This window comes from Urocitellus parryii, chromosome 12 (assembly GCF_045843805.1).
Source record: "Urocitellus parryii isolate mUroPar1 chromosome 12, mUroPar1.hap1, whole genome shotgun sequence".
NCBI lineage: Eukaryota > Metazoa > Chordata > Mammalia > Rodentia > Sciuridae > Urocitellus > Urocitellus parryii.
Genome location: NC_135542.1, coordinates 74,393,836 through 74,465,924, shown reverse-complemented (window position 1 = coordinate 74,465,924; position 72,089 = coordinate 74,393,836).

Below are 72,089 nucleotides of genomic sequence, written 5' to 3'. Positions count from 1 at the left end.
TATATTAGTAAGTTTTTGGTCACTATAACCAAAATACCTGACAAGGCCAACTTAGAGAAAAAAATTTTATTTTGGCTGATAGTTTCGGAGGTTTAGTCCATGATGGCCAATGCCATTGCTCTGGCCTCAAAGTGAGACAGAACATCATGGTAGAAGGGTGTGGTGGTGGAGTCCTGCTCCATTCATGGTGATCAGAAAGCAGAGTTGGGTTGGGGAGAGAGAGAGAGGAAGGGGTTAGGAAAAGATGAACCCTTCCAGGACACACCCCCAGGGACCAATCTCCTCTCGCCACACCCCACTTCCTACAGTTAAGAACCAGTTAGTCCATTCAAACTAAAGGAACTGAGTAGGTTACAATTCTCACAATCCAATCCTTTTGCCTCTGACCACTACTGCTTTAACACAGAAACTTTGGGGGACATCTCATATCCAAACCCCAATATTCTGCCCCTGGCATCCATAAGCTCATGTCCATTTCATAGTGAAAAATACATTGAGTCCATTTCCAAGAGTCCCCAGAGTCTTAACAGTTCCAGTGTTGCCTAGAAGTCCAAGTCCCAAGTCTCATCTGAGATCCAAGGCAAATTCTTGCCTGTGAACCCCTGCAAAATTCAAAACAAACATTCCCATTCCAAAAGAGAGATGTAGAGACACAGAACAAAGGAATGGGACCAAAACAAGACCCAAACCCACTTGGGCAAACTGGTTTGGTAACTATGCATATAGCCCTCAAGGACGCATGGTAGGGAGATAGGCTGTTCAGAGGGCTTGGCAGCCTTGCCCCTTTGGCTTTGCCAGTTGTGGTTAGTGCACATGGCTTCTCTTTTAGTCTGGCTCTCTCTATAGTCAGTAGCTTTTCTCAGCAGCCAGTCCATATTACTGGCTCTCTTAATTCCTGAGATCTCTGTTCCAGTTTTGGCTTTACTTTCATAGCTTCATGCATCACCCTCTCAGGGGCAGCTTGTAGGGCCTCCAATCGTGATACACCTTGCTTGGCTTCCTGGGCCTTTCTTTGAAGTCTTGGTAGAAGTCTTCATGACCCTCTAGCTCTGGCATTCCACATTCCTGCAGAACCAGCATTACAAGGACAAAGCCAAAATCTGCCACCAGCTCAAGTAGTAGTCAGGTTGTCTTGGACCAAGCCTACAATGGCCTTTGTGTGCTTGGGTGCTTCAGTATGGTAAAATAAATCCCAGGAAAACAACTTTCCTGAGATGCCTTCAAGGCTTCTTTCCTATTGTCTCTGTGCAAAGTACTTAGTATCTCCTTAGTGGATAATCTCTTTAGCTACCATACCTTACTTGACTCCAGTTTTACATGCACTTTTCTGCCCGAACTTTGAGTTTTTCCAATCCCTTAACTCTGCTTTCTGATCCGGATTCTCACAGTAAACTTGGTTAAAAGATGCTAGCAAAATCCATGCCACTGCCTGGATGTTGTTGTGTCTTGAAATCTCTTCTACTGGATGAGTCCATTACCTTTAAGTTCAGTCTCAGGACAAAATGTAGACGAGTTCTTTGCCACAATGTAACATGAATGACTTCTACTCTGATTTCCTGTAGAGTCCTTATTTCCCTCTGAAACTTCATGAACACAGTCTTTACTGTCTGCATTGCTATTGATGTTCTGATCTTCTGAGCTCCCACCAGAATCACACATTAAGCTCCAGTCACAGTGTTCTAAGTCTTCTTCATTCTGCATCTCCAAGCTTTTCCAGACTCCTGCAAACCATTTCCAAAAACTTTGAACCACATGGTCAGGTTAGTTGCAGCAATGAACTCACTTTTGGTACCAATTTCTGTGTTAGTTTTTTGTTGCTGTGACCACAGTACCTGACAAAGACAAGGTAGAGAAGGAAAACTTTATATTGGTTCATGTTTTCTGAGGTTCAGTTCATGGTGGGTTGGCTCCATTGCTTAGGTCTAAGGTGAGACAGAACATTAGGGTGGAAGGGCATGGTGGGGGAGTGCTGCTCTGTTCATGGTGACTAGGAAGGAGAGAGAGAGAGAGAGAGAGAGAGAGAGAGAGAGAGAGAGAGAGACAGAGAGAGAGAGAGAGAGAGAGAAAGAGAGAGAGAGAGAGTTAGGGGTCACAGGAGAAGATGAATCCTTCCAGGGCACATGCTCAGTAGTGAACCTCCCCCACCATGCCCCATGTCCTACAGTTACCACGCAGTTCACCCATTCAAACAAAGATGGACACAATTCAATAATAAACTTCACATCTGAATATTACTGTATTAACACGGAAGCTTTTGGAGGGAACACACCATATCCAAACCATGATAAATTCCTTTGGTTTCTCCCTATTCAGTATGACAATGGCTTTGGGTTTGTCATACATAACCTTTCTTATGTTGAGGTATATTCCTTTCATCCCCGGATTCCTCATTGTTTTTATATCAAAGGGGTGTTGAATTTGTCAAAGCCCCTCGCCCCACTTATTATCATGTGGCTTTTGTCCTTGATCCTATTACATTTATTGATTTGCAGATGTTGAATCATCCTTGAGATAAAAGCAGTTTGATAATGATGTATGATCTTTTTGATGTGTTGCTGAATTCTATTTGCATTTTTAAAAAGAATTTTTGCATCTATCTTCATAAAGAATATTGGTCTATAACTTTCTTTTTCTTTTTTATAAAAAAGAAATTAATTAATTTATTTTAATTAGGTATATATGACAGCAGGATGCATTTTGTTTCATTGTACACAATTGCAGCACAATTTTTCATTTCTCTGGATGTACAAGATGTAGCATCACACCCTATATACAGTCATACATATACCTAGGGTAACAATATCCATCTCATTCCACCATATTTCCTGCCCCCATGCCCCTTCCCTCCCTTCCTTTTGCCCAATTAAATTATCTCCATTTTTCCCATCCTGTCCACCCCCCATCTGCCCCTCCCCACCCCCATTATGAATCAGCATCCACTTATCAGACAGTACATTTGGCCTTTGTTTTTTTGGGGGATTGGCTTACTTCACTCCATCCATTTACCTGCAAATTCCATAATTTTTTTCTCATTTAATGCTGAGTAATGTTCCATTGTGTATATATACCACAGTTTCTTTATTCATTCATCTATTGAAGGGCATCTGTGTTAGTTACACAATTTAGCTATTGTGAATTGTGCTGTTATAAACATCAGTGTGGCTGTGTCCCTGTAGTGTGCTGTTTTTAAGTCCTTTGGGTACAAATTGAGGAGTGGGCCAGCTAGGTCAAATGGTGGTTCCATTCCAAGTTTTCTAAGGAATCTCCATACTGCTTTCCAGATTGGTTGCACTAATTTGCAGTCCCACCAGCAATGTATGAGTGTGCCTTTCCCTCCACATCCTTGTCAACAATTATAGTTGTCTGTATTCTTGATAACTGCCATTCTGACTGAAGTGAGATGAAATCTTAGAGTAGTTTTGATTTGCATTTCTCTAATCACTAGAGATGTTGAACATTTTTTCATATATTTTTGATCGAATGTATATTTTCTTCTGAGAATTGTCTGTTCAACTCCTTAGCCCATTTATTGATTGGGTTGTTTGTTTTTCCGGCGTTAAGTTTTTTGAATTCTTTATATATCCTGGAGATTAGTGCTCTATCTGATGTGCATGTGGCAAAAATTTGCTCCCAAAATGTAGGCTCTTTCTCACTTCATTGATTGTTTCTTTTGCTGAGAAGAAGCTTTTTAGTTTGAGTCCATCCCATTTTTTAATTCTTGATTTTATTTCTTGCATCTTAGGAGTCTTGTTAAGGAAGTTGGGGCTTGATCCTACACGATGAAGATTTGGGCCTTCTTTTTTTCTCTATTAGGTGCAGAGACCTAATTCCTAGGTCCTTGATCCACTTTGAGTTGAGTTTTGTGCATGGTGAGAGAGAGGGGTTTAATATCATTTATTGCACATGGATTTCCAGTTCTCCCAGCACCATTTGTTGAAGAGGCTATCTATTCTCGAATGTATGTTTTTTGACACTTTTGTCTAGTATGAGATAACTGTATTTATGTGGGTTTGTCTCTGTGTCTTCTCTGTGTCTTTTGTACCATTGGTCTATAACATATTCAAAACACTAGAAAAACTAGGGATAATGCGAACATACCTCAACATTGTAAAAGCTATCTATGCTAAACCCAAGGCCAACATCATTCTAAATGGAAAAATAAATGAAAGCATTTCCTCTAAAAGCTGGATGCCCTATTCCACCACATCTATTCCACATAGTCCTTGAAACTCTAGCCAGAGCAATTAGACAAAAGAAATTAAAGGGATACAAATAGGAAAAGAAGCACTCAAACTATATTTATTTGCTGATGACATGATTCTATACTTAGAGCATCCAAAAAAACCCACCAGGAAACTTCTAGAATTAATGAATTCAGCAAAGTAGCAGGATATAAAATCAATACTCATAAATCAAATGCATTTCTATACATCAGTGATGAATCCTCTGAAAGAGAAATTAGGAAAACTACCCCATTCACAATATCCTCAAAAACAAAAAAACAAAAAACACTTGGGAATCAACAAAAGAGGTGAAAGACCTCTACATTGAAAAATACAGAACAGCACACTAAAGAAATAAATTGAAGAAGACATTAGAAAATGGAAAGATCTCCCATGCTCTTGGATAGGCAAAAGTAATATTATCAAAATGGTCATAATACCCACTGCACTACAGAGATTCAATGTGATTTCAATTAAAATTTCAACATCATTCCTTAAAGAAATAGAAAAAGCAACCATGAAATTCATTTGGAAAAATAAGAGATAGACTAGCCAAAGAAATCCTTAATATTAAGAATGAATTGTTGTGGCTCAGCAGTAAAGTTCTGGCCTTGCACGTGCGAGGCCCTGGGCTCGATCCTCAGCACCACATAAAAATAAATGAATAAAATAAAGGTATACAAAAAATAATTCTTAAAAAAAGAGTGAAGCAGGAGGCATCACAATACCAGACCTTAAACTATACTACAAAGCTATAGTAACAATAATGGGATGGTCTTATTTTCTTTTCTTCATGTGTCCTTATCTGATTTTGGTAGTATGGTAATATTGACTTTATAGAATGGATTTGGAAGTGTCCCCTATCTTTGTATGTCATGGAATAATTTGAGGACCATTTGCATTTGTTCTTCTTTGAAGGTCTGGTAGAATTCTGCTGTCAATCCATCAGGTCCTGGGTTTTTCTTTGTAAAAAAAAGTAAGTAAAGTAAAGCTTACTTTATTGCTTATTATTGATCCCTTTAGATTTTTCTATATCTTCTTGGTTCAATTTTGATAGTTTGTGTGTGTCTAGAAATTTACCCATTTCTTCTAGATTTTTCAATTTGTTGGAATATAGATTTTCAAAATAGTCCTCTGGATTTCAGTGGTGTCTGTTGTAATCATACTTTTTTGTCTCTAATTTTATTAATCTGGGTCTTCTCTCTCTTTGAGTTAGTTTGGCTAAAGATTTATCGAAATTGTTTATCTTTTCAAAGAGCAAACTCTTTGTTTCACTGATCCTTTGTACTTTTAAATTCTCTATTTAATTCATTTAGGTTCTGATCTTTATTTTTTCTTCTATTGGTTTTGGGATTAGTTTGTTTCTGTTTTTCAATGATCTTGAGATGAATCATTAGGTTGTTTATTTGGAATAGTTCTGATTTTTTTTTTAACCTAGGCACTCATGGATACAAACTTTCTTCTTAGAACTGCCTTCATTGCATCCTGCATAGTCTGTTATTTTGTATCTCTGTTCTCATTTGATTCTAAAAATTTTTAAATTTCTCCTCTGATTGCTTCTGTGACCCACTCATCATTCAAAGGATATTATTTAATCTTCATGTGTTTGTATGATACTATAAAATTTTCTTGTGTTTTATTTCTAATTTCATTCCATTGTGATCTGATAACGTGAGAAATTAGTTCAATGTTTTTGTACTTGCTATGACTTTTTTTATGGTCTAAAATATGATTTGTTTTGGAGAAAGTTTCAGAGGCAGCTGAAAAGAAAGTGTAGTCAGCTATTGTAGGATGAAATATTTTACAGATGTCTGTAAATTTATTTGATATATAGTAAGTTTTAACTCTGTAGCTCTTGGTTGATTGTATATCTGTATGACCATTAGTGAGAGCTATTTATTGAAATCATCTATTATCACTATACTGGGTTCTACCTGAGTCTTTATATCAACTAATATTCCTTTTATATAATTAAGTTTACCAAGGTTCAGGGCATAAATATTTACAATTATTACCTCTTTTTGTTGGATCATTCCCTTTACCTATATGTAGTGATCTTTTCCATCTCTTTGATCAATTTTGGCTTGGGGTCTGCTTTTTTTGATGTGAGAATAACTACTCATGCTTGCATGGAATATCGATAGCCATATCCACGCTTTCAGTGTGTGGATATTTTCACCAATGAGATATGTTTCTTGCAAGTGATATAGAGTTGGATCTTGCTTTTAAAATTGAGTCTGCTTGAATCTTTTAATTGGAGAATTGTGGCTCACGTATTTTGAGATTCTGTTGTTACATATATAAACATGTTTAATTGTTATACTTTTTTGATGATATGACTTTTTATCAGCATAAGATGCTTTTTATTTCAAAAAACATTTTGTTTGAAGAGAAAGGACTACAAATATGAAAGGAGGAAGTCAAATTACCCATATTTGTAGATGATATGATTCTGTATTTAGAAAACCCTTAAAACACCACCCAGACTCAGAACTGATAAAAAAAAAAAAAACTCAGCAAAGTATTAGGACACAAAATAAAAATACAGAAATCAGTAGTGTATCTACTCATTAATAATAAACTTGCTTAAAAAGAAATCAGGAAAACAGTTCATTCATAATAGTGTTTTTATAAATAAAATTTCTAAGAGGAAACCTAACTAAGGAGGTAAAAGATCTTTACAATGAAAATTATAAAAAAAAAAACAAAGAAAGAAGGGAAAGAAGACACTAGAAGATGGAGGCACTTCCCATATTCACAGATTAGGACAATTAATATTGTTATAATTATATGACTACCATAGGTGACTCAGTGTAATCATCATCAAAATACCAATGTCATTCTTTTTTTTTTCCCCGCCCCCCCTTTTTTTAAAGAGAGAGTGAGAGAGGAGAGAGAGAGAGAGAATTTTTTAATATTTATTTTTTAGTTCTCGGCGGACACAACATCTTTGTTTGTATGTGGTGCTGAGGATTGAACCCAGGCCGCACGCATGCCAGGCGAGCACGCTACCGCTTGAGCCACATCCCCAGCCCCATCTTTATATAAAGTATGTTCATGCCAATTCATGTCTTTACACATGTACTTGTTTTTTTTGCATTATAATTCTTATTACACATATATACCACAACTTTTCATATCTCTGTTTGTATATAAAGTAGGTTGACACCCAATTCATGTCTTCATACATGTACTTTGGATAATGATGTCCATCACATTCCACCATCCTTGCTAATCCCCTGCCTCCTACTTTTCCCTCCCTCCCCTCTTCTCTATCTAGAATTCATCTATTCGTCCCATGCTCCTTCTCCCTACCCCACTATGAGTCAGCCTCCTTGTATCAGAGAAAACATTCGGCATTTGTTTTTTTGGGATTGGCTAACTTCGCTTATAAATGCTTCTCATTTATTGTATACCTTTGGCTACTTTAGAGTGCTAAAAATTTTGTTTTGGTTAATTTTGTTGAGACTTATAGTTGATTTTGGTGGAGATAATTAATGACATCCTCACTTAGCCATAAATGGAACTCTTATCTTCTGGCTTCAAGTATTTTACTTAAAGGACTGTGGACTTTAGTATATGTGTGGAGGGGAAAATGATTTTGTCTCTGGGGAAGGTTGACAGACTCAGAAAATAAAAATATAGTTGAATTTGAATTTCAGACAAACAATGAAAAAAAAAGCTTTTATATAAGTGTGTTCCAAATATTGCATGGAGAAAACATAAAAAAAATTGTTTTTGGAAATCTAAAATTTAAATTTTTCTGAATATCTGTTTTATCTGGCAGTTCTGCTTTGGGGAGTTTCAAGTTTTATCACAGAGAAAGTAATATTTTAGTTGAAACTTAACAATATGCAGGTGGTGATCAAAGATGAGTCACCATACTGTTTGGAAAAGCCAGGTCCAGTCCAACCCAATGGAAAGAACCATTTCATTTTATGGAATTTAGAAATTGGGGACTGGTATCTACAAAACTTCAGGTTTCTTTCTGAAGCCTGAAGCAATGTAGCAATTGTGGACCCAAAGGAACATCATTTTACAGAGAGGCTAAGAATTACATTTAGGTTGGGAAAAAAGAAAACCCCAAATTTCTTTGGAATACTCAGTTTTAAATCTCATCTGGGCTTAGTAAATTCTTTTCTGGGATCCCAGAACAGGAGAGTCCAATAACTACATTCTTATTTGAAGTGGTAGGATTAAATATCCCACTTTGTGAAGGCCTTGGAGAAGAATTCACATGTTAATTGAATGAATAAATCAATGTATGAAGCAATAAATGAATTTTTTAATAGGATAATAGCCTGATTTCTGGTATATTCTAATAAGAATTCTTAACCAGGGTCTATGAATTCCCTTGGAAATGTAAATGGGCTTCAGAGAGACTGGGACCTCCCAAATTATATTTAAAATGTTCTGTATATGGATATACATGAAATTTGTCTGATTAGAGTCATGCTATGCACTACTGTACCCATCAGCTATGCGTGCTATTGAGCACTTGAAATGTGGCTAATTAGAAATGAAATGGATATCAAAATTGAAAAACGGGGCTGGGGATATAGCTCAGTTGGTAAAGTGTTTGCCTCACAAGCACAGGGTCCTGCGTTCAATCCCCAGCACCACAACACACACACACAAATATATATATATGAAATAAAAATCTCTTGAATAATATTTAATATTGATTACATGTTAAAATAATAATTTAGGCATATGAAAAATGTTTTAAGATCAATTTCATAAGTGAAGCTATTAATAATTACTTGGAGTCAGATTGTCTTTAAATGTAAGCACATATTCAATTACACCACTCACCAAACAAAAACCATTAATGCAGAAAGTGTTGGGTGTGCTGGAGCACCCCAACTAGCATTCAGTGCACACACTATCAAATAACAATCCTAGGGCAACCATGAGTCCCAAAGTACCTTCGAGGCCATGCGACTTGTCTTAGCTTCTCTTCCATCTACAACTAAAAAAAAAAATATATTTTAAAAAAGATCAATTTTATTTTAAAAATATGGATTCTAGCAAATCCAGCCTACTATATATGGCTCACATTATATTATCTATGAGACAGCACTGCTGTCTTTGTTTGTACTGCTATAACAAAATATCAAAGACTAGGTAGTTTATAAGTAATATAAATTATTTCTCACAGTTCTTGAGGATGGAAGTCCAAGATCAAGGTACTGGCAAGTTTGGTGTCTGCTGAGGGCCCCGTCTTTATTTCCAAGATGGTGCCTCAAATGCTATGCTGTATCCTCTCATGGTAGAAGGCTGAAAAGGGAACTCATCTCTTTCACATCTCTTTATTAATAATCTCATTCATGAGGGCTCCATCCTCATAACTTAATCACTCCCTAAATGTCTTGCCTCTTAGAGTATCTCATTGGTGATTAACAGTCATCACACGGATTTTAGAGGAGGCACCATGGCAACCATGTGCTCGTGGGGTTATCTCCTCCTTGAATCTCAGAGGGATATGTGACTAGGTATGCTTAAGAGCTCTTCTAGGGAGTTTAAGACTGACATTGGATCAAGCCCCATCACCAGATGTTCATGGAACAGAACCAAATTATCTTGACCAGTGGAGTTATTTCACCTTGGGAAATTATTATACTTGTCATAATATTGTTGAAGACATTGCCCATTTATCTATTCATTTGGATACTGTGAAAGGCCTTGGGATACAGTGAACAGAACAGAGAAAAAAGTTTTGATCTCATGGAACTTGTATTCTAGATCGTGGGGGTGGGAGGGAGTGAACAAAATAAATATGGTACATGGTATTTGAACAGATGGTAAGTGCTATGCAGAAATATAAGCCAGAAATAAAAGGGGGTGGTGGCAAGTGCAGGGGTGAGATTGGAGGTTTGCAGCTTGAAGTGGGATTGCAGGGAAGGCTTCAACTGTGACAATGAGCTAAACCTAGTCAGTGAGGAATGGAGTCTAGGAATGGCCGGGGAAGAGAGTTTCTGACTGCAGAGGGGGAGCTACAAGGGCCCAGGGCAGGTGCAAGCCTGACATGCTGTGTCAACAGCAGTTTAGGGTACTCCTCCATAAAAACACACACGAGAATTTTTTTTCTTTAACACTGATACTGGCTTAGAACTTCTGAAGAATTGGGATGTTTCATCCTCTCTGGTAGCACACATGCATTGCTGAGCTTTTGACTCTTCAACTCTCAAGGTGTTTGGAAGCAACTTGACAGGCCCTTGTGAACTATAGACAATGGATTTGCAGTTTCATCATCACCTGGCTTTGTGTTTCAGCTTTAGTTTTTATTTCCCTAGAATTCCATGCTTTGCCCTCTCATTCCTATTTTGCCATGATTTATGTGTGTGTGTATGTGTGTGTGTGTGTGTGTGTGTGTGTGTGTGTGTGTTTTGTAGGAACCTACCTCACCTGCTTGATAGAAAGAGACAAGGAGCAATTATGGAGCAGGAGATATCCAGTGAATGGTGATATATCCACAATTTATCAGTGTTAAGTCACCCATTCTTAGCAAATATCAATCACAGTGGGCTACTCACTGTGAAATGAAAAGGAGTGACTCCATATGAAAACATATCTCCTTTTAGATCTTTGTAACTTAAAGAGTATGTTTAATTGCAGTCTGGCTTACTCATTACCTTTGTGCCTTTGTGTTTTAATATTATTGTGAGTTTGTTAAAGGTCTTAATCTGATTGTAAATCACAATGTGGAAGCATTCTGCAATGTCACCCTCCACTCCTTATTCCTCCTAATGATGCCTTTCGTGGTGGCAGCATGTAAAATTTGCCAGAGTAGCATTCAACTCCAGGATTTCGGGCTGGCTGTCTCTTTGGATGACAATCAAATTAATATAATCCAAATTTCTTTTTCCAAAGATGTTTGTGTGTCTTTCTTGGAGACACCAGGGACTCCTTATCACATGCTAACACATGAAAAAAATTTGAATTTGGCGACTTTTTTCTTGGATGAGTAGAGCAGATGGCTTGCTAAGGAGGAAGGCACATTTGTGACTGTCATTGAACGTTTTCTGTGTGGACAGTCTGCATCTCTTTGAGATTAGTTTGTTTCTTTTACTATTGTCATCCATGAATTTTCTTCTCTTCCTTAGTGACTTGGGTATATTTTTGTGGTTGAAAGGAGAAAAAAAAAATAATGACAGTTTGGGTTTGCAGAATCTCTGAGGTCATTTGTACCCAAAGAGATAAGAAAGTTTATTAAGTGTGCACCTGCTGAGGTACTAAAGGGAAGTAGAAAGTGTTTGTCCTTCATCTTTATTCATGAAGCCCTTGAGGGTGACGGGAAAGGAGACTGGCGATTAGGAGACCGGGCACTTTCAGACAGTCAGATTGTGCAGACACATTTGGGTTGGCGAGTCCCGGCTGCCTTGTTGATGTGCATTCAGGGCCGTGCCAAGCCGTCTACCTTGGTGTGTGCTGCATTATTAATGCTTTCATAAGGGCACTCATTTGTATGCTGTGGGGGAGGCCAGGTTGGCACAGTCTCATCTCCACCGAACCCTGCCTATTCACTGCTGTGACACCAGGGCTCTCAGAGTGATGCAGAACTGAGCAAGCACAGCTGGAAGACAGCAGATTGTCTGGAACTAGGAAAAACACGCCTTTAGTCAATTTTAAATTAAGAGGCTTTGTTTACGTTTTCTCAGCTCCTCTTACAGAGTTAGTCAAATTTTAGATTCCCTCCAAAATTAAACAAGTGTCAGGAGCAGATGGTGGGTTTATTTTGCTTCATTCAACCTGTTCGAGGAGTATGAACTTGGGGAGAGATCAGAGTGACGCAACTTTTCATGCTAGATTGTCAAAAGAAAGCTGGATGTATGGCTTCCTCAAAGAGAATAATTTAGATGCATGTGGGATGACGACTGGGGTTAGACTGGTCCTCTGTGTGGAGTTGGCTTCGTCATCTTGTCCTGAGAAGCTGGGCTAGTGCTGACAGCAGCTAAATATGCAGATAAAAAGACAGATTTGGGCTTGTTTGTCTAGCTTATATTCTGCTGGGTTTCATGTAGGGGAAAAGATTTAGTAAACCTGGATTTCATGCTAATACAAAATGATTTGGTGGTTTCAATGATCTATGCATTAATGACTCCAACTTTACTTCCATGTTCAAGCCAATTTTGGGTTGTCTTATTGGCTTAACTTTTGTTGTGTGTTCTATAACTGTCACAATTTCACTGGGTGGGGGGTTGGGGGAGGAAAGAAGGGAGAGCTACTTTACTGGAATTTCAAACACATTGAAGACCTTGTTTTATTGCTTCTCATTTGAACTTGCATTTAGGCAAGGCTGACATTGTGGGAAAACCTAAATAATTTAGGCAGTTTTACTTCTGATTCTATAGACAGTTCTTTTCTTTTTATAGAAGTAATTGTTTTTCAAATGCTTTGAAAAACAATTAGACATAATCACATTGAAATATTTTCTTTCCTTTGGAGATTCTTATCATCTAAATGAGGCATTTCATTCAGAAACTAATAGTGGTTAAAACAGAGGTAATGATTTTTTAATGGATAATTTGAGTCTCTATTCCCTTCTTTTCACCCTTTCCCCTTGATAGCATATCATGAGTTTTTAAATTATCCAGATAATTACTTCAATGCTCCACTTAATATTGCATTTGCAGAAACAGCATGTAATACCAAATTTTTAGGTGAGTGTTAGAATATTCCAAATCTCATTTTAATCTGTTATTCATGTCAATTGACTGAAGAAGTCAATTTCTAATTAATAATAGAAAAAAAATCCAGATCAATAGATGCCTAGGTGGTTGGTGTTCAGCTCAGACTTTCCTCAAACTTTCCCATTTCTTGCTGAATTGGAAATGGCTGATGTTCTGTAGCTTCTCAGTAAGGCTTTGGTCATAAGTTAACTTAATAAGATACCAGATGATTATAAGGCAAGTGTTTGGCCAGATTGCTCAAAGCTTCTCTTAATCTTGTTGTTAGTGTTTCCAGACCTGTGACAAGCATCAAAAATGTAATAGCAAATTTTAAAGAAAGATGTTCATTAATAATAATTAATGAATAAAAAAGAGAATCTGGCCTACATCCAGGGAAAAGTTCTCATTACTTATTGTCATGGATTTGCTGGGAGATGTATGCATTTTTAGAACTTTATAGCATGATAAACTAAAAAGATGCAGGACAAATGGTTGGTGAGGGATTGTGAAATGATCTATGGAAGGACTTGCCTGAATGTATTAATGGAGTAATTTGTCACAGAATGATTATGTGTGTTCCTAGTTACAACTAGCTGGGTATTGTCTGCCCTCAGCCTGAAATTATCAAGAGTTGAAAAGAAAGTGAACTCCTCTTTTTTGTTTTTGTTTTTTTTTAAAGAAAAACTAAAAATGTTCAGAAATAATAATCTAGTTTGTACTTAACTATTGGGAGAGCCTGTGTTAGCTTTTCATTGCTGTGACAAATATCCGATATAAATCAAGCAAGGTTTATTTTAGCTCATTATTTTAGAGATTTCAGCTCACGGTTGCTTGGCCCTGTTGCTTTGGGTCTATGGCAGCATAGTATATCATGGTGGAGGGTGTGGCGGAGGAGGCTGCTCACTTTATGGCAGTGAAAGAGAAGAGAGGGCATGCTATTCCATATCCTCCTTAAGGGAATGCCCCCAATGACCTAATTTTCTTTCCATTAGGCCCCACCTCCTATACATTTTTCCATCACCTAGTAGCACCACAGATTGGCAGCCAAGCCTTTAGCACATGGACCTTTGATAGACGCTCCAGATCCGTACTATATAAGCAGAGCTGAAGATATAAAATACAAAGAAAGCGGGTGTTTTCTAAGTTTGCCTAATGATGAATCTGGAGTCCATCATATTAAACATAGTTTGGTATTCAATTCATGAATATAAATATACTATCCTATGTATGACTATAATTGACATTTCATGTATTTTAAGTACTTGTCCTAAATAATGGAGTTAACAATAATAGCTACTATTTTCTAAGTTGGTCCCTCTGTGACCCTGTCTCAAGCATCTCTTGAATTCTGTTAAGATCAGCAGCTGTAGAGGTGTTGATTTTATAGATGAGGAAACCAAGTTTCAAAGTAGTAAGGCGCTAGTTCCAGGTCACGATTCTGGTCAGCACATTTGAACTTGGATCTGTCTGATTCCATTTTGCTGCCTTCTCAGAAACACAACCTATAATTAAAACAAAAACCAAACCAAAACCAAAACAAAACAAAACATCACTTTAAATTTGTTTACATGTTTATATGATGATATATAGTTTTACTTTTTATACTCAAAACCTGACTTTTGAACTCTGCCTATCTCCATTTAGGTTTTCCTGATAATGTTGTCCTACGTTGACTAAGTTACTTCTTAGTTGGTGGCAGGGGGTTGAGGGAGAAGCCAAGATACCTCACAGGAAACTGAAAAGACCTAATTATTACAAATATCTAAAAATCCTTAGAAAAGGTGATGAACTGAGTTGTAATTTTTTTTGGGGGGGGTAGGGGGTACTGGAGATTGAACTCCAGGGCACCCAACCACTGAGGCACAAATCTAGCCCTTTTTTGTTCTTATAGGGTCTCACTGAGTCACTTAGGGCCTTGCTAAATGGCTAAGACTGGCTTTGAACTCATGGTTCTTTTGCCTCAGCCTCTCAAACTGCTGGGATTACAGGCAATGAATTAAATATGTTGAAATCAAATCATTTTGTACAATTATCAGTTTAAAGGATGACCTACTACCTGGAAAATGAAAGTCTAGGCATTTAAAAGTTCGGTTTAAAAAATGGTGATTATTCAAAATTTATCCTGTAAGTTCTCAACTTTCTTCTGTAGTTGGGCAAATCTCAAATGACAGTTGGCAAGTAGGCTTAGCTTTTTCCCTATGGGTCTAGCCAAATTTGTTGGAGAAAGGAGAGGACATATATTATAAAGGCAAATATCTTTTCACATTGTTTTTGTATAGATGTCATTTTAGCACTTTAGTTAACTATTTTAAAGTTACTATTCAAACTTTTAGGAAAGTGAAAAGTGAAAAAATTAAGTATGGATGATGAACATTTTTTCATATATTTGTTGATTGATTGTACAACAACTTCTGAGAAGTGTCTTTTCAGGTCTTTGGCCCATTTACTGATTGGGTCATTTGTTTTTTTGGTGCTTAGTTTTTTGAGTTCTTTATATAACTCTAGAGATTAGTGCTCTATCTGATGTGTGAGGGGTAAAGATTTGCCCCCAAGATGTAGACTCTCTCTTCACAGATTGTTTCTTTTGCTGAGAAGAAACATTTTAGTTTGAGTCCATCCCATTTATTGATTCTTGATTTAAATTCTTGTACCAAAAGAGTTTTATTAAGAAAGTTAGGGCCTAATCCCACTGATGGAAATTAGGGCCTACTTTTTCTTCTATTAGACATAGAGTCTCTGGTTATATTCCTAAGTCCTTGATCCATTTTGAGTTGAGTTTTGTACATGGTGAGAGATAGTGGTTTAATTTCATTTTGTTGCATATGGATTTCCAGTTTGCTCAGCACCATTTGTTGAAGAGTCTATCTTTTCTCCAATGCATGTTTTTGGCACTTTTGTCTAATATAGGATAATTGTAATTTTGTGGGTTAGTCTATGTGTCCTCTATTCTGTACCATTGGTCTATGAGTCTGTTTTGGTACCAATACCATGCTGGTTTTGTTACTATTGCTCTGTAGTATAGTTTAAGGTTTGATATAGTGATGCCACCTGCTTCACTCTTCCTGCTAAGAATTGCTTTAGCTATTCTGGGTCTCTTATTTTAAATGTTAATCAAAACTACTCTAAGATTTCATCTCACTCCAGTCAGAATGGCAGCTATTATGAATACAAAAAACAATAAGTGTTTTAGAGGATGTGGGGAAAAAGGTACACTCATACAGTGCTGGTGGGGCTGCAAATTGGTGCAGCCAATATGGAAAACAGTATGGAGATTTCTTAGAAAATTGGGATTGGTGGTTCCACACCATTTGGCCCAGCTATCCCTCTCCTTGGTCTCTACCCAAAGGACTTAGAAACAGCATACTACAGGGACATAGCCATATCAGTGTTTAAAGCAGCACAATTCACAATAGTTAAACTGTGGAGCCAACCTAGATGCCCTTCAGTAGATGAATGGATTAAAAAAGTGTGGCATATATACACAATGGAATATTACTTAGCAATAAAAGAGAATAAAATAATGGCATTTTCAGGTAAATGGATGGAGTTAGAGAAGATAATGCTAAGTGAATTAGCCAATCCCCCAAAACCAAATGCCAAATGTTTTCTCTGATATAAGGAGGCTGATTCATAGTGGGGTAAGGAGGAGGAGCATGGGAGGAATAGACGAATTGTAGATAGGGCAGAGGGGGAGGAAGGCAAGGGAGGGAGTATGGGATTAGAAATGATGGTGGAATGTGATGGACATTATTATCCAAAGTACATGTGTGAATATACTTGGTATACAACCAGAGACATGAAAAATTGTGCACTATATGTGTAATAAGAATTGTAATGCATTCCACTGTCATATATAAATAAAAAAATTAATAAAAAAGAAAATTAAGCATGGATATTAGAACTTTTGGAGGAGGTTTAGTTTTATTAAATATGATCATTTCTGATGATGAAGATGATGTTAAAATTATGAAGAACAAGAGATCTTTGAATGTTCTCACTAAAGAGGTTCAAGACGAGAGATGGATTGCTCCTCTCAGCACAGTAGAGTAGCTATGAGGAAAGGAATGGTGATTTAAGCAATAGAAAAATACATTAGCCAATTCAAGGAAAATGTGATTGGTTGTTTCAACAAAGGCTGACATAAGGAAGGAAATGGCCCTGTAAAATGGGTTCAGAGTGTGGGAGGCACAGCGGGTATCAGTCTGAATCATGTGTTGATTCCCTAAGGCCATTTATTGAACATCTATCTTGTGAATTTGTTATATTTTAGAAGATACTGGGATAAGCCAGTAAGGAAAATGTACAGGTTGTGCCTCCACTCCTCCAGATATTTCACCCCAATAGGCTGTGTCAGGATAAAAATTGAGAAGCTCCTCTATGTAGACACACACTTCCTTCCCGTGCATAGAAATGAAGGATGGAAACATGTGAAGCCCAAACATATATGCAGAGAGAAAGAGGAAGAACCAAAGGGACCTATCTGGAGCTTTGGACTCTGTGCCTTAGCTGATGAATATGACCTCCTACAAAGTCATGGCTCCTTCTTGTAACTGAGGGACACTTGAGTATCAAGGTCTGGCTCCAATTTAGGACTACTGGGAAAGGCCACCCCAGCTCCAGAGGAAAACCTCTGTTGGTCCTGTATTGAGCTTGACTTCTCCCTCTGCCCAGACCTGTCTCCTCCCCATGTTTCTGTTGTACCAACCCCAAGAGCCCTCCTTGTTCAACACCCCACCTGCCAATCTCTGCCTCACACCTTCTTTCTGGGAAGCCCAACCTGTAACAGCTCCTTGGGTCTATGAATGGCAGGGCCTTCTTTTCAGCTGCTGCTCTACTTCTGTCTGACTTTCTTCTTTCTGCCATGCTTCCTCTTTACTTCCCTTTCCCTTGTCTATTCACTCTTCTTATTTTGTCATGCTCCTTTCTTTCACCAAAATGGAGATATAAAGTACGCTTATTTTATATATGTATAGAGTACTGTTTATTGCACTCTGTTATTTTTTTATTGGTTCTTTTTAGTTGTACATGACAATAGAATCCATATTGATAAGATTATAAAAGCATGGAATATATCTTCTAATTAAGACCCCATTATTGTGGGTGGACTCGGTGGTGGGCTTCACTTAGGTATTTTCATACCTGTACACAGAAAAATTATGTCAGATTCATTCTATTGTCTTTCCTATTCCTATCCCCCTCCCTTCCATTCATTCTCCTTTGTCTAATCTACTCAACTTCTCTTTTTCCTCTCCCCTCTTTATGTGTGGTTTAGCTTCTACATATTACTAAAAATATTTGACCTTTGATTTTTTGGGGGATTGGCTTATTTTACTTAGAAGGAGAGTCTCCAGACCCATCCATTTACTGGCAAATGTTATAGTCATTCTTCTTTATGGCTGAGTAATATTACATTGTATTGCACTCTGTTCTCAAAAAATATTTTTCTATTTCTCTTTTCTTTCATATTGTACTCTTCTTCCATTCCTTCTCATTTCTGTCTTGGAAAAATCTGTAACTCAACATTCATCGTCAAAAACAAACAAAAATTTGGCCCAAATAAACTGTTGCATCTCATTTTTGACCTTTAGCTAGGGATGGCTGATGGGATTCATTGACTTCATTGAGGAGGGTATATTTGAACTGAACCCTAAATGACTAAGATCTGATTGTAGGATATTTTGGGTAGACGGAAGAGTGAGTATAGAAATTCAGAGGTGGAAATGAACTTTCATATTGAGGAACAGAAAGAAATCCCCAGTGGTGGAAGGATAATGAATAGATAGAGGTGTAGAGAAAGTGGGCCTGGTAATATGGAATCTTGGGGGATTTTATTCTATATGATTACAAAGCCATTGGGATGCTTTCAGCTGAGTGTGACAAAGTGGAATTTATACTTTTAGAAGATTGCCCTAGCTGCTGGGCAGAGGCAGGCAGAAGCTGGTAGACTTTTGCAGGAACCTCAGTGAATGATGATGGTGGCTTAGATCTTGGTCGTGGAGGATATGGAGCAAATAAGACTTGCTGATGGATTGAAAACTGAGAAATTGAAATGCGTTTTAGATATCTAGAGCAGAGCAGCAGGTAGGTTGGATAGTAGTATCATATAATGAGTTGAGAAAGACTGGAAGAAGGCTGGGGGGAGTGTTGGTAAAAAAAAAAAAAGAATCCCTTCAGGTTGTATAAAATTTAAAATAAAATTTAAGATATGTCTCACAAGATGTGAAATGGATTTTTTCCTATTGTTTGGGATTTTAGATTAGGTGGGGAGCTGAGGTAACTGTTGCCATCACTTTTTAAAGAGTTGTTTGACCACCCTCACATGAAATGTCCCTAGATGGCCAAGATCAGGTTTGCTCCTTGTCCCATCCTATCCAACAGAGAAGAATTCTTTAAAGGTCATCATGGAAGCTGCAGAAGTAAGATGACGTGACATTTCTTTCCTCCTTCTCTGGAGGTCAGAGTGTGCATTTTTCTCTTCCACAAGCTGAGAAGGCTCAGAGAGAGTAGAGTTGCTTGTTGGAAGGGAAACACTAGCTTTCTCCTTGAACATGACCAAATTGACCTTGCAAGTCCTGTATTCTTTCATTTTCCCAAGTCTCATAGGTTGCAGGGGTGAGAGGAAAGTGCTGCTGGTGCTTGCTGTGTGTTGTGTTTATTGCTCTAGGTTTCTGTACGACTGCATTGTGAGATAGAGCTTCTACTGACCTTAACAAGTTTCAGATTGCATAGGTAAGAGAAATGCAAATGGGCAGATTTTCTTACATAAAATTAATGTTAAAATCTTAGCTTTGATAATTAAACCCAATGTCCTCATCTTTTATTTATTTATTTATTTATTTATTTATTTATTTGGCACTGGGGATTGAACCCAGGGGCGCTTAACCACTGAGCCATATCCCCAGCCCTTTTTATTTTTATTTTTTAAATTTTCAGTCAAGGTCTTGCTAAGTTGCTTAGAGCCTCACTAAATTTTTGAGGCTGGCCTTGACTTTGCAATCTTCCTGACTTAGTCTCCAGAGTTGCTGGGATTAGAGGCATATGCCACCATATCCAGCATCTTTTTTTTTTTTTAAGTTTTTAAATATTTTTTTTAGTATTCGGCGGACATAACACCTTTGTTTGTATGTGGTGCTGAGGATCGAACCCGGGCCGCACGCATGCCAGGTGAGCGCGCTACCGCTTGAGCCACATCCCCAGCCCATATCCAGCATCTTTTAAGGAAGCTAGCTGAGGGCTCCAAAGGCTAATTGGCTGTACTAAGTTACAGTCAAGGTGTGACAATGATGGAAACCCAGAATTTTGCCCCTTAGTGATTGTGGGTTTTTTTTTTTTTTTTGCATCAACTATTTGTTGTCACATGAGTGTGAAGGAAACAGAATGGATTTTCACTAGTTTGGGGATTATTTAAGCCAGTTCTTGCAGAAGATGGCCAGGAATGGGAGTAAGAACAGGATTTTTTTGTTTGTTTACTTGCTCAGAGATACTTACCCTTTGCTTCTCTGAAATCTTTAAGTTTGGAAATTCTCTGAGATTGTGGCTTATGTAGAAAAATGCAGTTGAAGTGGTGCTGATCACATTGTGTCTTTTCCTTCCTCCTGACTTTCTATGCCTTCTCTCCTATACCATCCCTTTTTATTCCCCTTTTGTCTTGTTGGCAGGTTGCAGACCCTCACCGTGTTAAATACATTCCTCCTGAACTATGCCTCAGCTGCCCCTTGCATAGAAAGAAGAGGGAAAAAGCATGTGTGTTTCACCTTCACAGTGACATATTTCCCTTGGCATTGCATTTAATTAGATTATAGTGAATGTCATGCTGTGCGGTGCTGTGTTTTATTAAGGCCAAAATGTGGTTCCATGATAAAACATGCTGTAAGTCCTGCAGTGCAGTGCAACATGAAATTTGTAGTAACACCTGTGTCTGCTACATCGTAGACGGTAAATACAAAACAAAATGTCTGCGTGAGGGAGAAAAAGGCCAGAGGAGATGCTATTATCCAAGTAAAAATACTCTCAGCTTGAAGCATAAAAGCTAAGTTAATGGTAGAAAATTTTGGCTTTTATAACAGTGTCAGAATGGAGCTTTTCATTGTGGGTTAGCTCTGCATCCTAGTCCAGGCATTGCTGAAGGTCTGAAGTCACTGAAGGATTTGGGTGTTCATTTGTCCCCTCATCCATTGGTTCAATGGATCACCTTTTATAGATCACCTGCCTTTTACATAGCATTGAGGGGATACAAAGTGTGTGGTCCCTTCCTCAGGGAACTTGTTTTGCTGATATACTTAGGAAACATTATTTACCTTATTGAAGTAGATTCTGGCTACAAAGATATAGCTTTCAAGAAAGACTCTGATTCAACAAATGATTATTGAACCCTGGCTGACTATAGGGAAAGAATTAGAATGGGTTATTTTATGTTCTACTCAGAACCTTGACTGTTTTTTTTTTAAATCAACAGTTACTTTTACTTCTCCTTATTTTTGCATTTTCTTCTTTTACCAAATAGAGGAACTTATTTTCTCACCATAATTTGTAACTGATATATGCACATTTTAAATCTGAGTTTATCTCATCCCTTGACTCTGTTTTTTCTCCTTCCTTCATAGCCTGTTTGGACCCTCTCAGAGAAATAAGCCAAGAGATAACAAAGTGGCATAGGAGGAAACCACCTGGCGGAAATGGGTCCTTGGTATCCGTGGAGCATATGCTGATTTTATGTAGCTCATGCTCAGTCCTGGGCTGAGCCAGCCATTCACAAGCCAGGTTTGTTTTGAGTCTGATGCCATTAAGAAGTTTGGGTGAATGTTGATTATTGATGTGTGTGAGTTCTCAGTCCAGGAGCCAAGTCTAATTAATCAGGGGACAGGAGATTAAAAAGCAGCACTGAAAAGAACACACTGAAGCCACCATTTCAGGTCCTCTCTTTTATCTGAAACCTTGAAACATCAAGAAATGGGACCTTGGGCTGGGGATGTGGCTCAAGCGGTAGCGCGCTCGCCTGGCATGCGTGCAGCCCGGGTTTGATCCCCAGCACCACATACCAACAAAGACGTTGTGTTCGCCAAAAACTAAAAAAAATAAACATTAAAATTCTCTCTCTCTCTCTCTCTCTCTTTAAAAAAAAAGAAAGAAAGAAATGGGACCTTGTTAGAAATGAGACTTTGTTGCTAACTAGCACCTGACCTGTCAAAAACTTGGGCTGTGGATTTTCCCAGTGAGGCAGGGTTTTGTTCTATTACAGGGCTGGTTCTGCCCTCCTAGAATGTTTTTCAGGAGGTAGTTGGTAGCTCTCTTCAGTGGGAATCACAGCAACTAGACAGTTATCATAAGACAGTTTAGTGATGAGATTCGATAGTGGGGTTCCTAGGATAACAGTTTGATATCTCTGAGTGGTGAGCCCCATTGAGGTCAACCTTGGTAGCCAAAGAAGAGCAGTCCTGGTATTCATGAGAAGTTCAACCCAGAAGATGATCTATGGCTGTAAAGCAGATACCACTACAAAGAGGAGTTACTGACAGAAGATGATAAATAACACAGCTAGATTATACATGAAAAGAGGCTTAAATCTTTCAAAAGCTAATGAATAGATGACATTGATAGCTCAGTCAGTGCTGAGAAATAATGACAAGTTGCTGGATGGTATAATACAGGACTAATTTGTGCACCATTCGGCATATGAGATTAAAAAAAAGTCAAAGAGTCAAGTATGTGTAACATTAAATATGAATGATTGAATGAAGATGGGACAAAGTGAAAGTCAATTCTGTATGTGCTATTAAATATGAGCCTGCAGTACCCACGGGCATGTTTTTTTTTTTTTTTTTTTTTTGAGTCTCTTGAAGGATCAAAGGGTACCCGCCCCTGAAAGCAAATGTGTGTGTTTTTTAAATGTGAAAAAGAGTCAATGTAAATATATATTAAAAAAACCCCACAACAACTTTAAAAATGAATAGCATATTCAGAAAGAATTGCTAATGTGACTTTTGATTCTGAACATTGGGAACAGTGTGAGTAGTATTGATATTTGGCTCCGGGAATGAGAGGCAGAGAACCAAAGAACAAAGAGCAGCTCTAGTCAGCAATGGACGAGAGTGGAATGGCAGATAATGAGGACAGGAGTAGAGCCAGACAAACGGGCCTTAGATCTCTTGGAGGATAAGAGACAGGAAAGGGCGCAGTCAGGACAGAGAAATGTGGAATCATGACGTCTTTGATGCGTCTCCTTCATATCAGTCTAGGTATGCTATAAAGCAGACCATGCAAAGTTCTGCCTTTGAGTTCCATTAATGATGATGTGACAGAAGACAAAAGACCTACATCCATATGCAAACCCTTCGAAGAGCGAGTTGTCACCAAATCTTTTGGTGTTTATTAAATTGTATGGAATAAGTGCTTGTTAGAGGCAAAGAGATATTTCTGACCAGTTAGAAATAGACAAACCACTTTGTATTAATTCAGGGAAAATCACTTGTCTGCAAGTAAATGACGTGATGATTAGAGTGGATTTTCTGATTTATGCAAATAAGAGTAGCATCACCCGTGTCTAGATACCTTAGCCTCACTCCAGATGTGTAATTGCTGTCACCTGACAACAGACATTGATGAATTTTGTCTCACAGGGGTGATCAGAAAAGGTTCTCAGGAAAACAAAAGTTTAAATATAGGGAGATGAGATACTGTTATTGCTATTACTTAAAAAATAACATTCTTAACTAATTGAGCTTTCCTGTCTCCTGGTTTTAAGTAAACAGTTGGAAGAGTTTTTATTCTATTTTAAAGAGAGAAATAGGATAATCAGAAGTAATGATTTTTTTCTGCATGGGTGATACCTACGCATCTGTGGAATAGTGAATGATGCAATCCTTTACCATTTCCCATCTTCTGAGAGAGTGCTGCCCTCTGTGCCCTCATATTCTTTCTGCAATTAGCATCTCATCTGAGATTCAGAGATCTAGAATGGTGGGAAGGTGAGAGAAAATTTTGGCTCAGGGATTACTAGTGCCTCTTTTACTACTCATGATAGCCACTTGGCCTCATTAAAACAACAAACTAAAACAAAGTGACAACCAGATAAACTATTTGTGTCATTTACAATAGGGGAATCTTTGTCTTTGAAAGAGCTATTGGCTTGTATTTCCAAGGCTGGCTTCACTGGACTTCCCTGGGGAAGCTAAAAGGTTAGGTTCTTAGGAATGGCTGGGACCACAAAGGCAATTTAGTTGCCTTGAGAGAATATGTTAAGACATATATCAGAAACTTTATTTTTCTGCTCATGAATGTATTTATTCTGTCAACTATTTCTTTTTCTAGGTGCTGAGGCTATAGTGTTAAGCAAATCAGATTTATCGCTGGCCTCTTGGAGCTCATTCTAGTTGGGGAGACAATGTAAATAATGTAAATAATGCTACTAGGGGTATGTAGCTCTCATAATAATGCAGGTGCTCTGAGCCAGGGTACCAGCTTCTGTACACGTGGACTCGTGGATTAGGAAAGGCTTGACTTGAGACTGCAGGGTGGAAGGTGAAGAGCATCCAGCCATGAGGATTCTCACAAGTATCACAGTGTGGAAGGAGCAAGCAAGAATTTCTTCAAAGTTTTTAGATAGAACACTCAGAAGAATGGGCTTTGGGGCTCCCTGCTCTATGAAATCCTAGTTCTACTATTTACTAGCTGAGTGATCATGGGTAGTTAGCTTCTGTGAGCCTCAATTCCTGAGAAGAAGGTTTTAAAAAAAAAGCAGTAAAGGATAAAATAACATCATGGGGTTGTTTTGAATTAAATGAGCTATTTTGGGTCAACTATTCTAAATAATAGTTATTTTTACCAGGCGACATAGTTCTAGGTTCTTACAATTTTTAGAGTCAGGAGATTCTTTTGGGGGAAGTTAAAAATTTTATTGAAGTAATAAATACAGGTGGCGAAAGAGTCAGAATTCTATAAAGCTTTTAACAAGAAAAAGTGGGCTCCCCATCTCCACACCTGACGTGTTGATTCCCAGGAAGCAATGGTTTTTATCTCCATGCTTCTAAATACCATGCCTGTCTTACTACTTTTTGACTTTTCAGTTTCAGATATTAGCTATTGACTTTCTTCTAGATAGAATAGATTTAACTGTGGCATGTCTTGTCTCCAACTCTGCCACATATATGTTAGATGTGTAATAATCATTTCAATTATTTATCAAACACATTCCCAACTTCTCTAGTACCTCATAGGAGCAGACAGAAATCAACAGACATTTGATATGTAAAAACCTCCCTCTTCCTGTTGTATTTTCAGTCTTATACGAGTGGAAATAGTGAGTCGGTAGTACACTATGATTAACTTTTCTTTCTTTCACAATATTTTGTTTATCTTAAAGTTAATAATTATATTTTGTTTATATATTTTCTTATCTTTCTATGTATTAATTGCTGATTTTTATCTCAAGCCTCCTCAGCTGTGCATAGCTTATCTCAACACATTTAAACACATTTGGCCATCAAATTTCATTTAAAAAAAAAAAAAACTCTTATAGAATTTATTTTGGATCTGCACTGATCTGCACTGTTTGCTTTTTAGGCCTGGAATATAGCTATTATCTTGCATCTTCCTTCTCTGTGGACTGAGATTGCCCTTCACTTCTCTATTCTCTGAATTTCCTTTTCCCTTGATATGTTTATTACTCATTCATATTTTGTTTAATATTCCAATAGTTTCCTGAGAAAAGATACATGGAATAAATTTAAAAAATATATGTTTTAGTTATACAGGGACACAATATCTTTATTTTGTTTATTCATTTTTATATGGTGCCTAGGATCAAACCCAGTGCCTCACATGTGCGAAGCAAGCACTCTGACACTGATCAGAGCCACAACTCCAGCCCTGGAATAAATTTAAAAAAAATTTTTGTATCTTTATTCTGTCCTCACATTAGATTGATAATTTGGCTGGGTATAAAGTTTCTGGTTGGAAGTATGTTTTTTCTCTCAGTATTTTAAAGACATTGCTTCATTGTTGTTTAGGTCCAAGAGACAATGTTTTATTTATTTTATTTTTAATTAAATTTTTTTATATTGATTTATTTTTAAAATTTGTTCTTTTTAGATGTACATGATAGTAGAGTGTATTTTGACACATTATCTATACATGGAGTATAACTTCCCATTCTTGAGGTTGTACATAATATGGTGTTACACTGGTTGCGTATTCATATATGAACATAAAAAAGTTATGTCCGATTCTTTCTACTGTCTTTCCTATTTGCATCCTCTCTCCCTTCCCTTCATTTCCCTTTGTCTAATCCAATGAACTTCTATTCCCACCCCCTCCTTTTGTGAGTCAGCATCTGCATATCAGAGAGAACATTTGGCCTTTGGTTTTTTGGATTGGCTTATTCACTTTGCACTATAGTCTCCATTTCTATCCATTTATTTAGCAGCAAATGCCATAGTTTTATTCTTCTCTATGGTTGAGTAATATTTCATTGTGTATTATACCATCTTTTCTTTATCCATTCATCTGTTTAAGGGCATCTAGATTGGTTCCATAGCTTAGATATTATAAATTTAGCTGCTACATTGATGTGTCTGTGTCACTATAGTATGCTGATTCTAAGTCCTTTGGGTATATACCCAGGAGTGGGATAACTGGTTAAATCGTGGTTCCATTCCAATGTTTCTGAGGAATCTTCATACTGCTTTCCAGAATGGTTGCATCAATTTGCAGTCCCACCAGCAATGTATGAGTGAACCTTTTCCCCCACATCCTCACCAACATTTATTGTTACTTGTGTTGTTGATAATTGTCATTCTGACTGGAGTAAGATGAAATCTTAGTGTAGTTTTAATTTGTATTTCTCTAATTGCTAGAGATGTTGAACATTTTTTTCATGTATTTGTTTTCTCCCTATTTTCCATCTCTGTTTTATTTATCTTTTCCTATCATTCTATCAAAATTATTATATCCTATGTTTTGAAAATATCATTTCTGTTGTCATATTTTTAACTTCTAACATCTCTTCTTTTTGTTTTTGAGTTTTCCTTTTGAAATACAGAATACCTTTCTTGTTTTATGGATACAAGATATTCTTCTTTCTGATGATAAGTTGTAAGTTTTGTGGAAGTTTCCTTCCTTCCTATAGCTCCTAATCTGCTTTTTACAGATGCATTCCTCAGATGTCTACTGATTCTTGGCTATCTGCTTATGTTTAAGTGTGAGGAACGAGGACAGATTAGAAACTATGTTCAAGCAAATGGAGCTTTTCTGCTCTGGTTTTCTCTACAGGGAGATCTAGCTGGACTATTTCCTTGGAAAGCCTCTGGATAACAGTTATCAGTGTTCTTAGGTCTGTTCTCTTAGACTAGTCAGATTTCCAAGAAGGATCTTCCTCTATATGAGTGTGTGTATGTGTGTGTGTGTGTGTGTGTGTGTGTGTGTGAGAGAGAGAGAGAGAGAGAGAGAGAGAGAGAGATTGATTTACTTTTGTATGTGTACCTGCCCCAGCATTCTGAGAACCAAGTAGAGTAAGAGAGAGTGAAGGTCTGAGGGTCTTAACAATGCTATGTATATATTATATATATATTCACTTAATTTCTCTTATTTTAGTACAGTGCCTTCTGCCTCAATTGGGCACATATCTCCCAGTGCAGAGACCCTTCATTGTCTTCTGAAATAAAGTTTTATTCATCATCAAGAGAATAAAACTAGCTCCATTATTCACAGTTAGATATGGAGGAAATTGAAATTAAAACATTTTTATCTAAGGGTGATTTTAGTAATGTTTCAATATGACTTATTTTTATTATCATCAGCACCAATAACACATTTTCTGTTGTATGGATTCAATATGTTGAGACTTCATGAAAGGCAAGTTCAAATAATATTGTGTATGTTCTTCCTCAACAGTGATTGTTAGTTTTAATAAAACTATAATAGTAGCTTAAAAAGAATGATAATAGTTCATCCTCTCTCTCTCTCTCTCTCTCTCTCTCTCTCTCTCTCTCTCTCTCTCTCTCTCTCTCTCTCTCTCACATTGATTGCCCAGTTTGGAGATTATTTAGATTCCTTTGTCTTTTTTTCCCCCCAGTATTGGCTATTGAATGCAGGGCCTTGCATCTGGTAGGTAAGCACTCTACCACTGAGCTACATCCCCAGCCCTTTTTACTGTTTATTTTGAGAAAGAGTCTGACTGAGTTGCTAAGACTGGCCTTGATTTCCCTGCCTCAGGCTCAAGAGTAACTGATATTACAGGTGTGTATCTGGCTTGAATTTTTAATTTCTATTTCCCTCCTTCAGTATTCCTTGCTTCCTTTAAGTTAAAAAGAAAAGCTAGGAAATAGAAAAGATAGGAATAAACTGTCCAGTCAACATTTTTGGATAAGTTCAACAAACATTTCTCAAATGTATTAGGCATTTGGGGTTATAAAAATAGGTCATAGTCTTCACTCTGACTAGCTCCATTATTCACAGATACTGAGGAAGTTGAAATTAAAACAGATAAGATTTTTTGAATATCTGGATGTTTCATTTGATCTACCCTTTGTACTCATTTAAAAAAAGGTTATTGTAATTTTTTTGTTTTACTTTTTTAGATGATGTGGAGATGTATGAGGACAAACGTGGTAATGCCTGTGCCCAGTCAACTTTTCTTATTGGTTAACAAATGACTGAAATCCACCATTAACATTCATGGCTTTCATTTAAGGATCTAGGTTCTATTAGAATATACAAACACATAGTCATTGGACCCTCAGATTTTTTTTCCTGTCAATAGGTTTATCATGTTGGAAAAGAAGAGAATCCAAGGCTCTTGGTCATCTGCAGGAGGGGGTCAGGGCCTAGTGAAGGGGATTCAGGCAGGCCCACAGCTCCAAAAGCAGGTCACCAATTCCTCAATGTTTTTATTCATTCACTTTGGGAGTCTTTAAAAGAATATGTCACCTATTTTGTTCTTTTCGAGGAAACTAACAATCCTTGAATGGTCTATGTTATAATGCTCAACCAACTAGCATGTTTTATTAACCAGAACATCTTTGTTGCCAACTACACTGGTAGTTAAGGTCTATGATGGATTATTAGTTCATGCAGGGAGGAGACCACATGTGTCTTTTATTTTCCTGTTAATGCCAACACCTGTCCCCTGGGCAGGGGGTTTGGGACCTCAGTTGAGGTTGTTGATTGACAGAATGAAGATGTTCTGACATCTTGCTTCATCCCATCCTGCATGTTTTCTCTTGGCTGAATGATTTTGAGGCTATTTTCCCCACTGAACTCTCAAATATCCCCTGTCCCCCATCCCACCAGACCTGTCAAGTCTTTATTGCGTCTTGTAGTTGGAATTGCTGCCTAAAAGCTGAAAATAACTCCAGTCAATGGTTTGTGGATTGTGGGTACTCAGACCCTGCTACCAGCATTTACTAACATTATCAGGAGCTGGCGTGTCAAAAGGCCTCGGGAAGCTTCATAAACATTGTGTTTGGGAAAGTGAAGAGATTCTGGTTTCTCACTTTTGCAGAGAGCTGTCAGGATATGGTCCTGTAGAGTAGGTTTGTTGAGGGGCAATAAGTTCAGACAGGATGCCCTTTTAAATAATCATTCTCCCATTATTCCTTTTTTGCCCATTACAAAAGAATGATTGTACCAGAATGGTTAATATGTAGGCTCCAGGGTCATTCTGCCTGGGTTCAAATTTAAATTTCAATATTTACTGACTGATTTTTGAGAACGTGACCTTAACCTTTCTATACCTCAATTTTCTCATTTCCCTATTTGTAGAATAGGGATAATGATATCTATCTCATAAGGTTACTTAAATGAGTTAATAAAAGTTAAATGCCTAAAATATAAGTGCCCAATAGGTGTGAGCCATTATCATTATTATTCAGATAATATAATCAAAATGCTCTCTGGAATCCAGGGGATTTGGAGAACCCCTGACCTCCAAGTCCCTCTGAATTGCTTCCCACTGGGAAGAAAATAAAGATCTGCTCTTTGTAAACCCTCATTGTCACTAGCTCACTAATTAGGTTTCTAACTCATCATAGCCCAGAGGAGGACAGACAAAATTGGAGTGTGGAAGAAGGGAGTTGTACCTAAAAATATCAAGAAATTTGCTAAAATGCATGGTTGCTATGGAGGCAGCCAAGTGTGAGAAAGCAGCAATGGACGTGGGGCTAGATGGCCTCTGCCCTGGGCAAACCACTTAACCTCTCTGTCTCTCTGATTCCTCAACTCGTAAAATGAGGATAATAATATCTGCCTGCTGTGGAACTGACGTTTGTCTTTCCAAAATTCATGTCAAAATCCTAATCCCAAAGTGTGACATTATGTGGAAAAGGGGACTTTGGAAGACAAATAGATTTGATGAGGTCATGACAGTGAATACCCTTGTAAAGAAGGGGTGGAGACACAGGAACTTTCTTCATGAACTTGCCAAGGAAGTCTCATGTGAGGACATAGTGAGAAGATAGCCATCTGTAAATCGGGAAGAGAACCCTCCCTAGACACTGAATTCGGTAGTGCTTTAGTTAGCTTTCTTGCCTCTGTGAACAAAAGACCTGACAAGAAAAATATGAGGAGGAAAAGTTTATTTGGGGGCTCATGATTTCAAAGGTCTTAGTCCATAGTCAGCCAACTCCATTGCTCTGGGCTCCAGGTGAGGCAGAACATCATGGCTGGAGAGTGTGGTACAGGAAAGCAGCTTAAGACTTGAGCCAGGAAGCGAGGAGGGCAGAGCGCTCCCCTTAGCATGGACAAAATGTAAACCCCAAAGGCACACCCCCTTCAATCCACCTCCTCCAGCCACATCTTTCCTGCCTATAGTCACCACCTAGTTAATCCCTATCAGAGGATTAATGTACTGATTAGGTTAATGCTCTCATAAACCAATCATTTCATTACTAAACTTTCTTGCATTGTCTCACATGTGAGCTTTTGGGAGACACTTAATATCTGAACCATAACAGGTGGAACCTCTATCTTGGATTTCTCAACTCCCAGAGCTGTGAAAAATAGATGTTTATTATTTAATAAATGTTTTAGGAAATGTTGGTTGTATCCAGTCTATGATATTTTGTCATAGCAGCCCAAATTGACTAATACACTGCCTCATGAAGCATTTTGAAGACTAATAACACACAAACATGTATGCATTCATATGTGTGTGCACATATGCACTCAGAACTCATATTCATTGAGTAGTTAGCATAATGCCTAGCACAGTGCATATATTTAATAAATATTTGCTGTTTTTATTTTTTTTTAGGTTACACTATCAATAGTTGACTTTTCTTCTGAAGTCTGTCTGGTCTAACCTTATAAGAAGGTTCAGTGTATCTGTGCTCCTGAAATCATGAGAATTCAATGTACAGTTAAGGGAAAAGCCATGAAGAATGTACCAGAACTTTGAGGCTGTGGCCTCTGAGGATAGGGATAAAAGAGAAAGAAAAAAATGGGTGCCTCATTTGGAGCATTAACCTGGTAGAGCGGCCCCTTTGACAAGTTGAAATTTATCTAACTATTGAATTTAGGGTAATCCTGAACATCTGGGAAGAATATAGTAAAAGAATAAATCTTGAAAAGAGAGCTCTTTTCTGAAGAAATTGTCTGAAGACAATTGAATTCTCTATTGGTCATTTTTCTGGCCTTATCCTACCCTATTAGCTATTCTCTTAAATTAAAAATCTTCCCTTTTCCAGGTGTGGTAGTGCATACCTGTAATCTCAGCCACTTGGGAATCTGAGGCAAGAAGATCACAAGTGTGAGGTCAGGACCACCTAGACCCTGTTTCAAAATAAAATAAATAAATAAAAAGATCTGGGGATGTAGCTCAGAGGTAGAGCATCCCTGAGTTAAAACAACAACAACAACTACTACTACTACTACTACTATGACATAATCCTTTCCCTTGAATTTGGGACAGTATTATCTTTCAGAATGTCTTTTCTCTATTATGACATATTTTAGGTCTCCTGTGTGAAATGGTCCTTTGCTTATCTCTCAAATATTCATGCTCTTCCAGGATCGCTTGTATTTCTTCCCTTCTACTCATCTGTGGCGGGGAGAGCTATTTATTTAGCTCTCTGGTTGTTTTATGTGCACCCAATCTCTTCTTTGTTCTTAGTAATAGAACCTCCGTTTTAAATGGACACATGTCCACCTTGGAAAAAGACATTGTTTCCCAGCCTCCCCTGCAGCCATGTGGTATTTCAAGGAAGATTTGTTTGTTTTCTCTCTACCCATCATCTTCCTTATGACCTCATGTGAAGATGTGATGGTAAAGCTCTAGAAACACTCCTGGACCCTAAGGTGAACTTGAGGATGGAACATAGGTTTTAGGGTAGAGGGGCAGAAAGAGAAAGCCCTGTTAGAGAGTTGCCATATCAGCCTTAGATTCTCTGCCTCCAGACTTCTTTTGTATGGGAAAGAAAAATAAATTCACATCTTGTTAAAGTTTTTGCTATTTTATTCCTTCCTGTTATATTCCGGGCACAGGTGAACTTCAAAGAGCATGCAGGCACGAACCACCAGGTGGTTGGTGAGAGGCAGAAGGATTGATGTGTAGAGGCCATACTTTATTTTGTGGGTATCACCCAAGGCTCTGAGATTCTTCTGCAGCTATAGGGACATGACAGAAGCCTGATAATGACTGAGATGAAACTGTCTGCCAGGTCAGGGGCTCAAAGTTAGATTCAACTTGGCATGAAAAAGGAAATGTTTCTTAACATATATCTTAGTAGAGTCGGATTCATCTTCCTACATCCATAGATGATCTTTTGTATAAGACATTCTTTAGTCTCCTTTATCCTCCTTAATATATTGGGGACATTTTTTTTCCATGTCAACAAATACACATATCTATCACCCCTTTTACTGAACTCATTGTAGTCTCCCATCCAGATGTACAGCAATATATTCAACCAATGTCCTTTCTTCTTTACCAGTCCTTGCCAACCAGTATCTCAGAAGGAATATTGGATTCTGGTGGCTGTTGTCCCTTGTGCATATATTGGGTGACTTGTTCTGAATCTGACTCCTCTCTGGTGGCTTTAAGACTAACTTGGTGGCATATCTATAATCCTTGAGTAGACTGTGGTAGATGCTCTCCTGGCCCTTCCTTAGGCTTTGCTAGTCCTTGGTGGTTCAGGCCCTCTGGAAGGACCCCATCCCTCTTTGTGGAATGTACTGTTGACATCCATGCATATTCTGTTGCTATCCACCCTTTAAAGGCCAGCTCAAATACCATCAACTGCTCCATGTCTTCTCTGGCCCACTCTGCCATCTCCCAAATGGAAGACTTATAAGAGTTTAGCCACTTTCTTATGCTTCCCTTGTGACCTTTTTAGGTTCCACCTTTTTAGGTTCATAGCCTACCCTATCACTCCCCATAGGTCTTGAGCTCCTGAGTGGAAAGATTGCTACCTGACTCCTTCTGAATCCTGAGTGATCAGTGTCTTTTCAGAACCAGGCCTTAGGAGGTATTTGTTGGATAAAGGGCATCCATTGTTGATTTTCTTTAAGATAATTTACTGTTTATGGTACCCTTGAATCTTGGTATCATTTTGAGACTTGTCATTGTAATAAAATTTCAAGGCCCCAGAGGTAAATTCTGAGTGTCTGAAGACACATCTGGTATGCTGCAGAAGCAGGTAGCAGGAAAGCTGAGATTTGTAAGCGGTTTGGTGGGATGGCCCTGGGTTGTTTTGACCCTTCAAAAAATGATGAGAGACAAGTGCGGCTTTCCCATGGCCTGAGCAGCTGGAGTCTGTCTCAGGTTGCTCTTGGTCTGACCTCATCCACCTGTTAGGTTTTGTTAGCTCTAAACTATCCAATCAGAAATGCAATGCCTTAAAATGATCAGACAGGCCAGACTGACCCAGGCCAAATCCTTTCAACCAGCTGACACATTAGGAATCCAGGGCACGAATTTCAGATGTGTTCACTGCCAGGTGGGGCTTCAAAGTGACGGAGAAGAAATAGATTACTTCTTGCTGGGTGGGGATGTCTAGAGAGCTAAACGAGGCCCAGCTATGGGCTTTGCAGTCTGCTGATGGGAGACCTGGTGTGACAGGCAGTTAATGTTTAAGGACAATGAACTGTCAAGCTGTGTGATCACCGCAAGATGGTCTTTTATGGTCTCATTGATGAGTCATCCTCTCTGGGCAATCAATTTTTAGCTTGCTATCCTTGCTCTGCTTTCCCTATGAATAAGTTTATTTATAATCTTCAAATCCTCTGTTCCTACCTGGTCTCTTGTTTTGAACTTTGGCTGGGTACTGGCTGGAAAACTTCAGGCTGTTCAGGTTCGGGTTATGTATTTCAAAGTCAAATCGTCTAGACATCTGTTATAGAAGTCGGTGTGGCTCTGCTGAGCATGTCACTTGGGAGATGAATTTCTTTATGGCTGGCCTGGCATCGTTAATTTTAGTAAAAAGTTTTTGCATTGTAGTTTTATACACTAATAGTCTGGAAGTGCTCCGCATTACTAATCCCCCAGGCCTAGGGAAATGAAAGCTTCTGACAGAGCCTGTGACAAGAAAATATCACCAGCTCCAACACCTGATTACTCATTGATGTTTCCAGTGATTCTGCCAGTGCCTGCGCCATCTGCTCCACCTTGAAGTCTTTTCTCACTTGATAGGAGAATGTAAATATGCCAATAATGCTGAAGAGCATAACAACAGCAACAACAGTAATGATGATGTTAGTGGCAATGGCCACCATTTATCACACCGATCAGTCACTGGGCTAAGTGCTCTGGGTGCCATCAGTGGTTCCCATCCCTGACTGCATGTTGGAATCACCTGGAGCATTGATAACCAATCACACTGGGGTCTGAACCTCTTTCAGTTAAATCCCAATTTTCTTGTTCAACATTATTTCCCGGATTTCCTTTTTGTAAACATTTTGAAAATGACAGATTAATTTCCTATGATTATGAAAGTGATATATACATACATAATAATTGCAGGTTTTATCTTTTAGCAACAAAGAAGCCGAAAAATAAAATTAAAATAATATCTGATTTCACCATCCTGCAAACCTCTATTGACATTTTTAAAATAACTTTATTGAGGTCTAATTGACATGCAATAAACTGTGCGTACTTAAAGTATAAAAATTGTAAAGTTTTGACACTCTATTGACATATGTTTCTTCTGATATGTTTTTGTTTTTCTTCCTTCCTTTCAATTTCCTTTCTCTTCCTCTCCTAAATATGCAGACCACTCAAACATACAATTGGTATTATACAGCATGCACTTTTAAAAAATCTTATTGTCTTTGTTAACATTTATGATGATTATTTTCCGGTATTATTTTATTTTAACAGGTAAGTTTAATTCTTGCACCAGATTCTATTGTATGACTCCCTTGTTTAATTTAACATTCCTTTGTTGTTGAATAGTTATATAATTTCTACCATTTTACTATTAGAAATAAAGGTGTCATGAGCTGCTATAAACTATCCTTGCCAGTTTAGACTATTGTAGTACAGGACTTTGGTCAAGTTGGAAAATACATTGTGCCTCAGTTTTTCATCTGCAAAGGGGGCTAATGTTAATACCAACCCTCTGGGAAGGTCGTTGTGATGAATAAATAAAATATTGCCTTAGCATGGCAATGTTTAGCACCACACCAGCATTATATTTTTAATTTTTGACTTTTCTTTTTATTGGTGCAGCATATTTATACATAAGAGTAAGGTTTGTTTTTATATATTTATACATGTATACACATAACAGTATAATTTGGAACACTCAGCACTTTAAAGTGTTCAACTTACATTAGCTATTGTCATCGTCATTTTTTGGCATTTAGTTATATTTGTATGTATCCTTTCTTCCATAATAAATGGAACCTATTTGATCTCTAAAAACATATGTTATGCTTTTTTTTTCTCCTTTGGAAGTGACCCCACAGTGATAAAAATGTGTCAAAAATCTATGCATATTTTTGAATAAAGTCACTGAATCCATTCATCCGTCAACCAACCAATTCAGCCTTTTAAAATGGGTTTTTAACCTCCTTAGGCTCTCATGGCTCCCACCTCCATTTGCTCCTTACCTTCTCCTCTGTTGTATTCATGACCTCTTAATGCATTCTGTTTACAGGGGACCAAGGTCACAGGTGACCCACAGCAGGGGTGCTCAGGAGGTTCCATGACTGTTTCCTCTGAGCATTTAGTTGCCTTAGAAAGGACTGAGACTTTCCAGAAGTGGAGGGAACTGGAGATTGGAAGAAAAAAATGTGGAGAATAGATGATTTTGCTCAAGAGAGGTAGAACCTTGGAGAGAAGCAGCAAGTTAAGGTAAGGGAAGAGGGAAAATGTCAGCAATGGTCAGGTCACAGAGTGCTCTGGTCTGAGAGAAGTAGATATGAAGCGGCAGGAGTGGGATTAGGAGAACTAAGCTAGATGGTGTGTTTCCCTTTTCATGTACTTTTGTAAGTTAGAGAAAGTTTTCCACAGCTCCACATTATTGTGCAACTTTGGATCTTCTGAGGGTTGGGAGGCAGCCCTGAGTAGGTAGCTGCCATCATTTGCCACTGGATTTGATTGAGGTCTGTGCAACAGACCTGGGATTGGGGTGGGCTCATGGCAATAGGTATTATCTCTTCCAATATTTTGGTTTCTGTATCTCTGTGGCAGGATAATTAATTTGACTGCTAATTAGTGTTTTTCTTCCTTTTCCCTTTTCGGCAAGTTGCTAAACCCTTAGCAAGCCTCAGAATCAGGTTCAGAAATTTTTGATCATATGGAAAACAGAAGCATCTAGGAATCAATATCTGCTTCTTCTTTTGGAACAGCTTAACAGAAAAAACCAGCATCCCTGTTTTTCTTGAAAGGGAAGGGAGAGAGGAGAGAAAGATTACCAGAAATTGTGGTCTCATCTTCATCCTAGACCTACACCTGGGCTCACAGTACCACCTCGGAAGGTTTCAGGAGCTCAGAAGAGACAGCCATGCAGCAAGCCTAGGAAGGTGGACCTGAGACACCAGGAGTCCCAGCCTCAGCAAAGATTCTATGGCCCTCTACATGGCATGGAAGCAGGGAGCCACCATATTTCAAGGGACCACAATGGGCTTGATCAATGAGGATGGTACTGATAGTTACCATGGGCCAATAGTAGTCCCTACTGCCATTTCCTGATGCTGCCTCTTGTTTCTCCATTTTGGCACATCTTTAGGAAAAGAGGCATTGCCAACCATGTCTGACTGACATCCCCTCTGGTCTGTCTGGCAAGATGAAGATGCACAGTTAGAGTTAAAGTTGATTATAACAAATTAGAGAAGTGTGCATTTATTGCAAGTCTAAGTTTTCACACCTACTGAGATTGAATTCTCTCTGCATCTCAAAATTGAAGACAACCTTTCCTCTTTTTTACATGGAAGTAGATATAGTCAGAATGACTATAAGGGCTGTAAGTTCCACAAGGGCAGCAATGACACCGTTTGTCTCCAGTAAGTATTGGTGGAAGAAATGATGAGTGAATAAATAAACAAACTAGAAATGATTATTTTTTTCTTGATGTGCTCAAGAGGGAAAACAGGGACAAACACTGACATCAACGTGATGTCATTCTCTACTTCTGGGGCCTGATGATTACTCTCAACTAATTCACCTGACAAAGAACTGGGACATGAACAATACCAGAGGTCAGCAAGTGCTCTCTGAGGTCCCCTTAGTAACAGGCTGCCCTGCGCACCACAGAGTTGAAGTCAGGAGAGGCAGACATATTTAATTACATTTCTTTAGGCTCACCGGCTTGTCATTAGGCCTGTTGCCTAATTTCCTTTAGGCTCCTGCAGGTTCTTTCTAGACACACAATCTAGGAGGTATGCCTGCTTGGTAAACATCCCCAGGTGGCAGAGAAGGTCACATCCAAGTCCTGAGCCCATCACCAGGGCCACGGCTTGTCTTGGACCTGGCACCCCTTGGCTGCACAGAAGCAGCCTCCTGTTTCTTATTGACCCCTCCCATTTTCCACAGTGCATGGAGCATAAAGCCCTGACTCAAGCCATTTTCCCCATTAGCACTACCTGTGCATGAATGCCTCATTGCATTCCAAATGTCAAACTCTAATGGAATAATAGGCTTTAACCTAGAGCAGACAGCAAGGCTGATCAGGTGTTAAAGAAGGATTATTAATGAAAATGAGAAAAACGGTATATTTAAGACAGAGTGTCAAACGAAGAGAACAGTGGGCTGGGATAAATGGTTTCCTGCTGCTCACGGGAGGCAGCTGCAGAGGCACCCTTCATAACAGACCTGGGGTTCGCTGTCTCAGGGAGGGATGAAGATTGCACCTTTCATCACAGGAGGGCAGCACATCGCTGAGCATTAGCTCCTTGCTTCTCACTGAGTCCCTGAGACAGATGTCACAGAGGGCGGTGGGAGAGACTCTGGCAGGAGGCTGTGTTCTGGAACTACCTCAGTGTGGGGTTGGAAAGCCAGGGTGATGCAAGCTGCTTCAGGACCAGAAAAATCCCAGAAAAGACTTAGAACCAGGAGAGCAGAGTTGAGCAGAGAAGCCTCACTTCAGTCCTGAAAGTGAATTCTGTTCATCTGCCACATTCTTGCAGGGTGACCTCAGGAAAGGTCCTTAGCTATTCTGGTCCTAGTTTTACACGGACAATACTATCAAGTTCTGCCTCCCTCAGGTGGTTGTGGTACTGTGGTAACAGATGTGAAAAAGCTCTCAAATGGAAAAAATATATTTCACTCAATAAGTATTTATTTAACAACTTGGCAATTTTGCATCCACAATGTGGGAGGCACTGTGTTAACACGCAAAGATAAATATGTAAAAATGGGAAACATGGTTTTTGAATCTAAATGAGTGCATGGTAAAGCAAGTGATGATAAATTTGCAAAGTACAATTTAAGAGCTGTAAGGCTTCAGAGAGGAAGAAGAGTTCATTTCTGGCTTGAGACCTAATGGAAAACTGATTATGGAAACAGGTAGCAGGAAAGCTAGACTAAAGCCTGGGCAGACAGGGTGGAGGCAGCATTCCTGGTGCAGGGAATAGCATGAGAAAGACATAGAATGGAAAAAGGCCCAGTGGTGTTCAAGGAATGAAGAGTAGTTGGATTTTTTTTTTTTTTTTTGGAGTGAATGGGGCATCAGGGGACAGAGAAAGATAAAGCTGGAATCTGAGGAAGCTACAGGACTCAGAGGATCATGAATGCTCGAATGACATGTGAGAATTGTTTTCATAGCCAATGCGGGACTCTTAATTTGGTTGGACCATATAGTGCAGACTGAGCAAGGAAAGATAGAAGGCCCCTATTAGGAGGCTGTTGGAATAGTTCAGAGGTGATATACTAAGGCTGGACTGGGAGGATGACAAGGAAATAAAAAAGGAGGGAAAACAAGAGATAAGAAATGGGAAGAAAGGAAAACCATCAGGTGCCTCAATGGATCTGAGCATCCAGGGAGGAAAGAAGATTAGGATTAGAAAGGAGAGGGGCTGAGAATGAGCCTCAAGAGGGAAGGTGCATTTGGATGCAGAGGTTTTTTGTTTGTTTGTTTGGTTTTTTTTTTTTTTTTGCCATTCAATGGTGTCTGGCTTTATTCAGTGGGTACATGGAATCTGAGGAGCTTCTAAAAGAGATAATAAAGTGGTTCGATTTGCTGTTTAGGAGTCAGAAAAACTGGTGGCAGAGAGAACTGTCAGAAAACTTTGTTGTTCAGATTAAAAAAAAAAAAAAGGTAGGTTGTGACCCAGGGCAAAAAAAGTTCTTTTCGAGTTAGAGCTTACAGGAGAAGAGAGAGGATGACTCAGTTTTCTACCAAATAGGTGGATGGTGACATCTGTTACTGGAAGCCAGGAACACGGGCAGAGGAATAGGCTTGTGGAAAACAGTAATTAATGCAGTTTGGACCTGCTGAGTTTGAAGTGCTTTTAGAATATCCAGGTGAAAAAGTTCAGGAGACAGCTGGAAATAAAGACCAAGAAGCTCTTGGGAGACGCAGGGGAGGGAAACTGACAAGAGTCAGCAGCACAGAGGTATAAATAGAAGCACATCTTATAGGTTAAGAACAGCACCACAGATGGGCTCCAGGCTCAGCCAGCCTTTATGAGGCCTCTTAGTCTACATGGAGAGTGAACAGCCACCACACCTTCCAGTCTTTAGAACCCTGGGGGAGTAGGAAGTGAACTCTTGTTACATAAGCGGTAGTCTTGGCAAAGGGCTTGGATGAAGTGGGGTGATTCAGTGGCCTGTTATCACAGTGATATCCTCACATACTGTGTAGAGGAAATTTCTACATTTTTCTTGATCATTTCTTTATTGCTTATGAGTCTTTGGAGGAATAATCTTCCTCCCTACTCTTTGAGCTAAACTCTTTATCTGAATGTATTATCAGGAGAGACATTTCTTTAAAAAAAACCCATATATATTCATTGATGCATAGTTATTGTACATATTTATGGTGTACGCTGACATTTCGATGCGTGTATGCAATGTATAATGATCAGATCGGGATAGCTGGTGTAGCCATCATCTCAGAAACATGTTATTTCTTTGTACTGGGAATATTCAAAATCCTCTCTATGAGCTATATAAAAAATGTTCAATTGATTGTTGTCAATCATAGTTACCTTACTGGGCCATATATCATTGGAAGTTATTCCTTCTGTCCAACCTCACCCCTGTACACAATAGCAGCCTTCTCTCCTTCTTCCACACCCTTCCCAGTGTCTGGTGGATTGATTTATCATTCAGGAATACTTTTAGTATAGGTAACCAACAGAGGTTCAACACTTAGGGGCTTGTTTTCTTATTTCACAAGGAGTCTGCAGATCGGGAACTGAATTTCTTGGCTTTCGGTTGTCACATGACTTCTAGGCAGCAAGCAATATTGCCTACCTGCATTGTGGGGAAAAAGGGAGGATACCATCTATGTTGATTTTTTTTTTTTCTTTCTCAGTCAGGGAATCATATGCCTAACCAAGAATTCTGCAGAAGACCTCTTCTTTTTTTTTTTTTTTTTTAATATTTATTTTTTAGTTCTCGGCGGACACAACATCTTTGTTGGTATGTGGTGCTGGGGATCGAACCCGGGCCGCACGCATGCCAGGCGAGCGCGCTACCGCTGAGCCACATCTCCAGCCCGAGAAGACCTCTTCTTATTTCTTATTGGCCAGAACTGTTGGTCACCCCAGCTGTTTGAGTGTTTGGAAAGTGAATATTTAGTTTTTTTTCTATTCTTTCTAGCTGAGCCAGGCAAGGAAAGGGGCTGGGAATGGACATTTTGTTTGCCAACCAAGAGTGTCTGCAGCACATTTCACATAATCATGCCACTTTGTCTCAATCACAGCATTAATTGTTGTTAAAAACTGCAACTATGAAACTGATAAAGCCTTAAAAATAATCTCTGACCATGGCATCACATTATTTTGCTTTTAAAAGTTGTTTTTTTCCCCCCACATTTTCAAACATCCGCATTTATTCCTTACAACAGAGGAGTTAGAATTCGTGATCTGAGTGCCAGCATATCCTTCAGGGCTTTCCACACTGTGGTCATGGTGAGTAGGGACTATAGGAGGGTGGAGTGGCACAGTGCCACCGTCAAGCCTCTTTCCCCCATTACTGTTGTAGTTCTTCCTTTCCTCGCCATACAGCCGGATAGACTACAGACAGAGATAAAAACAGCTTTATTGGCAATAAACAGGTCTTAAGGCATTCAGGAAACTTGCTAAGGAGAAAGGAGGTATTCAGTTGTAAATAAACAAAAACAACAGTGCAACAAAGCCACCCCTCCAGCTGTGGCCCAATTAGACACTGGGTGTCTGGAGAGTCTCCTCATGTCCAGTGTCACCCTGTTGATTAAATTTGACAGTTAGCCAATCCCCCAAAAAACAAATGTCGAATGTTTTCTCTGATATAAGGAGGGTGACTCCAAGTGGGGTAGGGAGGGAGAGCATGGGAGGAAGATTACTCTAGATAGGGAAGAGGTGGAGGGAAAGGAAGGGGGGAGGGGAATAGCAAGGATGGTGGAAGGAGATGGTCATCATTATACAAAATACATGTATGAAGATGTGAATTTGGTGTCAACATACCTTATATACAAACAGAGATATGATAAATTGTGGTGTAAAGGTGTATTAAGAATTGTAATGCAAAAAAAAGAGAGTTCATATATAATGGCATAATTTGTCGTGAACATACTTTATATACAGAGTTACGAAAAATTGTGCTGTGAATGGATAATTATGAATGTAATGCATTCCATTATTGTCATGTATGTCAGAAAAAAGATTGGACTGCAATTCCTGACTACAAGTAGTGGGACACCTGCTGTCCTTCTTCACACATTGGGGCTTCCTGGGGGAGGAACATATGTTTTCCCTGTCACCTCTCATTCTAATTTTTTCTCTCTTAAATACTTCAGTTTAGGATTCACTTCACCCAAATGATGATGTATGTGTCAAATAGTATTACGAATCTTATCACTTGGGGCTGGTTACTGCCCTCATACTTTCACCATCTCAAAACATTGTCTTGAGACATTGTCATGTATCTCACTCGGACTTATCTGAGCCCGGGTTTGGTGCAGCAGATATCCAGGCTGGGGATGGGGTGAAGCAAACACCCCTGACTCTGAAATGAGCATCTCCTGAAATTTTAGACATAGGACCCTCACCTCCAGTGTGTGGCTCTGGGGATGATATCCCATCACAGAAATGCAAAATGCTGAAAATAAAATAATAAACATTCCTGTTCTTTAAATCTCCAAGCCATTGCCGTCTCTAGCCATTTTTCCTCTCAGCTTCTCTCTGTGGCTCATTTCTTATTATCTTTTAGGATACTGATTACCACTCTTTACTCCATTCCTGTTCCCTTATTTCCTATTGGCTCAGACAGGCTATCTCCTCTGACCTTCACCCTGCATGTGAGAGGCCATTAAGATTTTTGGCTAAACAAGGACCTTGCTCTGCCTAAGAAGAGCTCAGTGCAGTCCCATAATTATGGCCTAGGAATCCGTGGAGAAGTGATTGATCAGTGTATTTGGATGGTGTCTCTGAAGATGATCAAAATCCGGAGGCAGTTGACTACACTTTGAAGGGACCTCTGGCTGGGAAGTGATGTGGTGGGTGGACAGGGCACTGGCCTGGAAGCTGGATAGGCCAGTGTTGTAGAGTTGGCTGAGTGCATGCTTGCAATTTTTTTGGAGAGTGGGGGACTACTGGGGATTGAACTCAGGGCACTCAACCACTGAGCCACATCCCTAGCCCTATTTTGTATTTTATTTAGAGACAGGGTTTCACTGAGTTGCTGAGTGCCTCGCTATTGCTGAGTCTGGTTTTGAACTCACGATCCTCCTGTTTCAGCCTCCTGAGCCACTGGCATTATAGGTGTGCACCACTGCACCTGGCTTCTTACCATCTTGAGTCTCAATTTATTCATCTGTAAAAAGGTATTGAGCTTATGTGAGATAAGATCTATGATGCTCTCTTTTAAACTGTACAGCACTTGAAAGTCTTGTTGTTGATATAACAACAAAAATAAAGACAGGTCCAGAAATGATGGCTGAAGCACATTCTTGTCTAAGCACAGGTTGTGTGCCAGCGATAGTATGACCTTGATTAAGGTGAGGGTACCAAAGACATGTTGGGCAGGAAAACAGGATGCCATGTTTTCTGCTGAACAACCCACTGCAGGAAATCACCTGCTTCCCACAGAGCTCCTCTCTCAAGAGCATCAATTAGGAAGGGGCTGAAGTGGCAAGTCCAATTAATGACTAATTGTCAAAAGTGCTAGAAGAATTTCAACCAGGTTCCTAATGATCACTTAAGAGACCATTTGGTGCATGTATGAAGCAGTGAAGCAACCTGAGGAAAATACACAAAAACTTCTTACCTCTTGGGGGCTCACATTCAAGGGCATTTTGAAAGCATCTCTTGATTGGGAATCTGCTGAGATGTGGCTGCATAAATAATACTTGGACTCCCTCTGTTTATGTCCTGTCTTGGGATTGTATTTTCAGTGTCAGCAAAAAGAACAGGGTGGACAGTATTTAGTGCAAGTTTAGCGCTGAGAAAATGTTTGACACTTGGCTCTGTTGGTTCCTTTCTATTTATGAGCAGCTGTCAATCTACTTTAAAATAAATGCTTTGCCTAACTGTAGAATCTCTTCCTTACTGGCTGATTGTGACAAGGAAAATTCTAGTTAAGAAAAAAAAACCCAAGGATTTTTCTATCAGAAGTGCTATATTCCAGGAAATTAATTCTAATGAATGGAGCCAATACATTTGCTAGGAGCTGGGATGGGAATATGGCTTCTTGGGTGATGGAGATATTCTTCAGAGCTGTACTTTCTAGCATCACTGGGAACCATTTGCACCCTCCTCAGAGAAGCACAGGGGAGTGTCTGCAAGGAGTGGCTTGTTGAAATGAAGAAGAGATGCTTCTATCATTCTAGTTTTAGTTCAGAGGCATCTAATTAGAATGACTGGGAATATCACTTGTGGAATTTTTATAAAACTACAAATCTCATTTAGTTTATAGAAAATAGGAAAAGTGAAATCAACAAAATCCCTAATTAAGGAAAGTGAGACATAAAATATTAACCTTCTAGTTGTTTTGATTAAATGTTTCCTTTTCTTTCTCTTTTTTTTTTGGTGGGGGGGAGGGAGTACGGGGGATTAAACTCAGGGACAATCGACCACTGAGCAACATTTCCAGCCCTATTTTGTATTTTGTTAATTTGGAGACAGGATCTCACTGAGTTGCTTAACGCCTCGCTTTCGCTGAGGCTGGCTTTGAACTTGTGATCCTCCTGTCTCAGCTACCTGAGCCACTGGGATTATAGTTGTGAGTGCCTGGCTTAAATGTTTCTTAATAGTGCTATTAAATAATTATTTAATTTGTTTGTTTCTATTGCTGCAGAATCATCTGTTCTTTGGGAAAAACTTATCATCCTGGTTGCAAAGAAAAGCAGTGGTATTTGCTCTAAATACTCTCAAGTCCCAAAGTAGTAAGGTGGCACATTCGTTTTTGTGTTTTAGGACTTAATACCCGAGGTAAATTCCTTTACCATTCACGGGGAATTGAGATGTAAATTTTTAAAAAAATCACAGTATAACAAAAGAGTCAAATGCATTTTCTATGGTGTTTTAATTAGGGATGCTGTGTAACAATGACATTACATTTTCAATAATGGGACTGAATTTTAGGAAACTGGTACCATTTATCAGAAGGTGCTCGAAGCTGTGATTCAGTAAATGCCTACATGAAGGGTAATTTTAAATGTGGCTAGAACCAACTCCTGGTGACTTGAGAACATTACATCATTCTTTACTGTAAATGTTGATGTCAGTGTGTTATGATGTCTGTAATTCACCTTAAATGCTTCAGCATAGACTGGATAATATTAAAAATGTTAGTTAGTTTAAGCCACATTTTAGGGGAAACCAGTTGCCCTAATTGGACATTCATGATCCAGGAGTGTCCAGTTAGCAATTAATCAGAAAAGGCCATATTCGAGACAGGGCTACTGGGAATATCTTTATATTTATTTTCAATCAACCCTAGAGGCTTTGCTGATTAGTATAATAGATGGTAGTCATGGGATTTAACAGGTAAAATTAATGACTTGTTAATTAGCATCATGGGCCTGGGAAAGGGCTCTCTTTAGTGAAATTAGTGTTATTCAACAAGTATGAGTCAGTTAAAATACTTTGGAGACACTTTTCACCCTTTCTCAAAAAAAGTATCCAAATCTAACAAGCCATCTTGCCTGAACCCTTTGTGTGTGTGTGTGTGTGTGTGTGTGTGTGTGTGTGTGTGTGTGTGTGATGCTGGGGATTGAATCCAGGGCCTTGCGCATGTGAGGCAAGCTCTGTACCACCTGAGCTATATCCCCAGCCCATTGCCTAAACCTTTAGGCAGGTCTTGGTACCTGGTGCTCTAGTACAGGGATTGGTGGGTTTTTCCTATAAAGAACCAGAGAGTTTTATGCTTTGCTTTGCCAGTCAGATGGCCTCTCTTCCAACTACTCAGTTCTGCTTTTGTTAGGTGGCTGTGAACTTTATTTGCAAACTATTATGTGGGGGCTCTGATCCAGAAAATAGACTCTGGTTTCGGTAGGTAAAAGGACATTCGAGGCATGGTGGGAATATTGGTCATCCTTTACTTGGAGGCGGCCATAACCATTAGCCAGCTCATGCTCAGCTTCAGCTTCACCCCCCAATTTTACTCTTCATTTTGTTCCCATTATCCCCTTTTTACCGAAGTCTCTTTATATGCAGGTCAAACAAAGAAAGCACACTGCCAACAGGTTACATAAGGGTGGACGCATGCTCACAGTTAATGTTTATGACGTTGAGTCTGTATGCTGAATCAGAGTGTTTCTGGCCTGGATTAACCATAACAGCCCTGGCTACACACTTAAAACATAACACAGCCTGCGGGAAGTTTTGGAGAGGGAGCCTTCATTTTACAGCCATTTTGGGCCTGCCCCAACACAAACCCAGGCCTGGATTTGGCCTATGGCTGGATGTTTGCCAACCCCTATAGATACTATTTCATATGTCCCAGATGAATATTTTAAACCATGTCAAACTATCTAAAATGATGGACTCTTGGGATGTCAGTGAGCATTTGGAGAAAATTGCATGACACTTTTGCAATTACTTGCTGATAAATGTTTGCATGTGTGGTCAAATTTGGTCCCAGACTTTCTCCATTATATGCTAATAGCAGGGAATTAGATAATCCTCATATATCTAAAAAAGTCTTCTGGTTATGCTTATCTAACAACTTCATGGTTTTATAGACCATATTAGCCTAGATCATGACCTTGTTCTCCTTGATCAAGGTCAGGATCTTCTCTTAGGTGATGGCCCATTACTGCAGTGGTTTAGGATTGTGCTGTACATGGTAGGTGCCCAAGGTAAGTGCTGATTTGCTGAACCAGTGAGTGGATTGATTTTTTGGCAATGTAGTTTGAGATGGGCTATTTCCTGGGATCCTGAAGCGCACAGCATTTAACTATCAGCATGAGCATGAGAATTAGGTAGACATATGAATTAAAAATTGTATAAATTTACAGTGTTGATTTTGGTGATGTTAATCCACACATTTATCATCTGATGATAAAAGTCCTGCTTCATATCAGGTTGCGTGGAGTAGGAAAATGAAACAAAAAATTATGAGCTTTGTATAAAAATTAACTTTATGTCCACGTTATTTATTTTAGTTAGTATGGCTTGGAGTTGAAATTTTAATTTTCAAAGTGAGCTAATTGTCATTGTAGATAACTTCTAGAGATAATTGAGATAATAAGGTTGCTGACTGTAATCGGGAGAATGGGGATAACTCCCTCCTTCTTATTTCGTTTTTCTTCTCCTTACCTTCTAGTGAGAGTTTTCTTGTTCCAATGTTCATTTCATCATTTGAAAATTAAACAATTATTTATTAAGTCCATGTATTGCATTGTGCTAGCTGCCCTGAAGACACGAACCTGAAAAAGATGTCCCTGACCTTGAGGTCAGAGGCAGGACACGAGAGAAGACCTTTTCCTTTGGGGAAAATCATGCCATGCTTCATTTGATCTGGGCGTTTAAGGATAGGTAGGACTGATGGATGGGAAGGGCTTGCTGGCAGAAGGGGATGTGAAGAGACAGCAGATGGAAGTTCTCTGTGTGTTCTCATGTACGTAAATAGTCTAAGGTCAGGCTTGGGGGTGGGGGGTCTATTTTCATGTATATCTTGGGGAGTCTGTGAAAGAGATGATAAGGAAGCTTGGGTGTTCCGATTACCACTACTCATGGGGATCTCTTTTTGAAGAAGAGTATCATTGTAGAGAGGCAAGTGCTTGACAGGTGATGTAGCTTACGTGTGGACTTCTGTTGACCATTCTGAGAGGACAAGAACCAGAGCATAGAAATTGCATAAGGTTGAGTGTCACCTGTTGTGGAGAGAAAGCTGTGTCACTAAGGGTACTTAGCACCACCGCCCCCCAAACCAGGGGTTAGTTTGATAAACCCTGGAAAAAGAATGAGCTGAGATGCTAGTAGATTACTGAGACCTGGGCTCTGTTCCCTGTGATCCTCTTGTCTCTCATGAGACCATCGAGATGTGGAAAGCTTCCTTGACAGTATTTCTTCCTGTCTAAGAGTCAGAATATGCAGACTTCTCAGGTACACTCCAACTCTTATCAGTGGACATTTCAGGTCCACTGATGCAGAGTGTAGGTGTACAAAATTTAATATTTGCAATGATATTGGAGCAGATCTCCATAAATAAAATAAGTAAATGGTCTGAGTGGAGCAAAGTCAGGCCCAGCACTAAGGTCATTTTGGTCCCAAGTCTCCTACTTTTTCTACCTCACCACTGCTGCCTCAACAACGTGATCGTGATGTACTCTTCTCAAAGCCAGCTCTGAATGTTTGTGAATCATGGCATATATTTGGCATCCTTTTGGATGAACATATTAGAAGCTCCTTGAGATTATTCCAAAGCCAAGAGAGAGTCTTTTCTGCATGTGAGGATGTATACTTGACACCCAAAGGTTTTCAAGATAGAGGAGATGGTAGGTATTTCAAGTATTCCCTGGCTTCTGTTATAATCACCTTGGGTTTTGGGAAGATTTTGTTCATGTTTCAAACCTTCTTTTCCTGAGGTGATGGATGGTCAGGTGATGAGCAGGAAGTTTCAAAAGAAAGAAAGAAAGAATGATACGTTTCAGGTTTGCTCCTTAATGATGTTCAAAAGAAGCTAGAGTAGGTGATTGAAGTGTTCACCTGCGGGCAGGATACTTTTTAATTTCCATTTAAAGTGGGGAGCAAGCCCGTGGGGAGCCAGCCTGACCTCATTTAGCTGCAAAAGATAGGTGGGTGCATAGCTAATAATGAAAGTATCTTATATTTGTAAAGGTTTTTATGCTTTGAAAGTTCTTTGACATACTTTATTATATTTTTGATCCTTCCAATACTCCCAAGAGGAGGCCAGAATTATTATTGCCTCTTTGGGTATAAGGAAAATGAGACATAGAAAAATGCAGCAATATACTCAGTGCCACTAGTAATCCCATAGTCACATTGGCACAATTATAGTTTTAGAGATCACATCTGGTGCTGTTGAAAACAACCACAAGCTAGGGTGGAAAATTCCATTTTAAGTCAAAATGAAATCACTACAGTACTGGGTATCACTCCCAACTGCACCGGCTTAATTTCCCAATCAGGCAAAACACTTCATCCCTCTGGACCTTCCTATTCTTTCTGTAAAATGAAGATGGCAAAAGAGCCCCACGTTTCCTCTAGGTCTTAACACTCTGTGCTTCCTTTGCTGTCCATGGGGACATTTCATCGCATGCTTCCTTACGCAACTTCCAGGGAAGGTCAAGTGCATTTTAATTTACTTCCCAGAAATGGCTGGGATAGTTAGAATTTTGTAATCGTGTCTAAAAACCCTTCAGATGAGTTCCTTTTTCTCAAGAACCAGGTGAGGGAAACTCAACTCAACTAATAAGGTCCATCTGTTTCCTTAACAATGAATGTCAAGTACAGCCACGCTACTGTGTCATTAAAAACTCTCTCAAATCCTTCGGTAGAGATACTTGCAGGAAAAAAATGGAAAGAATGAAGGAAGAAAGAAGTTATAAAATGTGAAACGTGTGTTAGAAAAGAAATGGGCACCTACAAGGTGCAGAGGCAGAGCATTAGAGGTAGGAGGCCTTCAGAGTTCCTGATTCTGCCTCTGCACTTTGTGGGTCTGGATCCTACACTTCAGAGAGGTGAAATAGTCCCCTAAAGTTACACAGCCAGCAAGGCAGGGTCAGGGCTGGAACATGGAGTCAGTTTTTAAAGGCTTATTATGTAAGGGCTTCAAAACTGTTATCTCCCAATGTTTTAGGATAAACCATGTCTCTTTCCTGTCGTTCCCGCCACCCAGTTTATTTGCACTGTTCTCATCCCTAGGAGCTAGGATTGCAGCTTTCTTTGGAGATGGAGCCTTTGCAGAGGTAACCAGGTTAAAGAGAGGTCTTTAGGTGAACTCTGATCCAATATGATTGGTGTCCTTACAAAAAGAAGTTGGACCCAGACAACTATATGGGGGAGATCATGATGGACATGTGAACACAGCCATCTGGAAGCCAAGGAGAAAGTTCTGGATTGGATCCTCCTCTTATAGCCCTCAGGAGGAACTGACTGCAAACATCTTGATCTCAGACTTCCTGACTCTGCAATTCTGTCATTAAAATGATCCAGGTGAAATCACTACAGTACTGGTGCTTTGTCATGGCAGCCCTAATGTTATAATTTAGATAGGAGGTGTCCCCCAAAGCTTCATGTCTGAGACAATGCAAGAAGGCTCAGAAGTGAAATGATTGGCCTACAAGAGGCTTAACCTAATCAGTGCATTAATCCCCTGATAGGGATTAACTGGGTGGTAACTGTAGGCAGGTAGGGTGTGGCTGGAGGAGGTGGGGCATTGGGGGGGGGTGTGCCTTTGGGGTATATATTTTGTGAGTTGAGCCTAGCTCTCTGCTTCTTGATGCCGTGTTCTCAGTTGCTTTCCTCCACCACACACTTCTGCTGTGATGTTCTGCCTCATCTTAGGCTGGGAGAATGGAGTCAGCCATCTATGAACTGAGACCTCTGAAATGGTGAGCCCCAAATAAACTTTTCTTTTTTTACGATTGTTCTTGTCAGGTCTTATGGTCACAATAGGGAAAATTTGACTAAAACACCTAGCAAACCATCTTATTTGGCCTTTACTATTTTCCTCATTTGACAGTTCACCAGGCTGAAATGCTGTGAGCTGCAGGAGTTGTGTCAATTCCAAAGTCAACACATCTTTGCTGTGTGAAGTGGCTCTGCAGGGTTGAAGGGTCAAAAGTCAAATGGGCCTCCCCATACACTATTTTGGTGTAAAATTGTCCATTGAAATCTTCAAAGCTATGTAGTGACCACCCAGTTTTCTTTAGAGTTGAACCATATGTTTTTTTCCTTCTTTTAAAAGAGAAGGTTTTTCCTCAAGTGCTTTCAACTGTGAGAACTGATAGGTCGTGGGTATAGGTAGATAAGCCCTTAGCTTTAGCCTTTGGAGAAGTTAAACACTCCAGTGCATCAAGTGGTTTGTTTCTCTTTGAACCCAAATACCTACAGCTGCAACTAGAAATCATATCATCAGTCAAGTGTCAGGTCACAGTTATGCACAGGTTAAGACATGGTGCTTCTTCCCAACATCAGGAAACCCACTGTGAATGGGGTTAAAATGTGAGCTAGGAGCCCCACTGCAGTGATATTTAGCAGTGTTAAAAGCTGCACAGGCTGAGAAGATGTGCATCTGTGCTTTGTTTGTTCCACTTCTTGGAATGGAATTCCAAAAAATGATTTTTCTGCACGGTGGTACATAGACTCTGATAGTTTGTTTTTCAAGTAAATCACTGTTTTGTGGAAAAATTTTGTTGAATCATGTTTGGCAGAGAAAGCATATTTAAGTACTCAACTTTTGTTTTGGTCTCTCAAAATCTCTCAACTTCAGCTTCCTTCACTGTGAAATGTGGTAAAATCTGCCATCTGGGGCTGTGGTGGGGATGAAATGAGATGTGTCTTGGGAGAGTTTGGAAAGTAGAAAGCCTTCCACCAAAGTAAGATCGTGATTTGTAGGCAGACTCTAAATTTACCCCAATAAACATGAAGATAGCCTCAGAATCCATTCATTCCGAAGTCATAGCCAAGGCCCCTCCCTTGGATTTTTCAAGTCCAGAGTAAGTGCATCTGTGTGCGGCACCCCTGCACTCTGTGGAGAAGGGTGGAGTAAATTCAAGGTCTTGATGTTATTAACCAGGATGCTCTTATGTTCACATTGACAAATGGCTTCCTGCTACATCTAACGGTTCCCACACTGTGTGTGTGTGTGTGTGTGTGTGTGTGTGTGTGTGTGTGGTGGGGGTTCTGGCTCTATGGAGTCAGGCATCACTTGTGCTCACACAGTCCATAGTTTGAGGTTAAAAAAAAAAGTGTTGTACACCTACTTGTTGAACCCACCTCCTTGCTCTGGTAACACTGTTCTCTCTTCTAACAATCTGGGTGGGTTTATGGGAGTCAGGGAAAAAGAACAGAAAACAGTCATGAGATTTGGGGGAGAGTTGATGGGAGAGGGTGGCAGAAGATGCATGTGGAAGTGAGGAGTATGGATTGGAGTTTAAGGTGATGGTTGAGATGGTGGCTGGGGACAGGCTTTGCCGGTTTGAATTCCAGCCTCAGTTTTCTCACCCCTAAAATGGGAGTAATGAACTTGTAATGGTGGAATGAGCTACACTGTAGATCACTAAGGCCCTGGCTTTGCAGATAGCGGGGCTCTGTGCTGGCTGTTTTTATGCTTTTATTGTGGGGGTCTCTTTGTGTGACCTCTCCCCAGTTAGACCAGCCCCTTGAGGATCTCTTATTTATCTCTCTCACATGAATATCATTGAGTGACTGAGACCTTAGAGCTATAGAAGCACTGTTGCCCTTCACTGTCTCTTGGCTCTGTCTGTCCCTAATATCATCGAGGAGAATGTGGAAGTACTTTGGAGGGGACTGTTTTGGCCAGAAGTTGGCAGGGGAATGGGGTGGACGATGACTTTGTTTTTAAAAATGTTTGGTTTTAGATGTGGACGAGATGTGCAAATAGAACTGGTTATGAATAGCTCCTTAGCGACAAACTGCAGCAAGTTTTAAAAGTTAAGGGTCAAAAGAGGCATTGGAGGTTTGTTGTTATTTAGAATGTGTAGCAGGTGTCTGCCCAGAACAAAGTGGCTGAATATAAAATTTGCCTTGGAGGAGCAACATCAAGGATAAGGTCATTTCTTTACAGATATTGAGTGGCTCATTTGTTATCACAGTCCTGTGCTGTCCTGCCCGAGCCGTTCTGGCTCTGCGTGGCCTCGTGGTTGCCATTTTCCATCTTTTCTCTCCTCCCACGTCAGGGTTGTTGGGGTAGGTGCCAGTCTGGATCCTAAGACAGGGAGTCACAGCAGGCAGGGGCCATTTGTCCTTATACTTCCTCCTTCCACCCCTCTCTTATCCACACTGATGGTGACACTGTAAACACTCCGTATATGCTCGTTGATTTTAGTTCCTGTCTGCTTTCCTTCTTCCCTTTTTCTCAAAGCCTAACTCACATTTGCATAGCTCTCAGGCTCATGCATGTGAATACATTTTTCTTCAGTCACAACTACTAGATCAGCTCACGTGCTATTAGGAATAGTAAATAACAACCAACAATAAAAAAAAGAAAAAAAAAAAGGAATAGTAAATAAACATAATTCAGTGGTTTTTACACCCTCAGTGGGTTTAAATTTTCCCAGCTCTGTTTTGAAGCCTTATTGATCTGTAACAGGAAACCTAGGTCTATTATCATAAATCCAGTAGAATAGAGGGTCCTGCAAATCTCTTCAGAGGCAGGATCTTGTACACTGTCACACCAACGCGGTCATGGGGAAATTGAACTTGGTAGCTAAAGGTTGGGCTGTTTAGTGGGGACAGTCCGTCACTGCTGGATGATACATTGGGGTCAGTTGTGAGGTTTATGTTCTGTGGATTTCTATATCTATCCTTTTGCTTTTTGGTCATCTTGGATTTAAGAAAAATGGTTTATTGGAGTGGGAGGCTGAGGCAGGAGGATCACAAGTTCAAAGTCTTCCTCAGCAACTTAACAAGACTCTGTCTCAAATAAAAAAAGGGCTAAGATGTAGCTCTGTGATTAAGTGCCCTTGGGTTAAATCCCTAGTATCCCTCCCCTCCCCCCCCCCCCAAAAAAAAAAGTTTCTTTTTTTGAGAATGTGGTTTGGTTGTTCTTCAGAAATTATATAATTTAAATTCTTGGTTGCAACAGACTTGGAATGTTGTAGGAAGATCCATACAATTAAAATGTACATTGGGATATGTGTGTGTGTGTAGTATTAGGGATGCTTACCAAGGAGCGTTTAAGGAAGGTATAGAACCAGGAAGGCTATTTCTTTTCTTTTGGAGGTACAGAGGATTGAACTCAACCACTGAGCCACTTCCCCAGCCCTATTTTTTGTATTTTATTTAGAGACTAGGTCTTACTGAGTTGCTTAGTGCCTCACTTTTACTGAGGCTGGCTTTGAAGTCATGATCCTTTTGTCTCTGCCACTGGGATTACAGTGCCTGGCAGGAGGGCTATTTCTATGTCCAAGATAAAGACAAAATAATTTACTCTTGTCTCCCAGGAGGGGTAAGTGAAACCTGCATTTCTGCACTTCTGGCTCTGTTTTGGTGGCATAGTAGATATAGCCTACTTCTTTGGCATGCTGTGTCTAGGGGATTACATTGTGAATGCTTACTTTTTCTACCTTGTGAGAAAGATCTATCAGGCAGAACTGTGTTGGAACAGCACTTTGTTAGCCAGGTACATTCTTGCACAAAGCAGGGTACTAGGTATAGTCAGTGTTTTCTGTCCATGTGTGAATGAATGTAACATTGATAAACACGAAACTCTATGGAAGGTAGCAATGAGAGCGTTTTAACCAAAGTTGAAGGAAGAATTATTATAGAGATTAAAAAAAAAATTCATGAAGCAGCATTTCCCAGTGTGAGTTCCATGGAAGACTAATCCAGCTGCCTATGGGGATTTGTCTTCCATAGGCAGTTGGTACTGTGTGGTGAATGTGTTTGGGAAATGCTGTGACCATTCCCTTCTTTTAGAAATTCACTATGTAAATTAACTTGTTAAAGGTTCTGAGAAGTCCTGCACTAAAGCCATCTATTTAACTTTGTTTAGCCCAGTGTTTTCCAAGTATAATTTAGTTTGGAATACGTTTCTTTGCATAATACCAATGAATATCCTGAATAATGGTGTTTTTTTCTAACATGTTTTGAAAGTGCTATAGTAAAATACAAGCCTTCGGGCTACTGGGGAGAGAATTATTTTAAATTGTACTAATTCTGGCAAAATTATTTGCTTCCCATCAAAAGCTATAAAATGCCCTATACTCAGTATTGCACAGAAGGTGATAATTTATAGTAGCTCCTCTTCACAGACTGAGCATTAGGGAAGAAATGTATCCCGGGGTTTCTGCAGTGGCACCAAATCTGTGTAGAAGCAAATAGAACAAGAACTAGTTGGATTTGCTACATAATATCACAGTCTGAACTCTGAGTAGCTGCATGAATAGAATCTGAGGTTTCTCTCTATTCATTAAGCAATTATTTACAAGTTTCCAGCACCATGTTAAGCTCTGAGGATGCAACTCTGAAAAAGGCACAGCCCTCTCTTTCTAGGACTAGTAAGGGGGACTTTTAAGAGTGCAGACCATCGGGGATAGCATGTTGGGGAACCACAAAGGAGAATTACTCCATTGAGTCTTGTCCAAAAGAAATTGACAGCCAAGTGGAGGTGGGACAGATTGGGAGGATTAGCAAGAGTGTCCTGGGCAGAGGTAACAGCCTGTGCAATGTCTGGGGGAGAGCAAGTACAGTTAAGTGTGGAGATCTTGGAGATGAGTAGAGCTGGAGCGCCATGTGTTAGATGCTGGATGAGGAAGGGCCCCGACTACCATGCTGAAGGGTGTCTTGTATCTCTGATTAGTATGAGAGACTAGTACAGAAAGGTAAATGGTCTATAGGGGACTGTCTTGGGCATGTGGGCAGCCTAGGAACAGGAACTGGATCAGTGGATGATGTAAACAAGACAGACAAATAAGGAAGAGATTGTCCTGGACAAGTTTCTCCTAAACCCACCAGTCTATGGGTTTCACCAAACCCAGGTGAGGAGAATCAGCAATTAGGCCAGAAGCACACTGGAGTCACACTTGAGTGTGCATGTATCTCTTTATGTGTCCATGCTTTTTTTTTTTTTTAGCTGATTTTATGTTATTTATCACAGAGTCTGCATTAATGTATTCTCAGCTGATCCTTGTTTGTTCCTGCATTTACTGTACAAGAATTTATTGAGCTTCTGGCAGTGCCAGGTGCTGAGGATTTAATACATGACACAACAATTACAGTCTCTGCCCTACAGTCAAGAGTGGGAGACTGACATTACTCAACTGATCATACTAATAATAAATGCAAGTTTACAACTGTGCTAAGTGCCACGAAGGGGAAACACATGGTGTGAGGAGATCTCGGGGCCCAAGGGTCAGGAAAGGCACACATGGCAGGGTGAGCTTTCTGCCAACAGCTGGAGAATGAACAGGAATTAACCAGGCACAGGGCAGGGGAGAGCAAATTGCAAGTGTGGCAGGTGATGACATGGTACATTTAGGAGTTGGTGTGGCTTGAGCCCATGGAGCAAAGGGGAGAGAGCCATGGAGACTGGAGAGTGAAGAGGTCCCAGACTCTACAGAGCCATGCAAATGGGTTAAGGAATCTACTTTGGTTCTGAGAGCAATGGAGAGTTTTAAATAAGAGTCCACATCACCAGATTCGCATTTTGAAAAGACTGTGCTGGTCACATTGTGGAAAATATATTGGAAGGAGCCTGAGTAGACACGGACGTGTAGACCTGGCTATCGTGGAATCTACTCTAAAGATGGGGGGTGCCTGGACAAGGGTGGTAGCAGCAAAGGTGGGCGGAATTGAAAAAATTCAAAAGCCATTTAGGAGATAGGCTTTACAGACATGTGATGTGTTTGGTATGGAGCAGTAGAAGAAAGAAGTAGTCTCTTAGACTATGTGCAACCCAGGTAGAGAATACTGGATCAGACTGCAGGAGAAGGGCCATGCAATCAGTGTTGGTCACGTGGCTGTGAGGAGAGGGGGGCTCTGGGCTAAGATATAACCTGGGAGAGTTGGTATTTAGGGAGTGGCTGATGCTGTGGTGTATGTGAGGAGTCTTATGGAGGAAGACTGAGCTGGGGAAAGTATGGAGGCGCTCCAGGCCAAGGAGGGTGAGCCTTCAGAGGAGCCCGAGAGAGACCAGTCAGAATCAGCAGCAAGAGACATGAAAGACAAAGGAAGAGATTATTTCAAGAGGAAAGACGTCATCACCAGTGGTTGCCATGGAAACATCAAGTAACATGGGGAAGAACATAAAGACTGGGTTTTGTAAAATGGAGGTGATCAAAGGCCTTCACTTCTTTTTTTTTTTTTTTTTTTAAAGAGAGAGAGAGAGAGAGTTTTTAATATTTATTTTTTAGTTCTCGGCAGACACAACATCTTCGTTTGTATGTGGTGCTGAGGATCGAACCCGGGTCGCACGCATGCCAGGCGAGCGCGCTACCGCTTGAGCCACATCCCCAGCCCCGATGTGGGCTTCACTTCTAACACGCCTTGTTAGAGAGGGAGGAAGATGCCCGAATGGAATGCCTTTTATAAGGTTGGTAGTAGGGACTCCTCAGTCATGAATTGCAGAGGCAAACAAATTGGATGGATTTGGTAGCTGTGTGTAGTCACAGACCTGAGGCTCAGAGAGAGAGAGAGAGAGAGAGAGAGAGAGAGAGAGAGAGAGAGAGAGAGACAGGCAGAGACAGAGACATACACACACCAAGGAAACATCATCCTGTATGCAATGATATGGAAATAGGTCCTTTCCTGTGGCCTCATGGGATAGACATATGCACACACTCGGAATGTGTGTATCTGAAGTTCCCTGAGGGTAGGGTCATGTCTACCTTATGTCTGTTTCATCTTTGAATATTGAGTGTTCAATAAACAATTGTTGAATTACATGCTTAAAATCTCTTGAAATACATTTTAAAAGGCTAAAAATGCTTAACCCAAATTTTCTTGTATTGATGGAGTGAAATAGAATTATAAGATCTTATGCCAAAAAACAAAAAAACTCCTACTTTTCTATTTCTTCTTATAGAGAAACTGAAAAAGAAATAGAAATGCCCCTTTTATCTCCCAGAAGGCCACAACTGATTAGCTTGGGTAGATATTGAGGGCCTTTAAAATTCCTGCTAAGGTTGAACTCCTTGAATGTAATTTATTTTTTGTTTATCCTCTTGGGCAATGAGAGTAAGCATTTGTTTCAAACTTCTATTATCCCCACTTTATTGAACCACTCTGCAAAAACTGAAGCATGATTTGTGGTAATGTTTCATAATAGCCAGGATTAATAAAAACGGGTAAAAAGTTTTGCAGGTTCTTCAAAAGACAAGGCTCTAAATTTTGGGAGAAGAAACGATATTATGGGTTGCAATCCACAAAGTCGCTGAGTTAATTCAGTTCTTTATTGGCTTATCTTTCTGCCATTTGAGGGAGATAATCATGTAAAAATATTGACTATTTCATGCTTAAAGGCTATTTTGATCTTGTGTAGTCATTGAGAGTTTGCTTTGTAGAATGCCATGTAATTTGAAAAGAAGGATCTATACTGTCTCCTTCCCTAGAGCAATAGTGTCCCCCAGCCTCTGCCAGGACAATAGTTTTTACATTTTGGTCTTGGGATCAGCAGCAGCAGCACCACCACCATCACCACACCTGGGGAATTTATTGGAATGTAAATTCTGTGATTTCACCTGGACCCACAGAATTATGAGCTCTGGGTTTGAGTTTTAGTGATCTCTGCAGTACTGCAGTGGGTGCTGATGCATACTGATGTTTCAGAGCCACTGTTCTTGGGGTCTCAGTGTCTCGGAGTGTACACATGTGGACAATGAAATATTACACCCCAAAATGAACATCAAAAACTCTTGAAGGGAGGAGGGAAGTCAGAACATTTGACCCCCATCCTTTTTTTTTCTTTTTCTTATTGGTTGTTCACAACATTACAAAGCTCTTGACATATCATATTTCATACATTAGATTCAAGTGGGTTATGAACTCCCATTTTTACCCCAAATGCAGATTGCAGAATCACGTCGGTTACACATCCACATTTTTACATAATGCCATATTAGTGACTGTTGTATTCTGCTACCTTTCCTATCCTCTACTATCCTCCCTCCCCTCCCCTCCCAACTTCTCTCTCTACCCCATCTACTGTAATTCATTTCTCTCCTTGTTTATTTTCCCATTCCCCTCACAACCTCTTATATGTAATTTTGTATAACCATGAGGGTCTCCCTCCATTTCCATGCAACTTCCCTTTTCTCTCCCTTTCCCTCCCACCTCATGTCTCTGTTTAATGTTAATCTTTTCTTCCTGCTCTTCCTCCCTTCTCTGTTCTTAGTTGCTCTCATTATATCAAAGAAGTCATTTGGTATTTGTTTTTTAGGGATTGGCTAGCTTCACTAAGCATAATCTGATCAAGTGCCATCCATTTCCCTGCAAATTCTATGATTTTGTCATTTTTTTAGTGCTGCGTAATACTCCATGGTGTATAAATGCCACATTTTTTTTATCCATTCATCTATTGAAGGGCATCTGGGTTGGTTCCACAGTCTAGCAATTGTGAATTGTGCTGCTATGAACATTGATGTGGCAGTATCCCTGTAGTACGCTCTTTTAAGGTCTTCAGGGAATACCTTAAATAGAATAGAAGGGCAATAGCTGGGTCAAATGGTGGTTCCATTCCCAGCTTTCCCAGGAATCTCCATACTGCTTTCCAAATTGGCCACAGCAGTTTGCAGTCCCACCAGCAATGTACAAGAGTACCCTTTTCCCCACATCCTCACCAGTACTTGTTGTTGTTTGACTTCAGAATGGCTGCCAATCTTACTGGAGTGAGATGGTATCTTAGGGTGGTTTTGATTTGCATTTCTCTGACTGCTAGAGATGGTGAGCATTTTTTCATGTACTTGTTGATTGGTTGTATGTCCTCCTCTGAGAAGTGTCTCTTCAGGTCCTTGGCCCATTTGTTGATTGGGTTATTTGTTATCTTATTGTCTAATTTTTTGAGTTCTTTGTATATTCTGGATATTAGGGCTCTATCTGAAGTGTGAGGAGTAAAAATTTGTTCCCATAATGTAGGCTCCCTATTTACCTCTCTTATTGTTTCTCTTGCTGAGAAAAAACTTTTCAGTTTAAGTAAGTCCCATTTGTTGATTCTTGTTATTAACTCTTGTGCTATGGGTGTTGTATTAAGGAATTTGGAGCCCGACCCCATAATATGTAGATTGGAGCCAACTTTTTCTTCTATCAGACACAGAGTCTCTGATTTGATATCTAGCTCCTTGATCCACTTTGAGTTAACTTTTGTGCATGGTGAGAGGAGGGGATTCAGTTTCATTTTGTTGCATATGGATTTCCAGTTTTCACAACACCATTTGTTGAAGATGCTATCCTTCCTCCATTGCATGTTTTTAGCCCCTTTATCAAATATAAGATACTTGTAGCTTTGTGGATTGGTCTCTGTGTCCTCTATTCTGTACTATTGGTCCATCCACCTGTTTTGGTACCAGTACCATGCTGTTTTTGTTACTATTGCTCTGTAATATAGTTTGAAATCTGGTATCGCTATACTGCCTGATTCACACTTCCTGCTTAGAATTGCTTTTGCTATTCTGGGTCTTTTATTTTTCCATAGGAATTTCATGATTGCTTTATCTATTTCTACAAGAAATGCCATTGGGAATTTGATTGGCATTGCATTAAACCTATAGAGAGCTTTTGGTAATATCACCATTTTGATGTTGTTAGTTCTGCCTATCCATGAACAGGGTATATTTTTCCATTTTCTAAGATCTTCTTCTACTTCTCTTTTTAGGGTTCTGTAGTTTTCATTGTATAAATCTTTCACCTCTTTTGTTAGGTTGATTCCCAAGTATTACAATGGCCTGGGTTCTGCCTACAGAATGGTCAAACCTGTGCCTTAAATCTGACACACATGGATCCCAAGAATAGTAGTGTTGATGATTTATTCTTTGCTCCACTAGTTGAGGAACACACAGATGTCCTATTTAAGGTACCATGTAAAGAACAGTTACTACAGCCAGGCCCTGTGCTAATAAGTGCTTTGTTTACTATATCTTTTAAATCATTAAAACCACCGATGTGTAGACATTTTAATCTTCACATCACATAGGAGGAAACTGAAGCTCAGAAACTAAAACTACTATGTTTGGTCACCATTAGCAAAGGGGCTTTCCCATGAGCATGGCGCACATTTACCAAAAGCCATTACTGTGGGATGTTAGGATTTCAACTCATGAATCTGGAGGGGAGGGGGACACAAAATTCAGTCTAGAGCACTTTCCTTTCTCTCTCATATTCTCTGCTGTGACATTTCACTACAGATTGGAATACATTTTGTTATTTGTAAGCAATTTGAAGTTCACAGTATTAATTGTTACTCTGATTTATGCTGTTGGTTTGTATCATAAAGTTTTATTTTTTTTCTTTGTTAATTTGCATATTTTGTGGAAGATGGAGAGGTTTGCATTTAGGTGGCTGCATCGTCTTATGGCAATGTTTTGCAACCTTGGCCTTCTTGTTCTTCTGTGCTGGATAACTCTTTCTTATGGGGAATTGCTCTGTGTGTTGTAGGATAATCAGAGGCCTCCATGGTGCCTACTCACTAAATGACAGTAGCAGACCTTCTCTCTGAGTTTTGATAACAAAAACTGTCAGTAGGCATTGCTAAATGTCCCCCAAGGAGAAGTCCCCCACCCTTTTGGGTATCACTGTTTTTTTTTTTTTTCAAGAATTCCTTCCATCTCTTTTTGCTCTACTTCTGTACTTTCTTGGAACTTTTCTCAGTTTTATGTTTTATTTCTATAATCATGATTCTGTTTTTGGTTCTTAGAGAGTTCCTTTAAAAAAAAATGTAAAATGAAATCCTGTTTTCCCAAGAATGAGATGTCTTTTCTTTTTCCTTTAGGACATTATTTGTAGTTGTTTACTTATTGTTTTGATTTTTGCCTCTAGTAGATTTGTTTCCTCCATTTTTTTTTTTTTAATCCTACTGGTTGGTTTTGTTCTTTGTTAGGTGAGTTTTTCTAATGTCTGATCACCTTTGGTTAATTATTCCTATTTAACCAAAATGATGATATTCAACATAACAATACTGGTATTCCACAATTCTGATCTTTTCATGTGCATGAGGCACATTTGGTGGTCCTTCGTATAGGCTAATTAGATAGTACCTCCCCAACCCCCGCCATTTCATTGGGGAATCCCTAATGTCGGTGTCTATGGATATTTTTTGTTGACTTGATTTGTTTCAATTTCTGCTTATAGTTAGCATTTTGGGAGGGGATTCAGTGAAGCGAGCAGAAGTGGAGGATTGGGTGTCAGAGGTGTGATCTCACCTTGCAGTATGCAGACTTTAGTCTCTGGAATCCATAACTTAGTGACAACAGGGGACATGTCAGCATTTTTTAGTAAAGTGCTTCCCAAGCTTTGTGAGTTCCTCTGACACTAAATCCTTCATGGTTTAATCTCTTCAGGTAGTAAAGCCTTATACTGGGGTACAGAGGGCTTTCTGGGGTTTAGTTGCCCCTTTAAAAATCTTTGAGCCAATTCTTTTCCATCTTACTCTTTTCCCCTTTCTTAAAGACACCCAATGCCTGCAGTTTTTGAGCATTTGGATATTGCTGTTTGATCCCTCATGTCCCCAAGGGCACTTAGACTCTTCCTGATGTGTTTTCTGGTTTCTAAAACCTGTTGGTTTAATGGTAGGGTGTTGAGATAAATGCAAATACATTTGTCTCAAGGAATGGTTCCAGGATCCCCTGTGTTTTGTTTAAATTTGAGGTATCCTCCAAAAGTCATATGTGAGATGATGCAAGAAGGTTCAGAGGAGAAATGGTTGGGTTGTGAGAGTTTTAACCCAACCGGTGAATTAATCCCTGATGGGATTAACTGAGTGGTAACTAGAGACAGGTGGGGTGTGGCTGGAGGAAGTGGTTAATTGGGGGCGTGGCTATGGGGTATTTATTTTGTATCTGGAGCTGGAGTCTCTCTCTCTGCTTCTTGATCTTCATAATGTGAGCTGCTTCCCGCTGCCACACTCTCTGCCATGATGTTCAGCCTCATCTTGAGCCCCGAGAAATGGAGCCAGCCTTCTATGGGCTATAAGACCTCTGAAGCCGTGAGTCCTCAAATATACTTTTCCTCCTCTATAATTGTTCTGGTCAGATCTTTTAGTCACAGCAGCAAAAAAGCTGGCTAAAACACCTTGCATGTATGGAAGTCCTTGGATGCTCAAATTCATTCCATAAAATGCTGTAGTATTTGCATGTCACCTACATACATCTTCCCAGACACTTTAAATCATCTTAGATTACCTAGATAGTACTATGCAAATAATCATTAATACTGTATTGTTTAGGGAATAATGACAAGAAAAAAGGTCTGTACTTGTTCAGCATGGACACATTTTTTTTTCAACAATTATGAAATCCAAGTATACAGAAGGTTGACTGTACTCAGAAGCATGTTTTTTGCAAATAAATGAACGTATCTAGTCCCTTGTGTTAATTGGAATTCCAACATTATCATAATTTGTTGTTTTAAAAAAAATGTCCTTAAACCAGAAACATCAGCATTATTTTGAAACTTGATAGAAATGCAAATTACTAAACTTTATCCCAGACCTGAATCAGAAAATCTGGGAGTGGGGCCCAGCTATCAGGTATTATTACCAGCATTCCAGGTGATTCTGAGGCACACACAGTAAAGTTTGAGATACACCATCATAGGAGGAAATATAGAAGTTTCTAAAAATCAAGACATCGGTCTAAATTATCTGTTACAAGGTTCAATGTTTTTTTAAATCTTTCTTTTTTCTCCAACTTCAGGAAAACTGGTTAGTGTTTCAGACTTTTTAGCTTCTATGACATCTGAGAACTGAAAGGGAATTTTAATTTGAAATATAATATTTGACTTTGCACATTTACTATTTTTTTTTATTATCTTCATGTTTTTAAAGATAAACATTTTTTTTTCCTAAAAGGGCTGCTCATATATTTAGAATAATTTTTATTTCTCCGGTTTTCTTTTATACTCTGTTGCACCTTAACTTGAATTTAAATGTATTTCAATGACTTGTTTCAACTTTTTTGAATACTTTTTACAGTTATTTCCTCAATACATGGTAGAACTCTAATTAAAATTCCTTATAGGCTCCTATTTCCTCTCAACTCATTTTCCAAATGTCAATGTCTTCAGCTTTTCTTTCCTCATTTTTAACTACCTATCAAGAATAAATATTGGAGATGATTTTTTTTCCACGTTAGAATACTTGTCATTACTTTTAAAGTTATAGAAGATGGAATGGGATAGACGACCTTTTTCTTACTCATAGGTAAGGTTTACCTTTCTTTGTCTTCCAGGGTTAACAATTAGAGGCCACAAATTCAAACCAAGCAGGGTCTCTGGAATCCACAACTGCTAGCAGCTTGCCTGACTCTTAGTGACAAGAGGGGACATTGCCAGTCCCCCCCAACCCCCAATCATATCTGTCTTGTGACATATAAGGGAAACGCTTCTTACAATAAACTGAGTGACTACATTTGTATAATCCCTGATAGTTTTCAAAAATATTACAATTTGCCTCACCCATCCTATGCAGGTAGAGTCGGTTGTTTTTATGTTTTACAGATGAGCAAGTAAGCTAAGTAACTAACGGGACAAGTTAATTGTGAAAGTGCGCCAGGATTGCTGTAATAAAATGCCACAGATCAGGTGGTATAAAGGAAAAACTGACTTGCTTATAGTGTGGAGCTGGAAGTCCAAGACCAAGGCGTGGGTGGGTCTGAGGCCTCTCTCCTCTCTCCTTGAGTTTTTGAAAAATTTCTGTTAAAACCCTCCAGGGTCTGTGTGTCCAAATTTCCTCATTTCATAAAGACTCCAGTTGGGTGGATTAGGGTCACCCTCAAGGCCTCACTTGAACGGAGGCCTTGAACTGAACCTCCCTCAAAGCCCTGAATCTAAACGCTGTGACTGCAACACATAAGGTTAGATTCAGGGAAGAACTGAAGTGCCTCTTCCCTGCTCCTGCAGGTATTGACGGTCTCAGAAGCTTCTGCCCTGCAGGGATTCTAAAAGGCAACACCTGGCAGGAGGACTTGGCTGATCTGATCATTCTTGGGCTGATCATTAGAAAAAGAGTAAAAGGTGAATCCAGGTCATGGAGCCTCGCTATGTGGGGAAACTAAGGTGGGCTTGTGGAGGAACCTCCCAGGATGGGATGCCCAACTGGCTGTCAGGACAGGGGGCCGATGACAGGTATTTGGTGACATGTAGGCCTGCAGAGATGGAAGAGGCGTGAAAAGCTGCTGAGAGAGTTGGAATAGGGTGTTCCGTTGACTAAATCAAGTGACTAAAGAATTGTCAGCCCCCTGGTCAGCTTCGTTGATTTAGATACTGTGATTTTTAGATCACTGGTAACAGAATAATTGCAGAACTCTCTCTCATGATGCCCAAGAACACAATGAAATATGATTTTCAAGACTTTTGCCTCTTGGTTGTCAAACTAGAAGCTATTGATCATAGTCATAAAGTTTCTAGGTTTTCAGTCTCGTATGAAGTCCAAAGATGGACTAGCAATGAAAGTGATGAATAGGCATCAAATATATTTAATTGATATTAAAAATAACCAAAAATCACTATGATTTTTTTTAGGGTAAATGACTGCATGAACTCAAACGGGACAATAAAAGAAAAAGGAAAACCAAAAATAAAACAGAAAGACTAAATGTTAGCATTTCTCAACTCACTCAAAGATACAAAAAATATGTAGTTTGATTCCTCCTGTGATAGTAGAAGCAAATGTGACTCCATTTTGTTTTATGGCATCATCCTGTAAAACAACCATGCCAAGTAGAAGGGTCATGACTAGGGCAAGATGTTCTTTTCCTTTTGCTAAAGAAACCTTTAAGAACACGGATCTACCTAATGGGGTATTGTTTCTGTAACTAGGGTATTGGGGCTCTGTTTCTGTAACTGGGGTGACTGGGCTAACTGTGATTGGTTAGTGCTTGATTGCACTCTCCTGCTTCTGTGACCTGGCTTGCTTGCATTGGCTAGACCCCCCCAAACATCTCTTTTGCGGTTTTCAGGCTTATAAGGAGCGCCCTTGCAATTGTTTGGGGCTGATCAGGGGAACAGCTTTATGTTCTGATCATCCGCCACTGGTGTGTTTCATTCAATAAAGGCTTGATTCGATTATACGTGAGTGGTCTGGAAGTCAGTTTATGAAACCCCGGGACGAAGTTTTAACTATAACACTCCCATAGTGAGTAAAAAGCAAGGAATATATAACTTTTCCTCATCTTTCTAGGACAAAAAAGAAAGTATTGAACAATTGTTAGATTTTTTAAATTATTATTAAATACAAAGGATTGAACCCAGGGATACTTAACTACTGAGCCACAACCCCAACACTTTTAAAAAATATTTTATTTGGAGACAGGATCTTGCTAACTTGCTTAGGGCCTTGCTCAGTTGCTGAGGCTGGCTTTGAATTCACAATCCTCCTGCCTAAGCCTCCTGATCTGCTGGGATTACAGGCATGCACCCCTCTGCCCACATAGATTTTTTTAAAAAATATTTTTTAGTTATAGGTGGACACAATATCTTTATTTATTTTTATGTGGTACTGAGGATTGAACCTCATGCCTCATGCATTTAGGCAAGCGCCCTACCTCTGAGCCACAACCCCAGCCCCCCCCAAACACAGATTTTTACTACCTAGAAATATCTGATTATTCTGAGTTAATATACAGAGTTTAGTCTTTTGTTATATAGACTAATGCTCTACCAAAAAAAAAAAACACATGTATAATTTAAAATTTTCCAGTAGACTCATTTAAAAAGTAAAAAGCAGTAGGTAAAATCAATATCAACTATATATTTATCCCAATATAAGCCAAACATTGTAATTTTAACAGTAATCAATATAAAAACTTGTTGAGGTATTTTTCTTTTGGGTACTAGGGATTGAATCTGGGAGTGCTTTACCACTGAGCCACATTCCCAGTCCTTTTTATTTTTGATTTTGAGACAGGGACTCACCAAGTTGCAGAGGCTAGCTTCAAACTTGAGATTCTCCTGCCTCAGCCTCCCAAGTCTCTGGGATTACAGGTATGGGCCACCACACCCTGCTTGCACTCTTCTTCTCATAGGCAGCCTTTGAATCGTATTTATATTTTATACTTAGAGCAGATCAGAGCTTGAACTTGGATTTTCCATCTGTGGTGGACTCAATAGCAGCAGTTGGTTATTTGACTGTTATGGACAGCTCAGATCTAGAAGAATCATGTATTTCATATGAATGTAAAATAATGTGTTTACAAAACATCCTTCTATGGTCTGGAAATATACTTTGAGATTTTCCCAATAACTCTTTGTAGTTTGCCTAATTACCTTGAAGGGTTTTAGGGATAGAATCTAAAACCATTTTCAGACTCAAATGACTTTTCTTTGTGAAAGCCAGGAGAATTACAAGTGTTTGAACACATGAGTTTGTTTTTCTTTCTGTTTGACACTAGAAACAATACATTTTGAATTTTAATTTAACATTTGCTCTGTATTTTCTTCCCTTGTGAAAGAAAAACACTGGTATTCTTTGAAGACCTGGGGAATTAGAGCAAGAATAACCACACCATGTTGGGTATGCTTGGGTAATTATAACATTTGCTTTTGTGTATTGGGGTGGAGTGGGATACAGCCTGCCAAAGATTTCCTCCATCCCTATTTGGTGTGGCAGTAGTTGGGTGATTTCCTTGCTTTTAAGAGTGAATAGTAGCAGAGAAATCCACTGGACTTATGGGGATATTTGGCAAGACACAAGGGATGTCTTCTGAGTGAGTGACAGACTGAATCAGGGTGAGATAGGGCCTTGACACATGCTTTCACAACCAGAAGGTATTTTTTAATTATTGAACAAATAGGTAATGCTTACTAAGCACTAAAGGCTATACAAGTGCCTTATAAATGCTAATTCACTTAATGATAACTTTATGACATGTGTGGTGTGCTATTATCCCCAGTTGACAGGTGAGAAAGCCGAGAAATAGAAGAATAAAGTGACTCATCTGTAGTCTGATCGGTGGTGACTGGCAGAGCCAGGAATCAATGTAGGTAGCTGGCTCCACAGCTACGCTCTTAACAGTTCTGCTTCTCTGAGCTGCTCCAATTGCCTTTGAGGGCCTCCTTCTGGACCCCTTAACAGGGGGTCATTCTCCTGAAATCCAATGTCATCTTGGCAAAGAAGGTACTGTCCCCCCAGAATAGGAGATTGAGAGGGGAAATTTATCAAAAATAAGAATGCAGCTTGGGATATAACTCAGTGGTACAGAACTTACCTGGCTTGCATGAGGTCCTGGGTTCGATCCTCAGTAACACATACATGTGCCATATTTTTCTTACATATCTGAGTTACAAATATGAGTTTCATAATTACTATACAAATATAATTTATTACCATTAGTTATGGTTTAGATATGAGTTATTCCTTAAAAGCTCACGTTTGAGAAAATGCAAGAAAGTTTTGAGGTAAAATGATGGTTTATAAGAACCTTAACCTAATCAGTACATTAATCTCTGATGAGGATTAACTGGATGGTAACTGTAGGCAGGTAGGGTGTGGCTGGAGGAGGTAGGTCCCTGGGGTGTGCCTTTGGGGGATATATTATGTTCTTACTGAACAGAGCTCTCTTTCTGTTTCCTGGTGCCATCTCCTGAGCTGTTTTCCTCTGCTATGCCCTTCCATCATGATGTTCTATATCCCCTAGAGCCCAGAGGAATGGAGTTGATGGCTGTCGATGGACTGAGACCTCTGAAACTGTGAGGCCCCAAATAAACTTTTCCTCCTCTAAAATTGTTCTTGTCAGGTCTTGTGGTCACAGCATTGAAAAACTGACTAAAACGCCATCAATGATTTATCTCTGGGGTCTGTTTTGTTTATGTAGAGACTCTTCAGTTTTGGGGAATTCTGAAGAATGATGTGTTACTATGATGATAAAAGATAGAACAGAGAGAATCTTCTGGGCTTTGGGCAGAGATAAAGCCACTCTCTTTTCATGACAATGATTGCCTAAAGTTGAGTGCCAGCCCTCCTTTGCTTCTCCTGTGAGAGGCTAGCGCTAAGTCAGGCAGTGTCTTAAGGAGAAGCTGCTTCCGTTAGATATATTTCTGGAAGAGCTGATATTGGCTGCAGCTCAGTATGAGTACAAATGTTGGATATGGGCTAGCTCAAAAGATCAGGGATGAGAGGCTTAGAAACTTCTGCAACAAGATTGAATGATGCAGAAAGAATTAAAAAAAATTTTCCCTTCTGTGTGAGCTTATGAGAAATACATGCCACACTACCCATGTATTATTTTTCACTACAGACATTAAGCTCTGTAGTTGCTTAATAGAGAACATGATCATTCACTTAGCCATTATTTTTGTGTGAGGAGACGGTTATCTTTCTACTGGTTATCTGTCTCACAAAGATCCTAATGCAACAAAGAACTTTCTGGTGTTTTCACATCTGTTGGTCTAGAACAAGGGTTGGCAAGCTTTTTCAGTGAAGGGGCAGATAATAAGTATTAAAAGGTTTGATGGTCATGTACAGTCTTATGTGTTGCATAATCTTTGTTTTCCTTAATTATACCTTGAAAATGTAAAACTCTTCCTTTTAGCTCTCTGTAGTGCAATAGTCTATGGACTGGATCTATCCTATACACTGTACTTTCTAAAACTTGTATTGCTACAATACAATAATGAATGTGAGTTTTGATAGGGGGTTTGATGAACAGAAATTGGTGTACCTATGGTGTCTTCTGACTTTATTTTTTATTAAGAGAGAGAGAGAATTTTTTAATATTTATTTTTTAGTTATCAGCGGACACAACATCTTTGTATGTGGTGCTGAGGATCGAACCGGGCCGCACGCATGCCAGACGAGCGCGCTACCGCTTGAGCCACATCCCCAGCTCTGCCTTCTGACTTTAATGTCTATAGTAGTAGGTCAATTGTGTTGCATTTTCAGAAAGTAGTATTTTACTAAAATTGATACAGAGTAAATAACTCAGATGGTTATAGACTATCTTCCTATATTTAATGAGTATGTGTATATGCTCATATACATACATATGTGTACACATTTGAATTGATGTATAAAATTGATTTCCTAATCTAGGACCCAATTTTTTCTGTACATTGAAACAAAATCTAATTAATTATGGAATAAAAATTTAGTATGTATTATTGGACCTTGGGGTGGCATTGATAATAAATCATGTCCTTCTCTAGTTTTAATCCAATCAACAGAGCGATCTAATGGAGATCAAAATGTTGGGTTGCTGCTGGTAGATCTGATGAATATAGCTTAGACATGAGCTTCTCATTATTGAACTCTGGAATGAAAGAGAATTGCTCGCTAATCTTGGACTGCTCTGCATTACGGAGTCTCCCCAAACAGGGCAGAATCTTTGCCGTCATGTCCCAGATGCCTGTGTCATTGCTGGGAGGCATATTCTGGAAGAGAGAAGGTCTGAGCTCAGCACGTCCAGAGCCCATCCCCACTCAAAATTCGCTCATCATCCCAAGATAGTCAGAAACAGGAGGCAGAGCCTTTCCAACTGGGGCACTAGTTTTATTGTTCAAAGGGGAGACCCCCACAGGGGAGAAACTGGTGCTCATTTGTGAATAAACAAGTAAAATATTTTATATAAAACCAGATGAAGAACAGATTGGCATTTTAGTTTTTTCTTACTCTGAAAAGGTAAATGTGGTTTAGTCTATATGTGTTTTGTCCTGGTCAGTGACATTAATGATAGTCTAATGATTATTATGCTGCTAAAATGCTGCAACTACATCCAAGGGGCCCAATAATAGTATTTGCTTAATACTCACTCTGTACCACTGTGCTTGGTGGTGGGGAGACAGGTGGCAAACACTGCCCAGACATTCAAAGGCTCAAAACTTCTTTGTAACTTCTGTCTGCTTAGAGTTCATTGAGGTCATTGGATGTATAGATGTAAATATTTCTTTTTAGTCAAGTTTAATCCGGAAACTTAAGTCCGTATGGCATTTTGTTCGATTTCCAAATTGTTTTACTTGAGAAGCATTTAAAGTCATGATTGCTTTTATTTTACATTTAATGAATTGATCTTAATTTTTTTTTTCTTGAAGGAATATGCAACAGCAGTATAGGAAATTGGGTGGGACAAGCAAGTCCATTATCATTAATAGGTACTAAGTAAAAATACAGCCTGTAGCATGTCACTGCTCACTAAGAAGAGAAGACAAGCTGTACCAATTCTCTTTTCACCCTGTGTCTACTTAATATACAAAAATGTAGTGTTTTGGCTTTCCTTTGTATATATGGTCAATGAGGAAGAGAATTTTTGAATGGCAAGAAGGCTGTGTAAAAGACCTGGAGCCAGAGATAAGATTTTTATTACATCACTGAGTAAATAATGAAATGGTGGAGTCATAGCCGGGCCTCAGAAGGAATAAGGGCACTGTGGATTTGGGGTCATCTTAGGTAATGCATGGAAGAGTCAGAACTAAATACCCCACATCCGTCATATGAACAAAACACAGGAGCACTGGGGGGCTGGAATTCGTTTTAGCTAAAGTGATATGATGTTGTAAATTCACTCGTGCTCTGGGCATGGTGGCCCATGCCTGTAATCCCAACAACTTGAGAGGATGGGGCAGGAGGATTGCAAGTTCAAAGCTAATCTCATCAACTCAGTGAGGCCTTAAGCAACTTAGAGAAACCGTGTCTCAAAATAAAAAAAAAATAGAGTTTGGGAATATGGCTCAATGGTTAAGTACCCTGGGCTCAATCCCTGGTACATACACACACACATATACACACACACCAAAAAAAAAAAAAAAAAAAAAAAAAAAGGTTAACTTTTGCCTATTTGGTTATGAATCACAGTAACTACCCTCAAAATCATTGCTAGCTAAAGTATCCTTCCCAGTTCTTCGAGAGCCGTTTTTCCTCTCTCTCTATACTTAGTCCTATATCTTTGGAGGATTATTTGCTTATGACTATTCTCATACTTGTAACAAGGCAGCCTGAGACTTTTGAGCTGTTCTTCTTTTCTCTGATACACCAGTGAAATCAATTTACCTTGATTTAGGACTTCTGATTTCACCCCAGGACATAAATGACTCAGGGCTGACCATGCTTCCTGAAGTGGATTTTTAACCTTTTTTTACTTAATATATTTATGATAAGGGTCAGAGACACTTCATTCAAAATTAGCAGGGGGTCTAATAGCTTCTGAGAGTGAAAGATTCTTTTCTTGCCTTTTAATTTAAGAAAGTTTAAGATAACCCAGGAGTAGAAGTGGGCTGGGAGAACAGAGTGGGCTGAGGCTTGGCAGAAGTGTTACTTGGTTGCCCAGCGGGGACAAAATAATTTAATAGAGGACAGATGATGTGAAATAAAAGAGTCCAAAAGATCAAT